Raw genomic sequence first — 72,089 nt, 5'->3', positions numbered from 1 at the left:
CTAACTTACTAAATTGAGCCACAATGTTATCTGAAATATAGACAGAATAAAAAAGATACTTTTCCAAACATTTCTGTATTCTGCATATTTATTTTACTAATTTTCTTGGCCATGCCACACGATATGTGTGATCATAATTCCCCAAACAGCGATCAAACCCGTGCCTATGCAGTGGAAGTGTGAAGTCCAAACCACTGGACCACTAGGGAAATCGCTATTTTTATACATTTATTTAATTTATATATTAATTTTGCTTTTAAAATATTTATTTTTAATTGAAAGATAATTGCTTTACAAATCTGTGTTGATTTCTGCCATACATCAACATGAATCAGCCATAAGTATGCATATATCTGGACTTCCCCACTGGCTCAGCAGTAAAGAATCCCACTATCTATTCTACATATGGTAGTATATATGTTTCCCTGCTACTGTCTCCATTCGTTCCACCCTCTCCTTGCCAGTCTGTGTCCACAAGTCTGTCCTCTATGTCTGCACCTCCATTGCTGCCCTGCAAATAGGTTCATCAGTACCATTTTTCTAGATTCCATATATATGCGCTAATATACGGTATTTGTCTTTCTCTTTCTGACTTACTTCATTCTGTATAATAAGCTCTAAGTGAATCACCTCATTAAAAATAACTCAGATGAATTTCTTTTTATGGTTGTTATTCTATCATATATAATTACCACAGCTTCTTTTTCCATTCATCTGTTGATGGACATCAAGGTTGCTTCTATGTTCTAGCTATTATAAATATTGCTGCAATGAACATTGTGGTACATGTGTCTTTTTCAATTATAATTTTTCTCAGGGTATATGCCCAGTAGTGGGATTGTTGCTTGGAAAACTGGACAGCTACATGTAAAAGACTGAAATTAGAACACAACATCATACACAAAGATCAACTCAAAATGGATTAAAAACCTAAATGCAAGACCAGAAATAATAAAAATCTTAGAGGAAAACATAGGCAGAACACCCTATGACATAAATCACAGCAAGGTCCTCTATGACCCACCTTCTAGAGTAAAGGAAATAAAAATAAAAATACACAATTTAAATCTATCAAGATACTTCTGTTTAAAGAGATCAGCATTGGGGTACATTACACTATTAAAAAGATGGTGTCTAGGTACATGAATGGATGTACAGACAATAGAGAGATAAAGTAAGGCTTTATTTCAGAGCTGACTGGGCATTTGAATAACTGTGAATGCTATCTTTAAATAGTTTCTTTAAGTATTGTGACCAAATATTTACACAGTGTGTCATGATTACCCTGTGTCTTAAGATAAGGATGAATACCATTGAGTTTGAATGAGGAGAGAAATAAAATACATTTTGTAATGGAGTATGGACAAACTTAAAAAGTAGTTAGTCATGCAAATACACCTATGCATGTGTCAAGGAAAATTATTTTATGAATCACTTAACATACAAATGCTAATAGCAATTGCTTTTATTTAGTAAAGTGTTCTTGAAATTTCCCAGATAAAAGAAAGTTGGGAGATAAAAGTAAGAAATAATAATTCCTTCAGCTTCATTAATATTTCATAACATTCAACACTGTACAATGCAGTCATTATGAGGCTAGACTGTAAAATAAATTTTCTGTTGATTTTCTTTGGGGAGTGGGCTTTAATGGAGTTTTTTTAGTTGAATACCTATAGTGAGGATAAAAGAAAGCTTTCTGATGAACATCTCTACCTTATCTAATGGAGAGCATATAGGTAAGATTTCCCCAGATATAACTTTAGAAAGGAGATATATTTATTTTTGTGGGATGTTACTATGAAAATACACAAATGACAAAACATTGCCAATATCATTTGAAGAAAATTGTTTTCAAATCACCTCATTAACTACCTTTCATATTTTTCCCCCTTTCAGATTTCACTATAGCAATTTCTCTTCAGGGACTTCAGAAATGCTATCTGTAACAAGATCAGAATCTTGGAATTTTAATGAAAACCATAATGATCTCGGTGGAACACATTTACAGATGTGATGAGTTTATTTATTTATTTATGAAGTTGATTATGCAATTTAAAAACATATTTAAGATATAGGTCAAAGTGCTTCATTTACATTGTTAATCTAATATCTGGATCTGCACTGACCCCTTCATGTATCACTGCCTTGTCGTGGCAAAAGGGCTTATATAACTCAATGAAACTGTGAGCCGTGTGGTGCAGCACCACCCAATAAGGGCAGATCATAGTGAAGAGTTCCAACAAAACGTGGTCCACTCATGGAGGAAATGGAAACTCATTTCAGTATTCTTGTCATGAGAACCCTATGAACAGTATGAAAAGACATAAAGATATGACATCAGAAGGGGAGACCCTCAGATTGGAAGGTGTTCAGTATGTTACTGGGGAACAGCAGAGAATGACGAATAATAGCTCCAGAAAGAATGAAGGGGCTGGGCCAAAGTGGAAAAGACACTCAGTTTTGGATGTATCTGGGAGGAGAAATATCAACAACCTCAGATATGCAGATTATACCACCTTAATGGCAGAAACTGAAGGGGAACTAAAGAACCTCTTGATGCAGGTGAAAGAGGAATGTCAAAAAGCTGGCTTGAAATATGACATTCAAAAAACTAAGATCATGGCATCCAGTCCAATCACTTCATGGCAAACAGAAAGGGAAAAAGTGAAAACAGTGGGAGACTTTATTTTCTTGGGCTCCAAAATCACTGCACATGGTGATTGCCGCCATGAAATTAAAAGACTCTTGCTGCTTGGAAGGAAAGCTATGACCAACCTAGACAGCATATTAAACAGCAGAGACATCACTTTGTTGACAGAGGTCCATACAGTCAAAGCTATGGTTTTTCCAGTAGTCATGTAAGGATGTGAGAGTTGGACCATAACGAGGGCTGAGTGCTGGAAAATTGATGTTTTCAAATTGTCATGTTGGAGAACACTTGAGGGTCCCTTGGACAGCAAGGAGATCCAACCAGTCAATTCTAAAGGAAACCAATCTTGAATATTCATTAGTAGGACTGTTGCTGAAGCCAAAGCTCCAATATTTTGGCCACCTGATGTGAAAAGCTGACTTTTTGGTAAAGACCCTTATGTTAGGAAGATTGAAGGCACAAGGAGAAGGGGGCAGCAGAGGATGAGATAATTAGATAGCGTCACTGACTCAATGGACATGAATTTGAGCAAATTCTGGGAGATAGTGGAGGAAATAGGAGTCTGGCATGCTGCAGTCCATGGAGTTGCAAAGAGTCAGAAGCTAACTTATTCACTGAACAACAACAAAGACGTGTATCAAAATTTCAGTTTGACTGTTTACTGATATGTTAACTTGGGAAAGATTTAGAGTGCTCTAAACATTAGTTTCCTCATTTGACGGATAGAAATAACAATTTCTCATGAATTTGCAATTTATCTTGAACAATAGAGATCAAGCAAATCCACATTTCCATGTTGACAAAGTAAAAGCATAATTGTACAATGAAAAGAGAATTTTATAACCAGAGACCTAAACTAAAATGATAGCTACTTATGAAATGGATGATTTTCAGTGAAGTTTTCAAATTCCTAAGATTTGGTATCCTCATGTATACAGAGAACATTTAACACTTACCTCAAAGGTTAACAACATTAAGTTTAGTATAATATACATAAAATACCTTGCACAGTGCCTGGAATATAAAATGTATTCATTAAAAGATAATTTTCAAAATCCAGTAGGTAATTTAGAAGACAATAGAAGCATTTGGTTCACCATTTTCATATCAATATTAAGTTATTAATATTATGATAGGTGGGTCATGATGGAGAGTTCTGACAAAACGTGGTCCACTGGAGAAGGTAATGGGAAACCACTTCAGTATTCTTGCATTGAGAACCCAATGAACAATATGAAAAGGCAAAAAAGATATGACACTGAAAGATGAACTCCCCAGGTTGGTAGGTGCCAAACATGCTACTGGAGAAGTGTGGAGAAACAGCTCAAGAAAGAATGAAGATGCTGTTCATTTCAGTTCACTTACTCAGTCATGTCCAACTCCTTGTAACCCCATGGACTGCAGTATGCCAGGCTTCCCTGTCCATCACCAACTCCTGAAGCTTGCTAAACCTCATGTCCATTGAGTCAGTGATGCTATACAGCCATCTCATCCTCTGTTGTCCTCTTCTCCTGCCTTAAATTTTTCCCAGAACAGGATCTTTTCTAATGAGTCTGTTCTTTACATAATGTGGCCAAAGTATTGGAGCGTCAGCTTCTGCAACAGTCCTTCCAGTGAATATTCAGGACTGATTTCCTTTAGGATAGACTAGTTGGATCTCCTTGCAGTCCAAGGGACTTGCAAGGGTCTTCTCCAACACCACAGATCAAAAGCATCAATCCTTCAGTGCTCAGCTTTCTTTATGTTCCCACTCTCACATCCATACGTAACTACTAGAAAAATCATAGGTTTGACTAGATGGATTTCATCAGCAAAATAATGACAGTAAAGTATGCTGTCGAGGTTGTTCATAGCTGTTCTACAAGGAGCAAGCACCTTTTAATGTTTTCTTCATTTATTTTTATTAGTTGGAGGCTAATTACATTACAATATTGTAGTGGTTTTTGCCATACATTGACATGAATCAGCCATGGATTTACATGTATTCTCCATCCCGATCCCCACTCCCACCTCCCTCTCTACCCGATCCTTCTGGATTTTCCCAGTGCAACAGGCCCGAGCACTTGTCTCATGCATCCAACCTGGGCTGGTGATCTGTTTCACCATAGATAATATACATGTTTTGATGCTGATCTGTCGAAACATCCCACCCTCGCCTTCTCCCACAGAGTCCTAAAGTCTGTTCTGTACATCTGTGTCACTTTTTCTGTCTTGCATATAGGGTTATCATTACCATCTTTCTAAATTCCATATATATGCATTAGTATGCTGTATTGGTCTTTATCTTTCTGGCTTACTTCACTCTGTATAATGGGCTCCAGTTTCATCCATCTCATTAGAACTGATATAAATGAATTCTTTTTAATGGCTGAGTAATATTCCGTGGTGTATATGTACCACAGCTTCCTTATCCATTCGTCTGCTGATGGGCATCTAGGTTGCTTCCATGTCCTGGCTATTATAAAGAGTGCTGCGATGAACATTGGGGTGCACGTGTCTCTTTCAGATATGGTTTCCTCAGTGCGTATGCCCAGAAGTGGTATTGCTGGGTCATATGGCAGTTCTATTTCCAGTTTTTTGTTTTTTTTTTTTAATTTTTATTTTATTAGTTGGAGTCTAATTACTTCACAACAGGATGGGGAATACGTGTAACTCCATGGCTGATTCATGTCAATGTATGACAAAACCCACTGAAATGTTGTGAAGTATTTCCAGCTTTTTAAGAAATCTCCACACTGTTCTCCATAGCGGCTGTACTAGTTTGCATTCCCACCAACAGTGTAAGAGGGTTCCCTTTTCTCCACACCTTCTCCACCATTTATTGCTTGTAGACTTTTGGATAGCAGCCATCCTGACTGACGTGTAATGGTACGTCATTGTGGTTTTGATTTGCATTTCTCTCATAATGAGTGATGTTGAGCATAGGATCCTCTATGACCCACCTCCAAGAATATTGGAAATAAAAGCAAAAATAAACAAATTGGACCTAACGAAACTTAAATTTTTTGCACAACAAAGGAAACTGTAAGCAAGGTGAAAAGACAGCCTTAAGACTGGGAGAAAATAATAGCAAACGAAGCAACAGACAAAGGATTGATCTCAAAAATATACAAGCAATTCCTGCAGCTCAATTCCAGAAAAATAAATGACCCAATCAAAAAATGGGCCAAAGAACTAAACAGACATTTCTCCAAAGAAAACATACAGATGGCTAACAAACACATGCAAAGATGCTCAACATCACTCATTATTAGAGAAATGCAAATCAAAACCACAATGAGGTACCATTACACACCAGTCAGGATGGCTGCTATCCAAAAGTCTACAAGCAATAAATGCTGGAGAGGGTGTGGAGAAAAGGGAACCCTCTTACACTGTTGGTGGGAATGCAAACTAGCACAGCCGCTATGGAGAACAGTGTGGAGATTTCTTAAAAAACTGGAAATAGAACTGCCATATGACCCAGCAATACCACTTCTGGGCATGCATACTGAGGAAACGAGATCTGAAAGAGACACGTGCACCCCAATGTTCATCACAGCACTGTTTATAATAGCCAGGATATGGAAGCAACCTAGATGCCCATCAGCAGATGAATGGATAAGGAATCTGTGGTACATATACACCATGAAATTTTATTCAGCCGTTAAAAAGATTTCATTTGAATCAGTTCTAATGAGATGGATGAAACTGGAGCCCATTATACAGAGTGAAGTAAGCCAGAAAGATAAAGAACATTACAGCATACTAACACATATATATGGAATTTAGAAAGATGGTAACGATAACCCTATATGCAAAACAGAAAAAGAGACACAGAAGTACAGAACAGACTTTTGAACTCTGTGGGAGAAGGTGAGGGTGGGATGTTTCAAAAGAACAACATGTATATTATCTATGGTGAAACAGATCACAAGCCCACAAGTGGTGGGATGCATGAGACAAGTGCTCGGGCCTGGTGCACTGGAAAGACCTAGAGGAATTGGGTGGAGAGGGAGGTGGGAGGGGGGATCGGGATGGGGAATACGTGTAACTCTATGGCTGATTCATATCAATGTATGACAAAACCCACTGAAATGTTGTGAAGTAATTAGCCTCTAACTAATAAAAAAAGTTAAAAAAAAAAGAAAAGAAAAGAAAAGAAATTCAAATTAGGACTTTCTTGTTTTTGTTTATGCTTGTTTTGGATTTTTTAAAATTCTTAATAACAATATTGATTTCCTTTCTGGAAAACAATGTTATTGAATGGAGAGTGGATATAATAATATTTCATTTTACTTTGACAATTTACTTTGGGAGAAACGCTAAACGTCCACTGACTGAATTTTCTTATAAGATGCATACTGTTTAAGGTGCAAGGAAAATGTTATTTCTAATCTGGAAATTATAATGTATTCAAAGAACATGTATTGCTAGATCTTCTTGGAACAATTCCAATGTGGATAATGAAAACAGTAATGCTGATATGAGATAATCAAAGAGTTAAGTTGCTAAAAAGAGTCAACTGATTTCCCTGCACACTATAATGGTGAACAGATTTCAAAAAGAAAACTGGTTGATTTGCATTAAATAAGTATGCTTTGCCTTATTGTGATCACAGCTTATTTTTGAGGCAAATGACCTTTAGTATATAGTATATATATAGTATTGACTTTCACCTATACTTTTGCCTCATAGGACAAGATTTTACACAGAAACTATATAAAGTTCTGGGGCTTCTTTTCATTTTAAAAATCATGTAGGCTATTTTTTTTTTTTTTTACTTATATTACTGGGAATTTGCTAAATCTCTATAAAGATCAATTTGTATGAATGGTTCAGTGTAGGTCCAGTTAGGAAACAGAAACTACTCCTGGTATTCCAAACAGAAGAAATCAGTATCTAAGATATTATGAGGGAGAGCATAAAAACAATGATGGGGAGGATATAAGGCCTTGAAAATCAAAAAGGAATAGTAGATAATACCAGAGATCAAAAGATGTTAACAAACAATCCTAGACTAGAGGCAACTGTCAACAACTGGAAGCTGCCACAGTTGGAAAGCCAGAAATTAAAAAAAAAAAAAAAAAAAAAAAAAAAAAAAATTCCTTTCTTCTTCCAGTCTTCTGGTCTCCTGCCTCCTATTGGCAAGAAAGTGGATGGAAACCAGCTGTCAAATGCATGTAGGAATCATAACAATTTGCAGAATTCCAGCTGCAATGTTCCGAAGCAAAATATAACAAAACATGGTGTGATTTAAGTCTAAGAGTCAACATAAATAATCAGAATAATGAACTAATGAAGAAGTAGGAAATCTCTGTGTACTTTTATTAACTTAAAAAGCCTATAAGAGTTAAGCACATTATATCTTACTTGTTATAATTTTGAGATGACTTAAAATATTCACAAGGTGTACATTGAATATGTGTTATATCCTAAAAGTGTAATAGCAATTCTCAAGACAATTAAAATCATTTTTTAATAAAACTAAGCAAAGCAAAATTAGAGCAAAAAGAATTAGTATCAACTAGAATTATTAGGGATAGTTTCATCTAATATGGACACAATATTATGCTTACATAACATTTTCTTTCTCATTGTCTAGTTGTAAGTTAGATACAGAAATAAAACAAAAGCAAAACTTTCTTCTATTTTATAGATGAAGTACTTGAGATTCAGAAAGAGTAATTGATTTGCTCAAGGTCATTGAGTTTGTTGATATGAAACTGGAACTTGCTCTAAGTGTTTCTAACTCTATACTAAGCACTCATTATCCTATCTATAGCAGGAAATCTGTACTGAAGACAGATATGTAACCTCTTTCCAGAAGACATTTATTTTTTGCACTCAAAAGCAAGTTATTCATACAGATTAATTCTAAACTCTTTTTAGTGCTGGAATATTTTAGACTGCATTGTAAGTTTGCAATTTTAGTATTTACAGAATCTATTACAATTTCACTGTAGTTAAGCCTTCTACTGACCCGAATATAACACCTTTGGAGAAATGGACTAAATCACCTAGTAGGTGCCTATGTGCACACTAAGTTGCTTTAATTATGTCTGACTCTCTGAAATCCTATGGACTGTAGCCTGCCAGGCTCCTCTGTCCTTGGGATTCTCCAGGCAAGAATACTAGAGTAATCCAGGGATTGAATCTGTGTCTCTTATGTCTCTTGCATTGGCAAGTGGCTTTTTTTTTTTTTTTTTTTTTTTTTTTTATCATTAGCACCACCTGGAAAATTACCTGGTGAGTGAAAATTAATTTAACTATTAAGTCTTTGCAGATTTTATTCAGTTAAGGATACTGAGATGAAATCAAAGACCATTGTCCTTATAAGAGAACGGAGAGGAGATTTCACACACACAGGGAAGAAGGTCATGTGAAGAGAGATTGAGAGGAAGAGATTGGAGCTATGCCACCACAAACCAAGGAGCTCCAGAAGCCACAGGACATTGGAGATGTAAGGATAGATTCTCCCCTAGAAACTTTGTTGGGGATCATGCCCATACTGACACCTTAATTTTGGACTTCTGGTCTCTAGAACAAAGAGAAAAAACTTGACTCTGAAGTTTCTGATGTTTTAAATCACAAAGCTCATGATAATGTGTTAAGGTGGCCCCAGGACACTGATATGAATGAACATCAGTCTGTATCCTATCTGTTATGCCTATGGGGATAGTAATGTCAATAAAAGCATATAAAAGGGGGGGATGCTAACCACTACACAAATCTCTTGTCTGTCTTTTGTTTTCATTAAGTAGAAAATAAATGCAGAGTGCAGAAAAATAGTTCAAGTAATGTTATCAAGATTATTTCTTTAGGTAGAGTGAACTGAAGATATGGAAAAATATGAGTATTGAAAACTCAACAGATTCAATATAGAGCTCAAGAAAGCAGTTGCCACTGTTATTAATTCTTCTCTTGAGATCTTTAACACAAGTTAACTTAATAACTCCACAGATTAATGACAAGATATAGACATTGATATTGCATGAGCTTTTTTTCCTGGTCATACAAATGTGAATAAACCCCTAATGGTTTCAGGTAAAATATCATATTTTCTCACTTTAAAGGTCTAGTTGTGAGTTTAAGTGCCACTGAAGGAAGTGCTGTTGGTGGTTCCAGGGCTTCCCTGAGAGCTCAGTTGGTAAAGAATTTACTTGCAATGCCGGAGACCCTGGTTCATTTCCTGGGTCAGGAAAATCCGCTGGATAAGGGATAGTCTACAACTCCAGTATTCTTGGGCTTCCTTGTGGCTCAGCTGGTTAAAGAATCTGCCTGCAATGCAGGAGACCTGGGTTTGATCTGGGTTGGGAAGATCCCCTGGAGAAAGAAAAGGCTACCCACTCCAATATTCTAGCTTGGAGAATTCCATGAACTGTACAGTCCATGGGATTGCAGAGTGAGACACGACTGAGCAACTTTCTTTCTTTCTTTTTTTTTTTTTTAATTTATTTATTTTAGTTGGAGCCTAATTGCTTTACAATTTTGTAGTGGTTTTGACATATATTGATATGAATCAGCCATGGGTTTATACGTGTTCCCCATCCTGAACCCCCTCCCATCTCCCTCCCCATCCCATCCCTCTGGATCATCCCAGTGCACCAGCCCTGAGCACCCTGTCTCATGCATCGAATCTGGACTGGCGATCTGTTTCATATATGATAATATACATGTTTCATTGCTATTCTTTCGTATCATCCCACCCTCGCCTTCTCCCACAGAGTCCAGAAGACTGTTCTATACATCTGTGTCTCTTTTGCTGTCTCGCATATAGGGTTATCATTACCATCTTTTTAAATTCCAGATATATGTGTTAGTATGCTGTATTGGTGTTTTTCTTTCTGCCTTACTTCCCTCTGTATAATAGGTTCTAGTTTCATCCACCTTATTAGAACTGATTTAAATGTATTCTTTTTAATGGCTGAATAATATTGCATTGTGTATATGTACCACAGCTTTCTTATCCATTGGTCTGCACGTTCACTTTCAAGCTAGATTCATATAATAAAAAGGACAAAATTGAATATCAATGGAAACAGAAGCATAGGTAGTTTTAAACTTTTAAACACAATTTAGTGAGACAGATTCATTAAATGTGGTTATAGGTGATTTCTTTTTCTAAAGGACATTCTGAATTTAAGACTTTCAGTTTTCATTTTTACTAGCTTTGAATTTAATTTTCCTATAGTCTTTCTGGAACACCTTCAATCCTAGCTGAAATGCTTAATGCTATTCTCTTCCTCTTATCTGATGCACACACACACACACACACACACACACGGATGCACACTAACAATCCAACTCTTTACCTGTCAAATATCTCAAATCTATTCCCAAATCTCTCCATTTTCATACCCAATGTACATCTTCCAGTCCTTAGTAAAGTTATGTCTAGATTACTGAGGCATTTTCCTAACCTGAGGACCTGCTCTGATCTCTTTATTTGCTACTTGATAGAACTGGTGGAATAATTTTCCTCAAACACCTTTTTCAACTCACCAACCTCTGTTTAAAAGTGTAAAATTACTACAAATATCTTAGCTCTAACTTGAATGCTTGTCCCCTGTTTATCCCTGTTCCCTTCTTCCTTTACCACCCTCACATGCTTATCTTGTGAAATTAACTTTATTTTCATTGCTGTTGTTGTTCAGTCGCTCAGTTGTGTCCAACTCTTTGCAACCCCATGCGCTGCAGCACACCAGGCTTCCCTGTACTTCGCCTTCTCCCAGAGCTTGCTCAAACTCATGTCCATTGAGTTGGTGCTGCCATCCAGCAATCTTATCCTCTGTTGTCCCTTTCTCCTTCTGCCCTCAATCCTTCCTAACATCAGGGTCTTCTCAAAAGTGTTAACTCTTCGCATCAAGTGGCCAAAGTATTGGAGCTTCAGCTTCATCATCAGTCTTTCCAATGAATATTCAAGACTGACTTCCTTTAGGATTGACTGGTTGATGTCCTTGCAGTCCAAGTTACTTCTTTGTATTTCCCTGCATAGTTTCCTAATTCCCCTCCAGATGCTATCCCTATTAACTCCCCATCATATTTTAGAAATTACTATTTTTTCTATTTATCTTTTAAAGACATTCAATACTTCCTTCCTTCTTCCAGGAAGTCTTTTATGATTCATTCAATCATTCAAAACATCCATGTATCGTAATCCCTTCTTTTAATGCATACTATAGGTGGGAAATTATTTTATACTTGATGATGTTTTATTTTTTTGGTTAGAATTAGGTCACCTAACTTATCTCATTATCTTCTGTTAGATTTTAATCTTTTTTTTTTTTCTGGCTCTACCAGGGATCAAACCTGTGCCCCCTACATTGAGAATGGGGAGTTTTAAGCACTAGACCACCAGGGAAGTCCCTGCTTTTGGATTTTTACTGAGGTGTAATTGAAATATAACATCATATTAGTTTCAGATGTGCAACACAGTGAATCCATATTTGTATACATTCAGAAACAGTTACCATGATAAGTCTATAAACATTTGTCACATTCATATTCATAAGATTTTTTTCTTGTGATAATATCTTTTAAGATCTACTTTCCTAATCTACTTTTAAGATCTACTTTCTACTTAGCAAATCTCAAGCAAGCAATACAATATTCACTTTAGTCACCATGCTGTACATTACATCAGTATAATTTATTTCTTTTATAACTTGAACTTTGTATCTTTAGACTACCTTCACCCATTTTGCACACTCCTCACCTATCACCACTATTACAGAGAGGAACAAACATTACTCTATATTGAGTTTATTCCTTTAGTTCTTTTGTGCCGGGCCAGCCGGCTAATGAACAGGTCGAGGACGCAATCACCAGAGCACCTGAGAAATGAAAGACTAGGAAAGATGGGGTTGAGAGGGACGGAGTCAGCTCGTGACTGATTCCGACAACTTTATTGAGGGGTAACATACATATATATGCTCACAGGACTCACCAAATTTTAGATCAAAGACATGTATACGTGCAGAACTGCAGACACTAGTTTTAGCTCATGAATTTTATCTCAACTCTTTGAGACTAGCAGAGAATGGCACTGGCGTCTTACAATCAGTTAAAGATTCACAGGAGCTTGATAATCTTGTCAGAGTCAGGAGAATGGGCAAATGGTGGCTGCAGCAATTTCCTTGAGGGAGGTGAGAAAGGCCAATTTGCACTTGAATAAATCAGGGGTGGCGGGACAGAGAGAGACCCTTTTGATCTCTCTCAGGGCCAAGAAGGGGCCTGAGCAGTCAGGCCGGCTCCCCGCACTTTTGTCTATGCTTAGTCATGCTCACTCTGCACCTTTTGTAAAATAATGCTGTCTGTAGGCTGAAATATACAAGATAGCCCTTTCTCAAGGAACTGACCCTCAAACGTAGAACACTTTCCATTCATACAGAAATAAAAAGTTGCAGAATAGAAAATGACATTTGTCTTCTTGAAGGTTTATAGGAATATTGTGATTAGACCTATGTGACAACTATGAAAACAAATGCACCAAGATGTTTGCAACAAACAACCATATCCCTTCCTCTTTTAGTATAAAAGAATTTTGAAGTCTAGCTCGGGTAAAGTGTTTTTGGGGACACTAGTCCACCGTCTTCTCAATCTGCTGGCTTTCCTAATAATATTTCTATTCCTTGCCCCAATAACTCATTTCCTGATTTACTGCCCTGTCATGTGGCAAGCAGTATGAGCTTGGAATTTGGTAACACCACTTCTACATCTTTTCTCTGTATCTAGGAGCTGGTTTTTTCTTTTTAAAACTGCTTTAAAAAGTAACAAACTTATCCCATATTATAATTTCCACATTATAGTGGTACATGCTAAATATCTATACTTATATGCTAAATATCACTATTGGCTTTCTTTGGTAGATTTTTATATGGTTCTACTTGTATCTGGGAGGTGAAAAATGAGTAGAGTACTACTTTCTGATGTTACTGGGAAGTCTTAAACAAGTATTTTATTGTTTACAGCATACATATAATACAAAATTACCAATTATTATATCACAAATTTATGAGAAAATTATTTCAACAGGATACAAAACAGTGCCTTATAAATAGAAAATGAGTTTAGGATAAATTTATTTGTAGTATTGATATATTATGAACTATAAAATGTCTGTCATTGAGTGTAGTATAACTGAAACTAACACAATATTGTAAATCAACTATATTTCAATATTTTTTTAAAAGTCTGTCCCTGAGTCACTGGAAAATCCGAAGAGGAATTTAAAGCCCAGAAATGAGAAAAGATTTATCTAAGAATACAATCATTATTGACAGAACTGAAAAATGAGACTGGTCCCAAAGTGCAAGTTTCTTGTTCATCTCATCAAAACATTCTGTAGTTCAATTGAAGTATTTGTTCTAGAGGAGGAAAAAAAAATTTTTTTCAATGAAAGTTGATCTTAATTGATACTTTATCTTAAATTTGCTCATCAGTAAACATTGATTGAATGCATACTACATGAAAAATATTGTAAAGGATTGTACAGAACAAAATAATAAAAATACTAATGCTATAAATCACATGTATAATTATAATTTATCGATTTGATCTTTGTAATTATTTTGTTATTTATACAATTAAAATTGCTATCACCACTTTAGAATGAGTAAAACTGAATCTCATAGATCATCAATGATCATTTGGCTAGTAAATAGCAGGACTGAGTGTTAACTTTGGTTTTCATAAACAAGTGGTATGTAAGCTAGTAGGAAAGGAATAACAGACAGAATAAAGTAATATTTGTAACAGATGTATAAATGCTCTAATATAATATTAGTATTTCTTTTTTTAAAATTTATGTTATCAAGGCTATGTTTTTTTTTTTTTTTTTATTAATTGGAGGCTAATTACTTCACAACATTCCAGTGGGTTTTGTCATACATTGACATGAATCAGCCATAGAGTTACACGTATTCCCCATCCCGATCCCCCCTCCCACCTCCCTCTCCACCCGATTCCTCTGGGTCTTCCCAGTGCACCAGGCTCGAGCACTTGTCTCATGCATCCCACCTGGGCTGGTGATCTGTTTCACTATAGATAATATACATGCTGTTCTTTCGAAACATCCCACCCTCACCTTCTCCCACAGAGTTCAAAAGTCTGTTCTGTACTTCTGTGCCTCTTTTTCTGTTTTGCATATAGGGTTATCGTTATCATCTTTCTAAATTCCATATATATGTGTTAGTATGCTGTAATGTTCTTTATCTTTCTGGCTTCACTCTGTATAATGGGCTCCAGTTTCATCCATCTCATTAGAAGTGATTCAAATGAATTCCTTTTAACAGTTGAGTAATATTCCATGGTGTATATGTACAAAGGCTATGTTTTAATAAACAAATGATGCTTCCTTCATATGAACAGTTTAACAAACTTATCAAAAAATTCTATGATTACAACAAAAAATTACCTCTTAATGATAGTGATGTGTTCTCTATGAAAATCTGTTTCCAGCATACCCTAGTTTTGTATATATGAGTATATAAGTAACAAATTGTAGGTTTCAATTCTCGAAATTCTTGAGTCCCATAAGGTTGACATAAATCGAAGACAGTGGCATTATAAATGATACTAGCTAGAAATTTAGAGCAAGATTGCTATGGACATTTGTATTTGGATGACCAGATACTGGTAATGTGCTATGTCAATTTTTATGACTAGCATAATAGTCACAAGAGTAAAGTTCTTTTTCTGTTTGTTTCCTTGTTTTCCACACTGATTTTACATTATATATAATAGCCTTAAAATTAAGCATATAATTAAATTTTCAGAGAGCAGTTCAACAGTATGAAACACACTCTATAAATACCCTGATCTTTTAATTCATGAATAACACATTTAAGACAGAGGTTTTGTATGATTGTCCACACTTAGTAGACATCAAAATACTGATATTACATTGGTGAACAGTTCATTCGAATTTTCCTGTAACCCTAACAAACTTTTGGGCCAACCCAATAAAATAGATGTGTGTGTGTGTGTGTGTGTGTGTGTGTGTGTGTGTGTGTTTGATTTTCTTTAAATAACATTTTTTTCTATAACTAGAACTAAGGGGAAAGCTGTGCTTAGATGGTAATAGTTAAATTTGGGGATACAAACATTTTAAAAGCTTGTCCCTCTACTATCAGGTTTGTTACAACTCTCAGTTAAGTTCATTTCAGTTGCTCAGTCATGTCCGACACTTTGCGACCCCATGGACTGCAGCATGCCAGACCTCCCTGCCCATCACCAACTCCTGGAGCTTGCTCAAATTCATGTCCATTGAGTCGATGATGCCATCCAACCATGTCATCTTCTGTCGTCCCCTTTTCATCCTGCCTTCAATCTTTCCCAGAATCAGAGTCTTCCAATGAGTCAGTTCTTCCCATCAGGTGGCCAAAGTATTGGGGTTTCAGCTTCAGCATCAGTCCTTCCAATGAATATTCTGGACTGATTTCCTTGAGGATATACTGGTTTGATCTCCTTGCAGTCAAAAAGACTCTCAAGTCTTCTCTAACACGACAGTTCAAACCTTTAAAGATAGTTAAATAGGTTACTTCTTTAGTCTTAATGTTTCTCAGAATCTTTACTGTATTAATGCATGATACAGCGGTTAAAATCCCCATCCCTATGGTCAGACTTCCTGAGTTAAAATACTGATTTTCATCTATTATCTTACACTTTATAATATATTATTGGTCTAAAAACTCATTTCATCAAAACATACTATATATAAATGGAAGTATTTATTCTAGAGTAAACCAAAATAATTATCCAGATAGCTTTATAACTTCAGATAGATTACTTAAACAAAGTCAAACTAAAGTTTCAGTTTTCTAAACCAAAAAATGTGCATAAGATTGCTATGGGTATTAAATAAATATTCCACATACAATACTTAATACAATATCCAGCACCCAGCATCCCCAAGATCCTTAACAGGTTTATTATTATTATTATTCACTTATTGATTTAGTGAGGTAACATTTAGTAGGTTGTGTTTCCATAAATTGCTTGTCAATATATCACTAAAACACTTAATAAAACAATTATTAACATCTCCAAGTGTTCATTATTATTTTATTTATAGGATATTGATAAGCCCTTATGATTATTTGCATGCCTTCACTACAGCTTTGAGGTTCATTAAAGGCAAACAGCTTGTCTTGTTTATATTTTGTCCTTAGAGCTTAGCACAGTTCTTAGCCCAAAATAGATTCTCTGCAGGTGGTTTATAGAACTGAGATTTATTTCCAGTCTGCACACTCAACCACCCTATACCAACTACACCTCTTATATAATTGTCTCTAGTTTTGGTTACTCTCCTGAGTTAAAGATCTAAAATTCCAACTTCATAAGAATAGCTGTTCATTTTACAAAATATTAGAAGCTATTCTCAGTATATATTAACCATTACTGAAGTAGAGATGAACTTCCAGCTTCCTTTTTCTCATTAGTCCAATCCATCTTTCTCACTGACATTAAATTACTTTTTCCTTAAATACAAGTATCATCAGACTCTTTTTTTTTTTTTTTTTTGTCACCTTACTTGCTCGCCCTGCCTGAACACTCAACACAGAATAGCACCTGCTATAAGAATGAGGCAGATGCTAAGAAAAAAAGAATGTGGACTTTTTAGGCAGATTGCCCAATCAGCACTAAGGCATTAGTTAATAAAAGAATGTGGACTTTTTAGGCAGATTGCCCAATCAGCACTAAGGCATTAGTTAATGATTGAATTGATCTCTTTCTCCCACCATCCTCTGACAAATACATTAAAGTAACTTTCAGTACCTTAGTATGTGACTTTATTTGGAGGCAGGGTCTTTGCAGATGTGTGTGTATATATGTGTTACTCAGTCGTGTCTGACTCTTTGTGACCCCATGAACTGTAATCTGTCAGGCTCTTCTGTCCATGGAATTCTCCAGGCAAGAATACTGGATTGGGTTGCCATTCCATTCTCCAGGGGATCTTCCTGACCCAGGGGTCAAGCATGGGTCTTGTGCATTTCAGGCAGATTCTTTACCATCTGAGTCACCAGCGAAGCTCTTTACAGATGTAACAAAGTTCAAATGAGGTCATTAGTGTTGGACTTAATCCAATAAATTGCATTTATAAAAGGAGGAATATGGACACGAAGAAAGACATACACAGAGGGAAGACAATGTGAAAATATACGGAGAAGACAACCATGTGACTGGTGTAATCCATCTATGAGGCAGCGAATGCCAAGGATTTCTGAAAACACCAGAAGGTGGAAGAATCAAGGAAGGATTCTTCTCTAGCATCCACAGAGAGACCTTGGCACTTCTGTCATCTCAGATTCAGATTTCTACCCTCCAAAACTGTGACGTGATAATCTTCTGTTAAGTTACCTAGCTTTTGGTGCTTTATTATGTCAGTCTAAAGAAACTGATATGGTATGACAGGCTTTTAATCATCTGTAAAATAACTGTAATAATAAAACATATGATTTTTGAGAGTGAGCTTATAAATGTAAACAAATGTAGAAGATCATGTTAGAAGATAAGATTTACTAAATTAAAATTTCCCTGGATACTTAATCTGGGAACATTGCATTTAAATTGAAATAATCTGCTTCTTTAAATAAGTTTTGTAATGAATATTTATTTTCCAATCAGAATAAACAAAAGACAAAAAAAAAAAACAAAAAAAGAGAAAACTATTAATACTATCCAATCTATGTACATTTGAAACAAAAGTAAAAATTCACCTATCACCTTAACTACTTCTAAATCAATAGCAGCATACTAGGGTAACTCAATGATCATTCATCATATACTAAATTCATACTAGTCAATATTTTTACTTTTTATCTTCCTATATAATTTTTGCTAAGTTTCTTAATTAAACATCAAAACCATCATTTAAGTATCTGGCTTATTTAAGAATAAGAAGTAATAATTTTAAAGGAAGAATGTTGAATTTTTTTAGGTCAAATATGTAATCTGTATCTTTTATTTTGCTGTCTTTGCCGAATATATAAGAGAAGTAATAAGAATTATTGAAAGTTTAGGACACAATGTCTAAAGAATAGATGTAAACATATTTGCATGTGCTAAACAGTTTTGAAAAATATCTTAGACAAATTTTTATGACAATTCACATAAGATAATTCTATTGTGAAAGAATTGAATACATGTTTGGTATTACTATATATGGGTCAGACTATCAAATGTTTTTCAACTCAGTTTGCTCTTTTTCCCAGCACAAAGTTCTACTGCATTTTCCAATATCTCCTGAAGTTAGATATCACCATGTGATTGAGCTTTGGACAATGAAATATGAGAAAAGATGTGTGCCAACTCCAGACTTTGCCCAGAAAATCCACACATATATGAAGCTACAGATTAATTTCCTGTTTGATGGGGTGGAATGAAAACAATTTTGTTAGTTGTATGTTCAATATAATGAAGCCATATGGTAGAAGGAGCCTAGGCAACTAAATTGCAATTTGGAAAAGGCAGACTAACAACACTCATGTTGAAGTTTTATATAAGTTAAATGCAAGATTTGATTTTTTAAGATATGGATATTTCGGAGGTTTATAGATTGCAGAAACAAGTGTATCTTATTTAACACACCATACCGTATTCACATTGCATTTATCAACAGAAAACACAATCTCAGGATTTGTTTAGGCCGGTAGATTTTGGGGAAAGATTGAACTGAGTAACTATTTAGTTATTCCTTGCAGATAATAAAATGTGTACCAAAGCCTGAGTAGTAAATTATACAACCTCTTCTAAAATCTATTATTAGAAAATACTAAATTTACACAGTTTATATTGTACCTGAAATCCATATGGAGAACAGACGTTACTCAAAATTTGTGTAGTGACTATTTATTTGCTTGGGATGTTTTATAAAATATTATTTTGCTTTTCTGTTTTGTATGAAGACATCCTCATCTTTAAGTCTTCATCTTTCTTACTGGAAAGTATTTCATTATTTTGGTATCTTTCTTGCCCTTCTTGTTACTAAAATCATGACTGTATCAGTAATAAGTTGTTTTTATTAGTTCTTTTGATAGCTAGAAGAATAGATTCATTCAATCAAAATAGTTCAATAAATGAAAAGAAATAATGAAAGTATATAGCAAGACCCTCAGGAATCTGGAAAAAATAATATATTGCAAGATATTAAGTAACTGGAAAGCAATTAGAAACCAAGGTCAGCAGGCAGCTTCTTTGTCTATAGCCATCTCTGATGCCATTCTTATAACTGTTTGAGTTGCTTTTTTTCTGTTCCAATATGTGTTCTCTGTTTATTCATGAATACTGTGTTTACTCAACTCATTGTGACCTATGGCTCTAGCTCTGATCTCCAGCCTCTATCCCAAAGCCTTTGTACTTCAACTTCTGCAGGAGGATTTCCAACATTCTTTGCTTCCCAATTCTGAAATTTCCAAGGCAGATATTTGATTAACCTATATTCTCTGTTTTTATGAGTGAATCTAAGATTTGATAACTCCTTAAAATAGAGGCTCATTCTGTTCTACTCATCTGAATAGAGGGCATCCTGTATAGCTACCTTTGCCAAAACATTTAGTGATAGTCATTATTATTATTTTTATTTGCAGGAATTTTGAAGCAAGAAAGAGACCCATTGATTCTAAATTCAGTGCATAATGGGGGAATGCTATGATAGGGTGAAAGTTATTTTAAGAATTAAACAGAGAATATAATGTATATATGTGTGCATGCTAAGTCACTTTAGTCGTGTCTGACTCTTTTGTGACTCTATGGAATGTAGCCCAGTCTCCTTTGTCTATGGGATTTTCCAGGCAAGAATACTGGAGTGGTTGCCATGCACTCCTCCAGGGCATCTTTCTCAGGCAGGGATCCAACAGGTGTTTCTTCCATCTCCTGCACTGGGAGGTGGGTTCTTTACCACTAACACCACCAAGGAAGCATATAATACATATACATAAACAATAAGCACAAGTGAAATTCACAGAGATTACAATGGTTGAATAAAGAATACTATCTCTTCCTGTCTCTTAGAGGTTTCAGAGTGCTGAGAGTTCTAGCTATACTTACAGCTGTATTTACATCTATGAACTGTACTGTTCTTACTTTGTTATTGTTACTGTATTTACTGTCAAACATTTTCAATTCTTTAGATTCTTAATACTTTACTTATACAGAATCAATCATTCTACTGAAAATATTATTGTAGTTCAAGGGAAAACTTACTAAATTATAACTTTTAAGACTTATGATATCCTTGCCTTTGTTCTCTTCTTGTTCCTTACAGTTATATGAAAACACTAATATGATATATTATATTTGTCTATCCTCTCCACTAAATTAGAAATAAGTCTAATGAAGGGATAGTATTAAACTTATACTCCTGAAATCTAACATAGTGCTCAGTAGGTAGTAAGTGCGCCAAACACACTTATTGCGTTAGTGAAACTAGGTTCTTTCATGAATGATGGGAAATTCATTAAAAAAAATAAAAAACACTCTCTTATGTTTAGGTTCAGTGCTTCATTTCTAGATTACCAATAAAAATTCAATGAAATTAATTTTTCAAATGTACTTATTTTTTAATTGAAAGATAATTGCTTTACAGAATTTTGTTGTTTTCTGTTAAACCTCAACATGAATCAGCCATAAGTATACATATATCCCTTCCCTTTTGAATCTCCCTCCCATCTCCCTCTGCATCCCACCCCTCTAGGTTGATAGAGTCCCAGTTTGAGTTTCCTAAGTGATACAGCAAATTCCCATTGGCTATCTATTTTATATATGGAAATGTAAATTTCCATGTTACTTTCTCTATACATCATAACTTCTCCTCCCCTCTCCCCATGTCCATAAGACTATTCTTTATGTCTGTTTCTCCGTTGCTGCCCTGTAAATAAATTCTTCAGCGACATTATTCTAGATTCCATATATATATATATTAGAATATGATCTTTCTCTTTCTGAGTAACTTCACTCTGTATAATAGGTTCTAGGTTCATCCACCTCATTAGAACTAATTCAAATGCATTCCTTTATATGGCTGAGTAATATTCCATTGTGTATATGTACCACAAAGTTTTTAACCATTCATCTGTCAATGGACATCTAGATTGCTTCCATTTTCTAGCTATTGTAAATAGCGCTGCAATGAACAATGGGATACATGTGTCTTTTCCTTTTTTGTTTTTCATTTATTTTTATTAGTTGGAAGCTAATTACCTTACAATATTGTAGTGGTTTTTGCCATACATTGACATGAATCAGCCATGGATTTACATGTGTTCCCCATCAATCCCCCCTCCCAACTCCCTCCCCATGGGAGAAGGCGAGGATGGGATGTTCTGAGAGAATAGCATTGAAACAAGTATACTATCAAGGGTGAAACAGATCACCAGCCCAGGTTTGATGCATGAGACAAGTGCTCAGGGCTGGTGCACTGGGAAGACCCATGTGTCTTTTTCAATTTTTGTTTCCTGAGGGTATATGCCTAGAAGTGGGATTTCTGGATCATATATGGATATTTTATTCATAGTTTTTTTTTTCATTTCTTTTTATTAGTTGGAGGCTAGTTACTTCACAATATTGTAGTGGTTTTTGTCATACATTGACATGAATCAGCCATGGATTTACATGTATTCCCCATCCCGATCCCCCCTCCCACCTCCCTCTCTACCCGATCCCTCTGGGTCTTCCCAGTGCACCAGGCCCGAGCACTTGTCTCATACATCCAACCTGGGCTGGTGATCTGTTTCACCCTAGATAATATACATGCTTACATGCTATTCTCTCAGAACATCCCACCCTCGCCTTCTCCCACAATATCCAAGAGTCTGTTCTGTACATCTGTGTCTCTCTTTCTGTTTTGCATATAGGATTATCATTATCATCTTTCTAAATTCCATATATATGTATTAGTATACTGTAATGGTCTTTATCTTTCTGGCTTACTTCACTCTGTATAATGGGCTCCAGTTTCATCCATCTCATTAGAACTGATTCAAATGAAACTAGAACACTTTCTAACACCATACACAAAAATAAGCTCAAAATGGATTAAAGATCTAAATGTAAGACCAGAAACTATAAAACTCCTAGAGGAGAACATAGGCAAAACACTCTCCGACATAAATCACAGCAGGATCCTCTATGACCCACCTCCCAGAATATTGGAAATAAAAGCAAAAATAAGCAAATGGGACCTAATGAAACTTAAAAGCTTTTGCACAACAAAGGAAACTATAAGTAAGGTGAAAAGACAGCCCTCAGATTGGGAGAAAATAATATCAAATTAAGCAAAAGACAAAGGATTAATCTCAAAAATATACAAACAACTCCTGCAGCTCAATTCCAGAAAAATAAATGACCCAATCAAAAAATGGGCCAAAGAACTAAACAGACATTTCTCCAAAAAAGACATATAGATTGCTAACAAATACATGAAAAGATGCTCAACATCACTCATTATCAGAGAAACGCAAATCAAAACCACAATGAGGTACCATTACACAACAGTCAGGATGGCTGCTATCCAAAAGTCTACAAGCAATAAATGCTGGAGAGGGTGTGGAGAAAAGGGAACCCTCTTACACTATTGGTGGGAATGCAAACTAGTACAGCCACTATGGAGAACAGTGTGGAGATTTCTTAACAAACTGGAAATAGAACTGCCATATGACCCAGCAATATCACTTCTGGGCATACACACTGAGGAAACCAGATCTGAAAGAGACACGTGTACCCCAATGTTCATCGCAGGACTGTTGATAATAGCCAGGACATGGAAGCAACCTAGATGCCCATCAGCAGATGAATGGATAAGGAAGCTGTGGTACATATACACGATGGAATATTACTCAGCCATTAAAAAGTATTCATAGTTTTTTTAGGACTCTCCATGCCATCTTCCATAAAGGCTGTATCAATTTACATTCTCACCAACAGTGCAAGAGTGTTCCCTTTTCTCCACACCCTCTCCAGTATTTCTTGTTTGTAGATTTTTTAAGATGGTCATTCTGACTGGTGTGAGGTGATATCTCACTGAAATTTTGATTTGCATTTCTCTAATAAAGAGCAATGTTGAGAATCTTTTCATGTGTCTGCTAGTCATCTGTAAGTCTTATTTGGAGCAATGTCTGTTTAGGTCTTTTTCCCACTTTTTAATTGTTTTTTTTTTATTTTTCTGTCATTGAGTTGCATGAGCAGTTTGTATATTTTGGAAATTAATCCTTTGTCAGTTGTTTCATTTGCTAATATTTTCTCCCATTTTGAGGGTTTTCTTTTCACCTTGCTTAGTGCTTCCTTTGCTGGGCTAAAGCTTTTAAGTTTAATCAGGCCCCATATTTTTACTTTTGTTTTTGAGTAACATCTCCTTTTTCATTTCTGATTTTGTTCATTTGATTCTTCTTTCTTTTTCCATTCATGATTCTGGCTAAAGGTTTTTCAATTTTATCTTCTCAAAGAACCAGCTTTTAGCTTTATTAATCTTTACTATTGTTTCTATCATTTCTTTTTAATTTATCTCTGCTTGTATCTTTATGCTTTCTTTCCTTCTACTAATTTTGGGTTATTTTTGTTCTTTCCCCAGCTGTTTTAGGTGTAAAGTTAGGTTGTCTATTCAATATTTTTCTTGTTTCTTGAGGTAGGATTGCTTTGCTATTAAATTTCCTCTTAGAATTCTTTTGCTGCATCCCAAAGGTTTTAGTTGTCCTGTTTTCATTGTCATTTCTTTCAAAAATTTTTGATTTCCCTTTTGATTTCTTCAGGAAACTGTTGTTTATTTAGAAACATATTATTTAACCTCCATATGTCTGTGTTTTTTTGCACTTTTTTCTTTTAACTGATATCTAGTCTCATAAAGTTGTCTTCGAAGAAGATGCTTGATAAGATTTCAATTTTCTTAAATTTATTAGTTTTGGTTCATGACCCAAGATGTCATCTATCCTGGAGAATGTTACATGTGCCCTTAAGAAGAATGTGGATTCATCTTCAGTTGGATGGAATGTCCTGAAGATATCAATGAGATCCATCTCATCTAATGTATCATTTAAAACTTGTGTTCCCTTATTAATTTTCTGTCCATTGGTTTGAGTGGCGTGTTAAATTCTCCTACTACTATTGTGTTACTGCCAATTTCTCCTTTTAGGTCTATTAGTGTTTGTCTTAAGAATTGAGTTGCTTTTATGTTGGGTGCATAGATATTTACAATTGTTATGTCTAACTCTTGGATTAATCCCTTCATTCTTCCTTATCTCTTATTATATTATGTAGTATCCTTTCTTATCTCTTGTAATATTCTTTACTTTAATGTCTATTTTGTCTGATATGAGGATGGCTACTCTAGTTTTCTTTTCCTTCTCATTTGCATGGAATATATTTTTCCATCTTCTCACTTTCTATCTGCGTCTTTAGGTGTGAATTGGGTTTCTTGTAGACAGCTTATATATTTATCTTGCTTTTGTATCCATTCAGCCAGTCTTTGTCTTTTGGTTGAATCATTTAATCCATTTACATTTAAAGTAATTATTGATATAAATGTTCCTATTGGCATTTTCTAAATTATTTGGGGTTGATTTTGTAGATTTCTTACTTCTTTTGCATTTCTTGACTATTTACATTCCTTAAACATTAGTTGTGCAGCTGGTTTGATGTTACTGTAGTCTTTTAACTTTTGCTTGTCTGAAAACTTTTGATATCTCCATCAATTTTGAATGAGATCCTTGCCAGGTACAGTAATCTCAGTTGTAGATTTTTCCCTTTCAGTACTTTAAATATATCCTGAATTTCCCTTCTGGCCTGCAGAGTTTCTGCTGAAAGATCAGCTGTTAAATGTATGGGGTTTCCCTTGTCTGTTACTTGTTGCTTTTCCCTGCTGCTTTTAATATTATTTTTTTGTGGTTAGTCTTTGTTAGTTTGATTAGTATGTGTCTTGGTGTGTTTTTTCTTGGGTTTATCCTGTATGGGAATCTTTGTGCCTCTTGAACTTGATTGACTAATTCCTTTTCCATATTGGAGAGATTTTTAACTATCATCTCTTCAAAAATTTTCTCATAGCGTTTCTTTTTCTCTCCTTCTGGAATCCTTATAATTCTAATCCTTACAATTCCAATTCAAATGCTGGTGCATTTGATATTATCCCAGAGGTCTCTGAGACTATCCTCATTTTTTTTTTCATTCTTTTTACTTTATTCTGCTCTTTAGAAGATATTTCCACCATTTTCTCTTCCAGTTCACTGATTGATTTGTTCTTCTGCCTCAGATATTCTGCTATTGATTCCTTCTAGAGTATTTTTAATTTCAGAAATTGTGTTGTTTGTCTCCGTATGTTTATTCTTTTATTCTTCTAGGTCTTTTTAAATTGATTCTTGCATTTTCTCCATTTTGTTTTCAAGGTTTTTGATCATCTTTACTGTCATTATTCTGAATTATTTTTCAGGCAGTTTGCCTATTTCCTCTTCATTTATTTGGCCTTCTGTGTTTCTGATTTGTTCCTTCATTCTGAGTATATTTCTGTCTTTTCATTATTTATTCATTTATTAACTTGATGTGTTTGAGGTGTCCTTTACCCAGGCTTCAAAATTGACTTCTTTCTTCCTTTTGATTTCTGCCCTCCTGGAAACCTACTCCAGAATTCTTGCCTGGAGAATCCCATGGACAGAGGAGTTTGGTAGGCTACAACTCATGGAGTCGCACGGAGTTGGACACGACTGAGTGACTTCACTTACTTAAGGTTGGTCCAGTGATTTGTGTAAGCTTTGTACAGGGTGAGAGTTTCACTGAAGTTTTGTTGTTGTTGTTTGATTGTTTGTTTGTTTTTTTCTCTGATGGGGTAGGCTGACTGAGGTGGTAATCCTGTCTGCTGATGATTTTGTTTGTATTTTTGTTTTGTTTATGGTTTAGATGTGGTGTCCTGCACAGCATTCTACTTGTGATTGGGGTTGCCCAGTCTTGTATTTAAGTGGTTTCCTTTGTGTTAGTTCTCACTCTTTGATATTTCCTAGAATTAGTTCTTTGGTAATCCCAGATCTTTGAGTCACTACTCCCACTCTGAAAGGCTCAGGGCTTAATCACTGGTCAAGAGCAAAGATTACACAAATGGTTTGTCAAGGCATTAATTGAGATTAAAACAAATACCCAGAAATGAATAACCAAAGATGAACCACAGACAAATGTCAGTTACAAAATCAGGCAAATAATAATCAAAATAATGGAATATACACATATACATATACACCCATAAGCAAAAACAAAGCAGTCCAACCAAAAATAAAGTACAGCATACTGACTGGTCAAACAAAGTAAACCATATAAAGCAAAAATGGAAACTAATCAAAAACAAAACTAAATAAAACACCAAGTGGAAAACAAAGCTAAAGCAATGTGCCAAGTGAGCAATAAAGCAATGAAAAAAAGCTAACAAATATGTTGAGAGAAAAGGAAGGAAAGAAAAGGAAGAAAGAATAGATAGTCAAAGTTAAACAGAGGTAGAGAAAGAAGATTTATATACAGTAAATATTAACTGAAATAGGAAACGAACAGTAGAAAAAGAAAACAAAGAAGAAATGTAGAAAAAAATAATAGGTTTAAAAAAATTAAACATTAAAAATATTAAAAAATGAAAAACTCCCCAGAACTGCAAAAGCCCAGCCTAGAGGCAGAAACTTATAACATCAGTAAAAAGTGTGACTGCATATGCACATATACATATACACTTGCAAGAAAATCAAAGCAGTCCAGCAAAGATAAAGTACAGTTGATTGACCCAGTGAACAAAGGAAGCCAAAAATTATATTAACCAGTTAGGAACAAAACTAACTAAAACACAAACTGGAAGAAAAAACTAAAGTATGGTGCCAAGTGGGAAATACAGCAATGGCAAAAATCTAAAAAATATATTGAGGAATGGAAAGAAAAAAGAAAGAATATGTATGCAAAGTTAAATAAAGGCAGATAAAGAAGATTTAGATACATTAAAGATTACCTGCAGGTAGAAAAAAAACAGTAGAAAAAGCAAACAAAAGAATAAATGTAGAAAAAAAATAATAAGGTATAAAAATAAAAATTAAAATTAAAAAAAAAAAACAGAAAAGAAAAAGAAAAGGAAGAAGGAAGAAAGATAAATGGAAAACTTTACAGAACTGCAAAAGCCCAATGTAGAGGCAGAAGTTTATAACAATAAAAATGTGATTGAGGAAAAAAAAAAACCAGAGCTCAAAAAGCTTAATTAGATTTCATAATGCCAATAAAATCAACAACTATAACAGGGCGGGGGGAGGAGGAAAAAAAAGAAAAGAAAATCCAATGAATGTACAGAATAATTCAAAACATAAGAATAATAAATGTTTCTCTTGAGTCACTGCTGTCAGAGTCCTTTCCCTCGCTGGGAGTCACAGGCCACCTCACCTCCTTAGGATGCCTTCCAACACTATGCTGGTCTCTGGACCTGCTGTGGGGGCAGCTCAGATTCTAATCTGGTCCTACTCCTGTGTGTTCTTGCCTTCAATGTCCACAGCTATCAGAACTAGTGTTTCCTTTTGTGGGAGCTCTCAATGTATTTTCACATATTCCATAGACACAGAGTCTGCCCAATTCATCATTTAGTTTGTACAGCTAATGGGAAGGTTTTGGGTCTTCTTCCTTAGCCACACTGTCCCTGGGTTTCAATTGTGGTTTTATTTCCACCTCTGCATTTGGGCTGTCCACTGGGGTTTGCTCCTGATGCTGCCTTGGCAGACTTGGGTCTGCCTCAGTGAGGGCCAGATGTGGAGGTGGTGCAGCTGTGAGGTCACAGGGGTTCTGGCAGCACCAGGTACTCAGGGAAGTTGGCGGCTAGGGCAGCAGGAAATATAGTGCTCTAGAAGGGCATGGCAATCAGTATTGATCAATACTCTCCTTTATTCTTGCCTGGAGAACCCCCTGACAGAGAAGTCGGGCAGGCCACATTCCACAGGGTTGCAAATATTTGGATATGACTGAAGCGACCCTGAGTGCATAGATGTAAGATTTTTTTTTTTTTTTCTTTTTGCCTGTGGCATCTCTGCCTCAGTGAGGGCTGAGTATGAAGGTGGTGCAGCTGCTTGGTTTGCGGGGACCCTGGTGGCGCCAAGTGTGCAGGGAAATGGACTGCCTTTGCCACAGGGAGTTATGGTCCTATCAGTTTCTTTTTTTAAGACTCTTGTAGCTGTCGATCAGAAGCCTTCTTTGGCCAGTCTTTCTCCATAGCTCCGCCTATTCAGGCACTTAGAGGGCTCCCTTGCCTGGGGCCCTTCTCTGTTGTTTGGTGCATCAGGCACATAGAGGAGACCCCCTGGATGGGGTGTTACTCTGTAGTTCAGTATGTCAGGCATTTGATGGGCCAGCCTCTCTATTGTTCAGTCGCTGATGCTGGCCTTTGGGGAGAGAGAGGCTATGGTGATGGCTTCACCCCCTACAGTTTTGCCTTGCTTCCTTGGTTGCCTGGTTTTCCTCCACAGGCATTTCCCACCACAATCTACTCCATAACCTCCCTTTGGTCCATCTCTCCACAGTCAAAAGCAGTCCTCACCCTGGGATTGCTCCACAGTCCCTCAACTCCAGCTCCCAGCTGCTGCACATTCTAGGGGACCTGCATCCCTGTCCAGGGAATGTATGACTATGACAAGGACTGTCTGATTCTCATTCCATTTAGGCTGCTACAGATCAGTTGTTTCACTCTCAGCCTTAAATGTCTCTCCTCTGATTTAGACAGTTGTCCCAATGTAGGGATTAGACCCCTGCTTCAGTTCCCCCACCCACTGAGGGTAGGTCCATTCCTACTAACACTTCCGTTAGAAGGAACTAACATGCCTCGTTTCTTCATCTTACTGAATTTTCTATGGTTCTATATATTATTTTCCACTGGTCAGTTAATCGTGTCCTCTTTTAACTGATATTGTGCATGGACTTCTGTGTCTGATGGTGTATTCCTGATGTATCCATGGAGAGAGATGTACTCCATGTCCACCTACTCCTCCATCATCTTATTCTTTGAAATCAATTTTTTTAATCCACTAAATTTAATTTGTTTATTTTTAACTTCAAGCCTCAACAACTAGAAGATATAAAGAATCAGATTTTAATATTACTTATACAATTTAACAACACAAGAGAAAACTCTACAAATGAACATCACCAGATGGTCAACACTGAAATCAGATTGATCAGATTGATTATATTCTTTGCAGCCAAAGACAGAGAAGCTCTATACAGACAGCAAAAGAAAAAAAAAAAAAAAAAAAAAAAGACCGGGAGCTGACTGTGGCTCAGATGATGAACTCCTCATTGCCAAATTCAGACTTAAATTGAAGAAAATCAGGAAAACCACTAGACCATTCACGTATGACCTAAATCAAATCCCTTATGACTATACAGTGGAAGTGAGAAATAGATTTAAGGGATTAGATCTGATAGACAGAATGCCTGATGAACTATGGACGAAGGTTCCTGACATTGTACAAGAGACAGGGATCAAGACCATCTCCATGGAAAAGAAATGCAAAAAGGTTGTCTGAGGAGGTCTTACAAATAGCTGTGAAAAGAAGAGAAACAAAAAGCAAAGGAGAAAAAGAAAGATATCCCATTTGAATGCAGAGTTCCAAAGAATAGCAAGGAAAGATAAGAAAGCCTTCCTCAGGGATCTATACAAAGAAATAGAGGAAAACAACAGAATGGGAAAGACTAGAGATCTCTTCAAGAAAATTAGAGATACCAAGGGAACATTCTATGCAAAGATGTGTTCAATAAAGGACAGAAATGGTATGGACCTAACAGAAGCAGAAGATATTAAGAAGAGGTGGCAAGAATACACAGAAGGAATGTACAAGAAAGATCTTCATGATCCAGATAATCACGATAGTGTGAACACTCACCTAGAGCCAGACATCCTGGAATGTGAAGTCAAGTGGGCCTTAGGAAGCCCTACTATGAACAAAGCTAGTGGATGTGATGGAATTCCAGTTGAGCTATTTCAAATCCTAAAAGATAATGCTGTGAAAGTGCTGCACTCAATATGCCAGCAGATTTGGAAAACTCAGCAGTGGCCACAGGACTGGAAAAGGTCAGTTTTCATTCCAATCCCAAAGAAAGGCAAACCCAAAGAATGCTCAAACTACCGCATGATTGCACTCATCTCACACGCTAGTAAAGTAATGCTCAAAATTCTCCAAAGCAGGCTTCAGCAATACGTGAACCGTGAGCTTCCAGATGTTCAAGCTGCTTTTAGAAAAGGCACAGTAACCAGAGATCAAATTGCCAACATCTGCTGGATCATCGAAAAAGCAAAAGAGTTCCAGAAAAACATCTATTTCTGCTTTATTGACTATGCCAAAGCCTTCGACTGTGTGGATCACAATAAACTGTGGAAATTTCTGAAAGAGTTGGGAATACCAGACCATCTGACCTGCCTCTTGAGAAACCTGTATGCAGGTTAGGAAGCAACAGTTAGAACTGGACATGGATAATTAGCCTCTAACTAATAAAAATAAATGAAAAAAAAATTAAAAAAAAGAACTGGACATGGAACAACAGAATGTTTCCAAATAGGAAAAGGAGTACGTCAAGGTTCTATATTGTCACCCTGCATATTTAACTTATATGCAGAGTACATAATGAGAAACGCTAGGCTGGAAGAAGCACAAGCTGGAATCAAGATTGCTGGGAGAAATATCAATAATGCCAGATATGCAGATGATACTACCCTTATGGCAGAAAGTGAAGAGGAACTAAAAAGCCTCTTGATGAAAGTGAAAGAGGAGAGTGAAAATGTTGGCATAAAGCTTAACATTCAGAAAACAAATATCATGGCATCTGGTCCCATCACTTCATGGGAAATAGATGATGAGACAGTGGAAACAGTGTCAGACTTTATTTTTTTTTGGGGGGGGGGCCTCCAAAATCACTGCAGATGGTGATTGCAGCCATGAAATTAAAAGACGCTTACTCCTTGGAAGGAAAGTTATGACCAACCTAGATAGCATATTAAAAGCAGAGACATTACATTGCCAATAAAGGTCCGTCTGGTCAAGGCTATGGTTTTTCCAGTGATCATGTATGGATGTGAGAGTTAGACTGTGAAGAAAGTTGAGTGCTGAAAAATTGATGCTTTTGAACTGTAGTGTTGGAGAAGACTCTTGAGAGTCCCTTGGACTGCAAGGAGATCCAACCAGTCCATCCTAAAGGAGTTCTGTCCTTGGTGTTCATTTGAAAGACTGATGCTGAAGCTGAAACTCCAATACTTTGGCCACCTCATGTGAAGAGTTGACTTATGGAAAAGACCCTGATGCTTGGAAGGATTGGGGGCAGGAGGAGAAGGGGATGACAGAGGATGAGATGGCTGGATGGCATCACTGACTCGATGGACATGGGTTTGAGTAAACCCCGGGATATGGTGATGGACAAGGAGTCCTGGCATCCTGAGATTCATGAGGTCTCAAAGAGTCGGACACGACTGAGTGACTGAACTGAACTGAACTGATTCCATTTAAATGTAATCTTTGCTCATTCTAAAAAGAGAAATAATGACTAAAATGATTAATATTGATAATTAGCAAGTTTAGAGCTGAATTGTTGTCCATTTTAATTATTTTGTAGAGCACAATAGCATGGATTTCTGCATATTAATTTTCTCTTTCCTTATGTTTGCCATTATTTTTTATTCACTTTCATCTTTATATTTGTATCCTTTAATACTCTATGCTATTTTGTAAATCAGTGGTCTAAGTTAGTATTTGTATCATAGTTTCACAATCCATGTCAATTTTAATTTACATCCAGAATTAGGTCTATAGTGGTATGTTTTACAACACTGTTGTGCATTTGCTTAATTTCATATTCAGAATTTGAAAAATATTGCTATAGAAAAGGATTGAATATATTCACTTGTTAAATCTTTTAAAAGCTCCTTGATGTTTTCCTCTATGGCCATTTAAAAAAAAAAAAAAAAAAAAAAAAACAACTTTGGAACTTGAAACGTAAATCATATATATCCACCCAGAAATAAAATTCATTCCAGAAAATATTAGAAAATTATATTTCATCATGTTGAATATTTAGAATATGTTGAATCAGTAGAATATGTTCAAATTATATTGCTTTATTTTATTAGACCACAGAAAAACACACTGGAATATCTTCAAATTCAATGTTTGTTGATATGTTCAATCTGGCTACCCACTCCAGTATTCAGTCCTAGAGAATTCCATGGACTCAATAGTGCATGGGGTTGCAAAGAGTCTGATACACTGAGCAACTTTCATTTTCACTTTCAGTTCTACAAATAGTGGTTTTTTTTTTTTTTTTTTTTTCCAGGTAGATGAAGTGAAAATAAACTTTTTTTTTTTTTTTTGTGGTATTCTGTAATTAAGTGTTGTATTTTCAAAATCATTTCAGAAATTATGTTGTCTGTGTCTGAGTTGCTTGGATCTCACAAAATAATGGCTAAATAATAGGGAAAAAATAGCAAAATTTTTCTCTGTTAAATATTTCCATTGTAAATAACTGTAAACTATTTCTAAAATTTTGATTTTATTCAATTTTAAATGATGTATACTGAAAATAACCACTCAATTGTTGGCCATTATTACCTAATTATGCACTTTTTCCATGCTGAATTAACTCAGCTTGGCATAGAATTTCATGAAGTTATTTTCCAACATCTCCCTCTGGTATTATCAAACACATCTTTTTGAAGTTGCTTATGCTGTGGAGAGATGCATGTTGCTGGTATGTGTTTTTCACAGGGGCACTCTGCAGAATTCCTTCCAGCAAAATGGAGGGGGTTTTCATCAGTTGAGGTCTCCAATCATAAGTCACAAGAATATATAACCCACGATGTATAAAGGCACTAGTAATATAGGGAAAGACATTTTAATATCACAAGAGATGCTATTAGTGGACAGAGTACGTGGGACTGCTCTTTGCACAGTGAAATCAAAGTGTTTTCTTTTATTAGTAACCCCATACATCTCATTAATCGCTATTATTAAGCCTCTTTCATTTCTGATACTCTTTACCCATGTCTTCTTTCTATATTGCTGCTCCCAAGTACACTTTATATTGTTTAATTGGTCTTATCATAATAAAAGAGGAAAACAATGAAATTAAATACTTACACTGACCTCCTAGAAGGTTTCTGGATATATTATATTTGTCATATAACTGTACTGTTTAAAACGAGACACACTTGCATCAATGTCTTGAAATTGAAAATAGTTTCAGAGGGAAAACACCACCTGAACAGTGAGTTGAAGTCAAGGAGGAGTGAGAAGATTCTAGTGAATTCTGCAAGACAAGTAAACTTCCTTAACTGCTTCCACACAGCATCCCAACTGATGAAATAACATGTTTTTACAAGACCAGCAAGTCAAGTAGAAGTTTTAGTATTATTCTCTGTAGTTCTCTACTGCAGTTCTGCAAATATTTTTCACATAGTAAATGGCATTGTGCCCTGAGAGCAACAATTTAGGTAATATATCTGTGAACACAGCAGTTTTCTGTAGTAGACAACTGAGCAAGGACTTCAGCAATGATCCTGAAATGAAGAGAGTATCTGATAATTCAACTAAGTGATTACTATTGATAGGTAACTATTTTTTCATTTGTAGAATTAAAGAAGTGGACTTGATTCTATCCATTTATTTAAAAAAGTAGATTCTTTAACAGTTCATGTATGCATTTATTTTCAGTAATACTTGTACTCGGAGATGTCAGTATTGTGCTGGCATGATTTCTCTTCAAATATGATTATGATTATGTTAAAATTCCAAAAGTACAAAAGTGATATCAAAAAGGTAAGTCTCCTTCCTTCCCACCTCAATTCCTAGTCCCACTCTTCAGATGTATTTAAAATTAGTGTAGCATTATTTTTGAAATAGAAAGAAAATATATTTATACATATATATTGGACTTAAAATGGGGGGAAAGACTATGGTAGACTGTATTTCCCAGAAATTGTTATAGCAATCAGATTGGAGATCTGATCCCTCATGCACTACTAGAATCTTATTCTCCATCAGGGGACGAAGTCAATTTCCTTGCCCCTTTAACCAAGGCAGACCTTTGTTACTGCTTCAACAAACAGAAAGTGGTGTTAAGTCATACTGCCTGACTCCCGTGGCTATTTTAAAATGCACTGTGGCTTGTGAGTAGCTTTCTTTTTATTTGGGGATGATCAACCAAATACAACTAATAGACATATGAGTGACCAAACTTTCAGATGATTCCAGCCCCATAACCTAGCCACTAAACTCTTCCACCTTATGCAGTTTAGAGAAAAATTAATCTCAGGATAGCACATGCTTCAGTTGTCTGAACAAAATAAATATTGTTTTAAGACACTGAATTTTGGGAGTTATTTGTTATACAGCCACAGTAATTGGAACACCTGCCAATTTTAACATGGTTAAAGTGATATTGCCTTAGTATAAAGAATTTCAAAATCAATAATTCCTCTTTTAGATAAGTGGCTGTCAGTAAATTAACTTCTCTCTTACTTGTAGGAGAATAATAAAACCATGTATCATATAGAACCGTGCTGTCCAATATAAATTTGTGCAGTGTTGGAAATGTTCTATATTTGCACTATCCAATTATGGCCATGAATAACAGCATGTTGATTTTAAATACTTGAAATGTATCTAATGTGATTTATGAGGTATTTTTTAATATTATTTAATTTTAACTCAAATTTAAAAAGTCACATGTAGTTAATAACTAATGTACCGATGTGTATTTGTGTGCTGTTACTCAATAGTGTCCATTTCTTTGCAATCTCATGGACTCTAGCCCACCAGGCTCCTTTGTCCATGGGGATTCTCTAGGCAAAAATACTGGAGTGAGTTACCATGCCCTCCTCCAGGGGATCTTCCCGACCCAGGGACTGAATCCACGTCTCTTATGTCTGCTTCATTGGCAGGTGGGTTCATAACCAATGAGCCACCTGAGAAGTCCAGTGTACTGATAGCACAGGTTAAAAAGTTTTTTGTAATTCAGTTTTTTTTTTTTTCCTTTTAGATTTCGAAAGTTAGTCAAAAACACCACAATTATTTTCTGGATGGCTCTTCTTAGATCAAATCATATCAAGTAAATCAAATTATTTTGAATGATTTTAAATGTTTTTTGCATTTAGGTAGGGGTATCTTAACAAACCATTAAACACATTTCAATAATTCAGCTATCAGTTAAAGTAATAATCAAGAAAACAAGCATGCAACTTTCCAGAGTTTCTAATGACTAGCTCTAAAACAATGTCTTTAAAAGTGTACATAAAGTTTGTAGAGCACTTTGTATTTTACAAATAACTTTCAAATGCATCATTACAATTAATTATCTTTTCATAGGAAAGTATGTAAAATGTTAGAGTAAAAACCATAAGAATATCGATTTATTGAATATGCATTGCTAATAAATTAAAATCATTATATAAAGTAAAACTGAATGAAGAAATAAATAATTGACTTCTGGTTGCCACATTATATTCTGAGCTAACATGGACTCCTCACAACTACAGAACCATAAAAGTTCCAGAACAAAATATAATAAATGTTTAAAAATATCTAATTATGAAAATATGACAAACTAAAAAGCATATTTAATGCAAACCAGGATAAATATAAATTAATTTACAAAAGATAGATGCTGTTAAAACTGTAACATTTTAGTAAATAGAAAACCAAATGATCAACCATATATAAAAGAGAAGTCATCTCCAATTGAAATATTCTGACTGACAGTTGATTTTCAGAAACATTAAAGGCCTAAAGGGCATGGACAAATGTCTTCAAAGGGCAAAGGTAAAATAATTACCAAACCGGAATTCTATACACAGCTTAGCTATAGTTCAACAATGATAACTAAATAAAAATATTTTCAAACAAGTATCTGGAGAGCTTATCACTTATTGAACCTAACTGAAAGATCTAGTAGTTGGCATTGTTTACTCATATAAAGGATATAGAAAATAGAAGTGGTTGAATGAAAAAAATGATGGTGAGCAAAGTAATTAGTAGGCAAGTTGACTAAATCTAAATGAGCATTGACTGAGAAAAAAATAAAGCTTAAATAATAAATAATTGGGGGCTTCCCAGGTTGTGCCAGTGGTAAGGAATCTTCCTGCCAATACAGGAAACACAAGAGATGTGGGTTTCTTCCTTGGGCCCAGAAGGTACCCTGGAGTAGGAACTGGCCAACCACTCCACTATTCTTGCCTGGAAAATCCTATGGACAGAGTCGCCTGGCAGGCTACAGTCCACGGAGTTGCAGAACTGAACATGACACACATACATAACTTGGGGTAACTTCAAAAGGGGAAACTTAAAAACTAGAATAATGACATGAAAGTTTGTGATTGGGCTTCCCAGGTGGTCAGTGGTAAAGAATCCACCTGTGAATGCAGGAGATGCAAGAGACGTGGGCTCAATAAAATGTTTTAATATGTTTATATTGTTTTTCAGACTGAATGAAGCACAAACTGGAATCAAGTTTGCTGGGAGAAATATCAGTAATCTAAGATATGAAGATGACACCATCCTAATGGCAGAAAGTGAAGAGGAACTAAAGAGCCTCTTGATGAAAGTGAAAGAGGAGAGTGAAAACGGTGAGATTTCTTAAAAAACTGGAAATAGAACTGCCATATGACCCAGCAATCCCACTCATGGGCATACACACTGAGGAAACCAGATCTGAGAGAGACACGTGCACCCCAATGTTCATCGCAGCACTGTTTATAATAGCCAGGACATGGAAGCAACCTAGATGCCCATCAGCAGATGAATGGATAAGGAAGCTGTGGTACATGTACACCATGGAATATTACTCAGCCATTAAAAAGAATTCATTTGAATCAATTCTAATGAGATGGATGAAACTGGAGCCCATTATACAGAGTGAAGTAAGCCAGAAAGATAAAGAACATTACAGCATACTAACACATATATATGGAATTTAGAAAGATGGTAACGATAACCCTATATGCAAAAAAGAAAAAGAGGCACAGAAGTACAGAACAGACTTTTGAACTCTGTGGGAGAAGGTGAGGGTGGGATGTTTCGAAAGAACAGCATGTATATTATCTATGGTGAAACAGATCACCAGCCCAGGTGGGATGCATGAGACAAGTGCTCGGGCCTGGTGCACTGGGAGGACCCAAAGGAGTCGGGTGGAGAGGGAGGTGGGAGGGGGAATCGGGATGGGGAATACGTGTAACTCTATGGCTGACTCATGTCAATGTATGACAAAACCCACTAAAATGTTGTGAAGTAATTAGCCTCCAACTAATAAAAAAAAAATTAAAAAAGAAAATGGTGATTTGAAACTCAATGTTCAAAAAACAAAGGTCATAGAATCTGGTCCCATGACTTCATGGCAAATAGATGGGGAAACAAAGGAAACAGTGACAGATTTTATTTTCTTGGTCTTTAAAATCACTGCAGATGGTGACTGCAGCTATGAAATTAAAAGGCACTTGTTCCTTGGAAGAAAAGATATAATAAATATAGAAAGCATATTAAAAAGCAGAGATTTTACTTTGCTGACAAAGGTCTGTCTAATCAAAGCTATGAATAACAAAAACCACTACAATATTTTAAAGCTATGGTTTTTCCAGTAGTCATGTATAGATGTGAGATTTGGACCATAAATGAAGCAGAGCAGTGAAGAATTAATGCTTTTGAACTTTGGTGTTGGAGAAGACTTTTGAGAGTCCCATGGACTGCAAGGACATCCAACCAGTCCATCCTAAAGGAAATTAATCGTGAATATTCATTGGAAGAACTGATGCTGAAGCTGAAACTCCGATACTTTGGCCACCTGATACAAAGAACTAACTCATTGAAAGAAACCCTGATTCTGGGAAAGACTGAAGGCAGGAGGAGAAGGGGATAACAGAGGATGAGATGGTTGGATGGCATCACCAACTCGATGGACATGAGTTTGAGCAAGCTCTAGGAGTTGGTGAAAGAGAAGGAAGCTTGGCATGCTTCAGTCCATGGAATGGCAAAGAGTCAGACAAGACTAATGACTGAAGTGAACTAACTAATGCCAGCCTAAATATTTTCAGATTCTCTATAATAATAAACAGAGCTCCAACTTCCATTGTATACTTTATCTTCTCCTAAGATCATCTCAGTTAAACTGACCTATATGATACAGAATGCAATATAGTTTCATATAGTTATAAAAGGTTCTGTTTCATTATTTTGGTCACCATTGTCCAAGCCTGCTTGAATTTCTTAGTTCCTCCAAAGCCTTTCCATGCATATTAAGTCTGACGACACCCAGCCCAGCTACCTACCCCAGGTATAGAAGCTATCATAGTTCTTTGCTTGCATAACAAGGTCTTGTTTCCCTATAAATATTCAGTTCAGCAATACTTTTCTTGCATTCACTGCTATTGATTAGTTATATTGTGTAAATTTTAGTTTGTCTTTGTGTGTGTGTGTGTGTCTTCCTGCAGCAGCAAAGATGTTTTTTGTTCTACCTACATTCTATCCATAACAGGAAGTTCTAAGAATTCAGTTTAATAGTATGATATGTTTTTCAGTTGTAAGGATTGAATTTATTGGATTTTCTTTTCGTAAAGCACAATTAAAACCCAAGATAGGATAGAGGTCTATAAGAGTTGCACAAGACTACATGTGACTTTAAGGAGTAATCTTTTGGCTTGGAGCTTAATATAATGGCACTTAAAAATATAGGTATGAGTGAAAAGTATAAATATACATCCTTCAAGGTCTTTGTGGTTCATTGTGGCTGCTAAGTCACTTCAGTTGTGTCCAACTCTGTATAACCACATAGACGGCAGCCTACCAGACTCCACCGTCCATGGGATTTTCCAGGCGAGAGTACTGGAGTGGGTTGCCATTGCCTTCTCCGTTGTGTTTTGACTTAAATATAAATAACTTAATGCATATATATATATTTTGGATAAACATAAATGTTCTTAGAAAAAGTATAGAATTAAAATGACACATATATTTTCTCTTGTGACTGTCTATTGGTAGCATCAAAGGGACTCATCAACAATCTGCTTTCTATCAGAGGTATTCTATTAATGACCAGGCAATTTTAGCATAAAAATTGACAAGCTACATGGATTTGAAATGTCTCGTAAGTAGGGAAACACTGGAGGTTCTGTCAAATAACCAGTATGTAAAAGGCCAAGACATCTTACATCACAATTTCTTTTGTCCATGTGTTGCAGGAAAGTGATTATTGTGGCCTCTGTAAGTTGAAAGAAATTAAAACTTGTGAATATTGATGAAATGCAAAATTGCCAGTTAAGTGTCCAGTGTACCTGATGCTAGCATACAAGTAATGAATATATGATCCCATATACATAAAAATATGAAATACTTTGAAGATTAGAAATCTATGATGTAAAGTCTTTATGAAGTTTTTGTCCCTTCCATGGTATCAGTGATAAGTAAATAACAGAAAGCTTATGTTTTCAAGAACAATTACTACTGAGAGTAAAATATTTATCAATATCTATTATCTTCTACTTGTCAAGGGACATACAACATGGATTTGAAGCACTTTTAAGCCACTGCTGTAATCTCCAGGTATTTAAATATCTAAGGCATGCTACAGACCTTGGTGTGTGACAGAATTATACAAGAGGAAGAAACATGATAAGTCTGTGACATAAAGTTCTCCTCTTTTATTATATCATTTGGTGGTTATTTCAAAGTAACCAAAGAGCTGGTGGTCTAAAGTCCATTATTTTTTCTAACAGATAGATACATTTACTGATTATAGTAGTGAGTATGGCGTGGTGCTTCACTGTTTTTATTTTGTTTTTATCATTTATTTTTATTAGTTGGAGACTAATTACTTTACAATATTGTAGTGGTTTTTGCCATACATTGACATGAATCAGCCATGGATTTACATGTGTTCCCCATCCTGAATCCCCCTCCCACCTCCCACCACATCCCATCCCTCTGGGTCATCCCAGTGCACCACACTGAGCACTTGTCTTATGCATTCAACCTGGACTGGTGATCTGTTTCACACTTGATAATATACAAGTTTCGATGCTGTTCTCTCAGATCATCCCACCCTTGCTTTCTCCCACAGAATCCAAGAGTGTTCTATACATCTGTGTCTCTTTTTCTGTCTCGAATATAGGGTTATCATTACTATCTTTCTGAATTCTATATATATGTGTTAGTATACTGCATTGGTCTTTATCTTTCTGACTTACTTCACTCTCTAAAATGAGCTCCAGCTTTATCCATCTCATTAGAGCTGATTCAAATGTATTCTTTTTAATGGCTGAGTTATATTCCACTGTGTATATGTACCATAGCTTTCTTATCCATTCATGTGCTGATGGGCATTTAGGTTGCTTCCATGTCCTGGCTATTATAAACAGTGCTGCGATGAACTTTGGGGTACACATGTCTCTTTCAGTTCTGGTTTCCTCTGTGTGTATGACCAGGAGTGGAATTGCTGGATCATATGGCAGTTATTTCCAGTTTTTTAAGGAATCTCCACACTGTTCTCCATAGCGGCTGTACTAGCTTGCATTCCCACCAAGAGTGTAAGAGGGTTCCCTTTTCTGCACACCCTCTCCAGCATTTATTGCTTGTAGACTTTTGGATAGCAGCCATTCTGACTGGCGTGTAATGGTACCTCATTATGGTTTTGATTTGCATTTCTTTGATAATGAGGGATGTTGAGCATCTTTTCATGTGTTTGTTAGCCATCTGTACGTCTTATTTGGAGAAATGTCTGTTTAGATCTTTGGCCCATTTTTTGACTGGGTCGTTTATTTTTCTGGAATTGAGCTGCAGGAGTTGCTTATATATTTTTGAGATTAATTATTTTTTGAGGTATATTCCTTCTATCCCTGCTTTCTGAAGAAATATTATCATAAATGGATGCTGAATTTTATCAAAGTCTTTTACTGTATCTATTGAGATAATCATATGGTTTTTATCTTTCCGCTTGTTAATGTGGTGTATTGGATTGATTGATTTGTGGATATTAAAGAATCCTTGCATTCCTGTGATAAAGCCCATTTGGTCATCATGTATGATCTTTTTAATATGTTGCTGGATTCTGCTTGCTAGAATTTTGTTAAGGATTTTTGCATCTATGTTCATCAATGATATTGGCATGTAGTTTTCTTTTTTTGTGTGACATTTTTGTCTGGTTTTGGAATTAAGGTGATGGTGGCCTCATAGAATGAGTTTGGAAGTTTACTTTCTGCCATTTTCTGGAAGAGTTTGAGTAACATAGGTGTTAGTTCTTCTCTAAATTTTTTGCGGAATTCAGCTGTGAAGCCTTCTGGTCCTGGGCTTTTGTTTGCTGGAAGATTTCTGATTGCAGTTTCGATTTCCATGCTTGTGATGGCTTTGCTAAGATTTTCTATTTCTTTCTGGTTCAGTTTTGGAAAATTATACTTTACTAAGAGTTTGTCCATCTCTTCTAAGTTGTCCATTTTGTTGGCAAAGAGCTGCTGGTAGTAGTCTCTTACGATCCTGTGTATTTCAGTGTTTTCTGCTGTGATGTCTCCATTTTCATTTTTATTTTGTTGATTTGGTTCTTCTCCCTTTGTTTCTTTATGAGTCTGGCTAACAGTTTGTCAATTTTGTTTATCTTTTTGAAAAACCAGCTTTTAGCTTTTTTTTTTTTTTTTTTTTTTTTTTTTTGCTATGGTCTCTTTAGTTTATTTTGTATTTATTTCTGCACTAATTTTTAAGAATTCTTTCCTTCTGCTAACCCTGGGGTTCTTCATTTCTTCCTTCTCTAGTTGCTTTAGGTGTAGAGTTAGGTTATTTATTTGACTTTTTTCTTGTTTCTTGAGGTAAGCCTGTATTGCTATGAACCTTCCCCTTAGAACTGTTTTACAGTGTCCCATAGGTTTTGGGCTGTTTTGTTTTTAATTTTAATTTGTTTTTATGCATATTTTTATTTCTTTTTTGATTTCTTCTATGATTTGTTGGTTATTCAGAAGCGTGTTATTTAGCCTCCATATGTTTGAATTTTTAATAGTTTTTCTTTTCCTGTAATTGAGATCTAATCTTACTGCATTGTTGTCAGAAAAGATGACAGGAATGATTTCATTTTTTTTGAATTTACCAAGGTTAGATTTATGGCCCAGGATGTGATTTTTTCTGGAGAAGGTTCCGTGTGCAATTGAGAAAAAGGTGACATTGATTATTTTGGGGTGAAATGTCCTAAAGATATCAATTAGGTCTGGCTGGTCCATTGTATCATTTAAAGTTTGTGTTTCCTTGTTAATTTTCTGTTTAGTTGATCTATCCATAGGTGTGAGTGGGGTAATAAAGTCTCCCACTATTATTGTGTAATTGTTAATTTCCCCTTTCATAGTCATTAGCATTTGCCTTACATATTTTGGTGCTCTTATTTTGGATGTATATATATTTATAATTGTTATATCTTCTTGGATTGCTCCTTTGATCATTATATAGTGTCCTTCTTTGTTTCTTTTCACAGCCTTTTTTCCCCATAGCCTTTATTTAAAGTCTATTTTATCTGATATGATTATTGCGACTCCTGCATTGTTTTGGTCTCCATTTGCATGAAATATTTTTTTTCCAGCCCTTCACTTTCAGTCTGTATGTGTCCCTTGTTTAGAGGTGGGTCTCTTGTAGATAGCATATATAGGGGTCTTGTTTCTGTATCCATTCATCCAGTCTTTGTCTTTTGGTTGTGGCATTCAACCCATTTACATTTAAGGTAATTATTGATAGGCATGGTCCCATTGCCATTTGCTTTGTTGTTTTGGGTTCGTGTTTATACAATCTTTCTGTGTTTCCTGTCTAGAGAAGATCCTTTAGCATTTGTTGAAGAGCTGATTTGGTGGTATTGAATTCTCTCAGTTTTTGCTTGTCTGTAAAGCTGTTGAATTCTCCTTAATATTTGAATGAGATCCTTGCTGGATACAGTAATCTGGGTTGCAGGTTATTTTCTTTCATGACTTTAAGTATGTCATGCCATTCCCTTCTGGCCTGAAGAGTTTCTATTGATAGATCAGCTGTTATCCGTATGGGAATCCCCTTGTGTGTTATTTGTTGTTTCTCCCTTGCTGCTTTTGATGTTTGTTCTTTGTGTTTGATCTTTGTTAATTTGATTAATATGTGTCTTGGGGTGTTTCTCCTTCGGTTTATCCTGTTTGGGACTCTCTGGGTTTCTTGGACTTGTGTGAATATTTCCTTTCCCATTTTAGGGAAGTTTTCAGCTATTATCTCCTCAAGTATTTTCTTAAGGCCTTTCTTTCTGTCTTCTTCTTCTGGGACTCCAATGATTCGAATGTTGGGGCATTTCACATTGTCCCAGAGGTCCCTGAGGTTGTCCTCATTTCTTTGGATTCTTTTTTTCTTTTTTCCTCTCTGCTTCATTTATTTCCACCATTTTATACAACACTGATAATAAAACTTGGAGGTTAATGGTGAAAAGATTCTCCACAGTGAGGGACACCCAGAGAGGTTCACAGAGTTACATGAAGAAGAGGAGAGGGAGGAGGGAGATAGAGATGAGCAGGAGGAGAAAAGGGGGGACTCAAGAGGAGACAGACAGATCTACACAGTTTTCTGTTCCCTAAGTGTTCTCTTTAGCCCAGAACACCAACAGAGATTCACAGAATTGGATTGAGAAGAGAAGGGGGAGGGAGGAAATAGAGGTGATCTGGGGGAAAAAAAGGAGAGTCAAAAGGGGGAGATAGTAATCATCACATTCCTTAGTAAAAATGGGTACTGAATAGGAGACTACTACCAGCAGCTCTACCTCAATATAATGGACAACATGGAAGAAATGGACAAATTCTTAGAAAAGTAAAACTTTCCAAAACTGAACCAGAAAGAAATAGAAGATCTTAACAGACCCATCACAAGCAAGGAAATCGAAACTGTTATCAGAAATCTTCCAGCAAACAAAAGCCCAGGAACAGATGGCTTCAGAGCTGAATTCTACCAAAAATTTAGAGAAGAGCTAACACCTATCTGGCTCAAACTCTTCCAGAAAATTGCAGAAGAAGGTAAACTTCCAAACTCATTCTATGAGGCCATGATCATCCTAATTCCAAACCAGACAAAGATGCCACAAAAAAAACAAAACTACAGGTCAATATCACTGATGAACATATATGCAAAAATTCTTAACAAAATTCTAGCAAACAGAATCCAACAACATATTAACAAGATCATACATCATGACTAAGTGGACTTTATCCCAGGAATGCAAGGATTCTTTAATATCCACAAATCAATCAATCTAATATACCACATTAACAAATTGAAAAATAAAATCCATATGATTATCTCAATAAATGAAGAAAAAGCCTTTGACAAAATTCAACATCCATTAATGATTAAACCTCTCCAGAAAGCATAAATAGAAGGAACATAACTCAACATAATAAACGTTATATATGACAAACCCACAGCAAGCATTACTCCCAATGGGGAAGAATTGAAAGTATTTCCCCTAAAATCAGGAACAAGACTAGGGTGACCACTCTCACCACTACTATCCAACATAGTTTTGGAAGTTTTGGCCACACCAATCAGAGAAGAAAAAGAAGTAAAAGGAATCCAGATAGGAAAAGAAGAAGTGAAACTCTGTTTGCAGATGACGTGATCCTCTACATAGAAAACCGTAAAGACTCTACCAGAAAATTACTAGAGCTAATCAATGAATATAGTAAAGTCGCAGGGTATACAATTAAGACACAGAAATCCCTTGCATTCCTATACACTAACAATGAGAAAACAGAAAGAGAAATTAAGGAAACAATATCATTTACCATTGCAATAAAAAGAATAGAGTACTTAGGAGTATGTGTACCTAAAGAAACAAAAGCCTTATACATAGAAAACTATAAAAGAGATGAAAGAAATCAAGGAGGACATAAACAGATGGAGAAATATACCGTGTTCATGGATTGGAAGAATCAGTATTGTCAAAATGACTATACCACCCAAAGCAATCTATAGATTCAATGCAATCCCTATCAAGCTACCAACGGTATTCTTCACAGAACTAGAACAAATAATTTCACAATTTGTATGGAAATACAAAAAACCTCGAATAGCCAAAGTAATCTTGAGTTAGAAGAATGGAACTGGAGGAATCAACCTGCCTGACTTCAGACTCTACTACAAAGACACAGTCATCAAGATAGTATGGTCCTGGAACAAAGACAGAAATAGAGATCAATGGAACAGAATAGAAAGCCCAAAGATAAATCCACGAACCTATGGACATCTTATCTTCGACAAAGCAGGCAAGAATACACAATGGAAGAAAGACAACCTCTTTAACAAGTAGTGCTGGGAAAACTGGTCAACCACTTGTAAAAGAATGAAACTAGAACACTTTCTAACACCATACACAAAAATAAACTCAAAATGGATTAAAGATCTTAATGTAAGACCAGAAACTATAAAACTCCTAGAGGAGAACATAGGCAAAACACTCTCTGACATAAATCACAGCAAGATCCTCTATGACCCACCTCCCAGAATATTGGAAATAAAAGCAAAAATAAACAAATGGGACCTAATGAAACGTAAAAACTGTTGCACAACAAAGCAAACTGTAAGCAAGGTGAAAATACAGCCCTCAGATTGGGAGAAAATAAGAGCAAACGAAGCAACAGACAAAGGTTTAATCTCAAAAATATAAAGCAACTCCTGCAGCTCAATTCCAGAAAAATAAATGACCCAATCAGAAAATGGGCCAAAGAACTAAACAGACATTTCTCCAAAGAAGATACACAGATGGCTAACAAACACAAGAAAAGATGCTCAACATCACTCATTATCAGAGAAATGCAAATCAAAACCAGAATGAGGTACCATTACACAACAGTCAGGATCTCTATCCAAAAGTCTACAAGTAATATATGCTGGCGAGGGTGTGGAGAAAAGGGAATCCTCTTACATTGTTTTTGGGAATGCAAGTAAGTACAGCCGCTATGGAGAATAGTGTGGAGATTCCTTTAAAAACTGGAAATAGAATTGCCATATGAGCCAGCAATCCCACTTCTGGGCATACACACCGAGGAAATCAGATCTGAAAGAGATACGTGCACCCCAATGTTCATCGCAGCACTGTTTATAATAGCCAGGACCTGGAAGCAACCTAGATGTCCATCAGCAGACAAATGGAAAAGGAAGCTGTGGTACATATACACCATGAAGTATTACTCAGCCCTTAAAAATAATTCATTTCAATCAGTTCTAATGAGATGGATAAAACTGAGCCCATTATCTGTATATGTGAAGGAAGCCAGAAAGATAAAGACCAATTCAGTATACTAATGCACATATATGTAATTTAGAAAGATGGTAATGATAACTCTATATGCAAAACAGAAAAAGAGACACAGATGTACAGAACAGACTCTTGGATTCTGTGGGAGAAGGCGAGGGTGGGATATTTAGAGAGAACAGCATCGAAACATGCATACTATCAAGGGTGAAACAGATCACCAGCCCAGGTTGGATGCATGAGACAAGTGATTGGGGCTGGTGCACTGGGAAGACCCAGAGGGATGGGGTGGAGAGGGAGGTGGGAGGGGAGATTGGGATGGGGAGTACATGTAAATCCATGGCTGATTCATGTCAATATATGGCAAAAACCAGTGTAATATTGTAAAGTAATTAGCTTCCAACTAATAAAAATAAATGGAAAAAATGGGTATTGAATATTGGATTCTTAAATGTCCAAAATTGATATCAAATACTGAAAAACAAAGATTAAACATCTAGAGTAGATGCTAGCTCTTGAACATACAGTATTTAAAATAAAAACACGAAAATTTCAAGAAGTATATATGAAGTTCACCTTAAAAATAGGGTCTTTTTTTTTTGCAGGGTTGTAGTGGATTATGAAAATGAAAATTAAGGAGTAATAGAGGACTTTAAAAACTAAAATAAAAAAATAAAAAAAATTTGTTTTTTAATTTAAAAAATAGCAAAAATATATCTAGGAATTTCTCTGCAGCTGTTGCAGGCAGTGTGGTTTCAGTTCAGTTTCAGATAGCTCCTTATCCCAGCTTATACTTCTGAATATATATAGACCCCTTCCAGTGTACCAGTGTAATAGGTGTTAACTACAGGGATTTTAACCCGTTGCGCCTGTCACTTCTAAAGCGGTTCCCTTTGTTTATTTGGCTTCTGTTTACAGGTCTCTACAGTGTCTAATTTCTGCCCTGACACAAGTGGGCGGAGGTGGTCTACTGCTTAGGTTCTCTTGCTCAGTCGTGCTGTGTCGAGGGAGGGGCACTACAGAGAAATATCACTGGCGTGTGTGGGGAGTACTAGCAATATTCTGGCCACATTGGGTTTGCCCCCATTCGTGGCATGTGTGCTTTCTCCATCTACACTGTTCAGGCTCCAGGTTGCTCTTCAGGGAGCGGGCCCTGAGTTGCGTGCACTTCCCAGGCCTAAGATGCTCAGGTTCAGGTTTTTTGGGTACTCCACAAAAGCGCAGACTCAGTTGGGCCTGCGTTTTGTGCCCTCCCCGGCAGGAGCAGCTCAGGCAGCCAGGAGCTAGATGAGCGCACTCTCCCCCGGTGTGGTGCACTTTATCCCCTCTGCGATCCCAGCTTCAGTTTCTGGGTGTGCCAGTTTGGTGCGCCTTGTATCTCTTCTGGGGAGCTGGTCTCTAGCTGCAACCCTTCCGTCAGATGTCAACCCTCCAGAATCTCAGGAAGTCTTTGGTTAGAAACTGGAAGCCTGTTTGCAGTTTGTTAGGGGATACTGTCTCTGGGGCTGAGTTTGCCCCTTTCTCCTCCCCCCTGCCTCCTGCATCTGGTGGGGGATGGGCTGGTCCGCAGCCGGCTAGCTCTTCTCTGGAATTCCTCAGTCCTTCCTTTGTTCTGAGAACAGGCTGGCAGTGTCTTTAGTTAGGACTTTTCACAGGTTAATTTTCTCTCTCTCTCTTGCTATCCCACAGTTTAAGTTGCTATCTCACGTTAGCTCCCTCCGATTGCCCTCAGGGCATTCAGGCCCAGTCCTTAACCTAAGCAATGCCACCTGCTCCTCTCCGTTCAGACCCCCATTGCTGGTGGTGGATGTGAGTGTCTGGGGTACTTTTCTGCTGGGAGTTGCTTTTAGGCATGTCATCTGTATGTTTTATTTATTTTTCCTCCCGGTTAGGATGCCCTCTGAAATTAGAAAACTTCCCCCAGACCCACCAGTGAGAGGGTTTCCTGGTATTTGGAAACTTCCTCTTTTAAGACTCCCTTCCCGGGACAGGTCTCCATCCCTAACTCTTTTGTCTCTCTTTTTATTTTTCATATTTTCCCCTATCTCCTTTTGAAGACAATGGGCTGCTTTTCTCGGTGCCTGATGTCCCCTGCTAGTGATCAGAAGTTGTTTTGTAGAGTTTTCTCAGCATTCAAATGTTCTTTCGATGAATTTGTAGGTGAGAAAGTAGTCTCCCCATCCTATTCCTCCACCATCTTAGCTTCTGAGACTCATTATTATTTTCTTACTATCAGAGTTCTAATTTATTCAAGATGTCAATTGAAATATCTAATTTCCCAGCCTCCCTTAAGGCCTCTGTGGATGTGTGACATAGTTCTAGCAAATGAGATATAGTCATAAATCCCTGGGTAAGGATTTAATTTTGAATAAAAGGACAATGTATCTCTTCATCATTTCACCTTTGTCCCTTCTACCTATCTAGCTGTGGTTTTGAAGCTAGCAGGCATCACGTGACTAGTGGATGCCCTTGAACATGAAAGCCTCTATATTCCAAAATTGGTAGAGTTGGAAGTTGGAAAAATTCTAACTCCCATTGGCATTGGTGAGTGTGAGCATCATTAACAATCCTGAGTCTCCTGTGACTGGCCTCCTTTTCATGTCATAAAATAAATTTATCTTTGGTTAGTCAAATGTTTTGAGTTTGCTATTACTCAGAGCACATTCTGACCTGATGAGAAGTGAAATTTTATAAATCAGTTCTCATAATGCAGATATGGTTTATGTATCATCTGACTGAAAACATCTATTAAGAAGTTGTTTGTTGTAAAGTTCTTAGAACTGATGTATATATTCTCCTGGACACTCTTAAGACTTCAGAATGGCACTAGTATATTTAATGGAATCGAGTAACGTAGTCATATCTGTCTCTTTGCAACCAGATGGACTGTAGACTTTCAGGCTCTTCTGTCCATGGAGTTGTCCAGACAAGAATACTGAATTGGTAGTCATTCCCTTCTCCAGGGAATCTTCCCAACACAAGGATTGAACTCGGATCTCCTGCATTGCAGGCAGAGTGTTTATCATCCAAGCCATCAGGGAAGCCCAGCTAATGTAGAGTTATCCCATTATTTTCATATATTCACAGGTGTAAGATTTCAGAAACACAGAACACAACCTAAGTCTCTGAAATAAAATAGTATACCTCTGTCAAGTTTTAAAAGAATGCCTATGCATTTTCAAAGTTTTCTTTTCAAGGCATGTGATACTTCTTTTCAACTGACACAGCTGATGCTTGAAACTTAGAATTCATATGGTGTTATATTCAAACTATAAATTCATTCCCTATGATTACCTAAAATGGAAGTACACAAAACACATTGAAAGAGGGCTCTGTAAAAATCTGACAAACTTTTACATGGTTGCACTCTCAGAACAAACCAAATAGAAACAAAATAATGACGAGGTAAATTATAAACTACCATGAAGTAGATTAAAAAGCATAGACATTACTTTGCCAACAAAGGTCCATCTAGTCAAGGTTATGGCTTTCACAGTAGTCATGTATGGATGTGAGGGTTGGACTATAAAGAAAGCTGAGTGCTGAAGAATCGATGCTTTTGAACTGTAGATTTGGAGAAGACTCTTGACAGTCCCTTAGACTGCAAGGAGACCCAACCAGTCCATCCTAAAGGAAATCAATCCTGAATATTCATTGGAAGGACTGATTTTGAAGCTGAAACTCACACACTTTGGCCACCTGATGCAAAGAGCTGACTCATTTGAAAAGATCCTGATGCTGGGAAAGATTGAAGGGAGGAGGAGAAGGGGATGAGAGAGAATGAGATGGTTGGATGGCATCACTGACTCGATGGATATGAGTTTGGGTAAACTCCAGGAGTTAATGATGGACAGGGAAGCCTGGAATGCTGTGGTCCATGGGGTCACAAAGAGTCGGACATGACAGAGTGACTAAATTTAACTGAGATTATAAACTGAGGTAACAATCTGTCTGTTTTTAAGTATTAAAAGAAAGCATCAGGGGTATATATATAGTTAATTTGAGAGAGGCATTGGACGTTTTACACATTGGAAATTTTCTATTTAGCTGATATATTTATAAGGAATAGAAATTGCATGATGACCTAAAAATCAGTCAGTTCAGTTGCTCAGTCATGTCCGACTATTTGTGGCCCCATGGACTGCAGCACACCAGGCTTCCTTGTCCATCACCAACTCCCAGAGCTTGCCCAAACTCATGTCCATTGAGTTGGTAATGCCACCTAATATCATCCACTGTCTTCCCCTTCTCCTCCTGACTTCAGTCTTTCCCAGAATCAAGATTTCTTTCAATGAATTAGTTCTTCACATCAGGTGGCCAAAGAATTGGAGCTTCAGCTTCAGCATCAGTCCTTTCAATGAATATTCAGGATTGATTTCCTTTAGGATGGACTGGTTGGATTCCCTTGAAATCCATGGAACTCTCTAGAGTCTTCTCCAGTAACACATTTCAAAAGCATCAATTCTTCAGTGCTCTGCTTCCTTTATGGTCCAACTCTTACATCCATACATGACTACTGGAAAAACCATAGCTTTGACTGACAGACCTTTATTGGCAAAGTAATGTCTCTGCTGTTCAATATGCTGTCTAGCTTAGTCATAGCTTTTCTTTCAAGAAGTAAGTGTTTTAACTTCATAGCTGCAGTCACCATCTCCAGTGGTTTTGAAGACCAAGAAAATAAAATCTGTCACAGTTTCCTTTGTTTCCCCATCGATTTGCCATGAAGTAATGGGACCAGATGCCATGATCTTAGTTTTTTTTTTTTTTAATGTTGAATTTTAAGCCACCTTTTTCACTCTCCTCTTTCACTTTCATCAAGAGGCTTTTTGATTCCTCTTCACTTTCTGCCATAAGGGTGATATCATCTGCATATCTGAGGTTGTCGATATTTCTCCCAGCAATCTTGATTCCAGCTTTTGCTTCATCCAGCCTGGCGTTATGCATGATGTGCTCTGCATTTAAGTTAAGTAAGCAGAGTGACAATATACAGTCTTGACGTACTCTTCTCCCAATTTGAAACCAGTCTGTTGTTCCATTTCCCTTTCTAACTGTTCCTTCTTGACCTGCATACAGATTTCTCAGGAGGCAGGTACAGTGGTCTGGTACCCCATCTCTTTAAGAGTTTTCCAGTTTGTTGTGAACTAAAAATAGATATATAGCAAAGAGTGATACATTTCTTATTTTTCCTTCTCAATGAATCTCATTTATTGAGTGGGATTTCTATAAAGGACAGCATACCCTAAAATGGGACAAGGGACTCTAATGTTGAAATATCAAAGAACAGGTGTAATTTAAAGTATAATGAACACTTTCACAGGCTTTCGTTTATGTTGTGAACTTAAACACTTATGCATATTTTCTTTCATAAATTACATGGAAGCCTTTAAAATTATTTAAAGACTGCATGATATAGAAATATTGTTCATGTTGCTGTTGATTTCGGAAGGTACAGAGAGCTCACTCAGCTATTTGGTGTTCCTGTAGGGAGCAAGGATTCATCAGTGGTTATTGATACTACATTTTATGGGGAAGATTTGATCTAGACCCAAAAGTGCCTAAGAAATTATGGACTTTATACTTTGATGCTACAACATATATTAAGGGTCAGATATCTGTAGAATGACAGAAAACTCATTTTGAACTTGCTATGTAAATAACTTATAAGATAATTCATCATGAAGAATAATAGTTCAGGGCATACAATCAGTGATCAAGTTTGTTCATCATTACCAAGAATATGCAATATGGATCAGAAGTAGCTTTTGACTAAAGGAAGTTCTTCTTGAATTTATTTACTCCTTTTCTTTGGTAGAGGCCTTGGTATATAGCATATATATTTAAGGACAGACAAATTTATCTTGATTTTGCTATGTCTAAAGCATAGGCATGTAAATGTAAATAGAATGAAATCTATTCAAGGGAACTATAATTCAGTTAACAGATACTTTTAAAGGAAATATAGTTATATGTGTGTGTGTATATATATAGTTCAAGAACAATTTAGTCAGTTGGTTAATATGAGGTATTCAGACCCTTCTATAAGACTTAAATTTCTGTAAGATGAGAAATCCTTTGGGATATCTTCAAATCCTTAAAATGGAAGATGCATTAAGTTTAAGGGGAAGGTTATGCCTTTAAGTGGGCTTCCCTGGTGGCTCAGAATGTAAAGAAATTGCCTAAAATTCAGGAGACCTGGGTTTGATCCCTGGGTTGGGAAGATCCCCTGGAGAAAGGAATGGCCATCCACTCCCTTATTCTTGACTGGATAATTCTGTGGACAGAGGAGTGTGGCAGGCTACAGTCCATGGGGTTGCAAAAAGTCAGGCATGACTGAATGACTTTCATTTAACATATCTTTCAATGTTAACAAAAAACTTTTACAGCAAAGTATATCCAGAATCATGAAAATGTTCTTTGAAGACAATGGCTACATAAGTGAGTTTGTATTTACATATGTATGTGTTCAAGATTCTCCCCATTGTTGGTTAAGTGAATCCATAATTTGTAGTCATTTTTTGTATTAACACTCTAAAAAAGGAATCAGATTTCAGAATGGGACAAAGATTTATAAGTTTGCTTAAGACTGAATTTTAGAAAAAAAAAAAAGATTCGTTTTTTAGCAGTATGGAAGAACTGCATGACTGCTGTAATTTTTAAAGTAATAACACTCTTTAAGTAGATTAGTTCTTTTGAAAGAAAGAAATATTTTATAGAGAAACTGATTTTAGACAGTTACAACCTTTTTTTTTGAGCTGTAATTTTTTAAAAAACATTTTAACAGAAAATTTCATGAATTGAAAATGAAGCATTTAGGTGAAATTGTTCATTGAGTGTAAAATACCTTTGAAGGTGATTTTTCTTTCATATTTTCTTTCCTAGAAAGGTAAATCCAAGTGAATTCTTGTATCTCTTTAAGCATAAGTCCCCATTTTGTTTGTACTTTTGTATCATGTTGGAATTCTACTAAGTAAGAATTACTATCTGTAATTTATTGCAATGTAAATGAAGCAAATTTGTGGGAATGGTGATATATTAACTCATGAATATTCTAGTTGAAAGTTCTTGGACTGAGATGTCTATTTCCTTTGTTCACTTGGTGACTTTAAAAGAAACAAACATTATCTGAGACTCAGAGATACCATCTGGATTCAGGTAGGTGTACATGAAAGAACACCCTCCTTATCTTAGTGGATAAGAGTGTTAGTTTTAGGGAAAATAATTAGTGAATGAGCCTCACAAAGTAAAAGAGAGCATAAGAGAGGCAAGGTTCTGTAAGGATACACAGTACCACATAAAAGGAGATGATTTTTAATTTAGCAGGGTGGGATAGAATAAAAGGACTGGTGTCAATTAAAATTGTAAAGGTCTCCCTCTAGAAGCTGATGTCTTTGTGTGAACTGTAGGAAGTTTATGGGGGAGAACACTAGTTTGAGAAATTCCCTAGTAGACCTTTAAAAGAGTGTGGAGTGTGCAGTATGTTAAGGATGTCCCTATGGTGTTTGTGGATCAATAATGCACAGAAGGCTCTGTCAAGAGTTTGGTGATCCTGCTGTGCAAAAGAAAAAGTCAAGGTCAGTTTCTTCAGCATATAAAAGGACATGTAATATAGATTTAAAGAGCTTCTGTTCTAGAAGAAGAAGTTGGGAAAGTTATTATTAACAAAACTGTAAAAGCACCAATCATAAAGATAAAAATGGATGAATTTGACTACATTAAATTCAAGATCTCTACTCTATTCTGAAAAGGATCTCATAAACAGTATTAAGAGAGTGATGACTGAGTGGGAGAAAATGTTTACAACATTTTCACTAACAAAAGATAAATGTTTAAAATAAAATAAAAAAAACATAGAACAATATCACATGTATAAAATAAAATAAAAAATATTTGTTACCTCCAATAATATATTTTGGTAAGGCTTTTTACAATATTAAGTAAACATATGTAAGCTAGATTGGGAAATATATATTATATACATGAAAGTGTGTGTCTAAGTGGGTAGGGGAGTGGGATTATAGAGCAGATCGAAGAAGAAATATTAGCAAATAAAGAGCTGTAAATACAATAATGATAGTAACTCATGAAATGAAGAATATAACTTAACTTGAAATCCAAAACAAATATAACAAAGAAATAGTTCAGTGCTCATCTCAAGTTTTCACACTAGATTAGACCTTATTAATTTCATGATCTTCTAAAATTTAAGAATAACATATAATAAGAAGTTTGTTTATTCTAAATGACAAGAGCTTCTTAGATGTCCCAGGAGTACTTATATTGTCATATATATCTAGGATGACACTTTGTCTGTGATCAGTTACAATTAAAGAAAATTATACTTTTGGTATTGAAATTATGAAACATGACACAGGTTCAATTGTAGACAAACAAAAATTACACATTTCATTTTCAAATAAGATTACTTTTGGAGGTGGAAATGGGAGAGAATTGATTGAATTGATTGTACCCTTCAACTGGTGACCTACTATTTATCGCTAGATATATTTCTTTAATATAATAAATCTAGAGAAATTGTAATAAACTGTCCATCTTAAATTCTTCTAGCTTATATGCACATATAAATATATACTTTATTTCAGTGTTTATGAGATTTTAATAATTAAAGATATAAAATAGGTCACCTACTAAAAGTAGAAATTAATTTAATCTCTGTATTTCAAAATTTATGTTTATGGATATTGAGCTGTTACCGAAGTATTTCTGGTAGTAATTTCTTAGAATAGGTGACTAATATTAAATGATCAGATGTTTTTTGAATACCTGCTGCTGCTGCTGCTGCTGCTGTTGCTAAGTCACTTCAGTCGTGTCCGACTCTGTGCGACCCCATAGACGGCAGCCCACCAGGCTCCCCGGTCCCTTGGATTCTCCAAGCAAGAACACTGGAGTGGGTTGCCATTTCCTTCTCCAATGCAAGAAAGTGAAAAGTGAAAGTGAAGTCGCTCAGTCATGTCCAACTCTTAGCGACCCCATGGACTGCAGCCCACCAGGCTCCTCCATCCATGAGATTTTCCAGGCAAGAGTGCTGGAGTGGGGTGCCATTGCCTTCACCATCTGAATACCTATTTATCCTTATTTTAATTTATACAATGTGACTGTATATTGTGTAGCCTCAGAAACCCAGGGAAGGCTTTTTTTTATGGAAATAGAGCCAAGAACCAAGGAAAATAGAACTAACAAGGGAACAGTGATTATAGTATTTCAAGAGAGGAAACACTATTCCAAGAAAGAACCCATTATGAAATCTGGTGTGTCACAGGAGCTAAAAGGCTTATATTTTGCCATGATTAATCTAAATGCTATGTTAAAATTATATTTTCAAGAGGGTCAAAAGTAAAGGTAGGAAAATATAGAAAAGTAAAGATAGGAAAATATTTATGGAGTTCTTGCAGTTTCCTGGGTAAGAGATTATGGTCGCTTAGGCTATAATGTTAGCAGTGGAGGAGGTAAAAATTCATCAGATTTGTGATATATTTTGAAAATAAAGCCCATAGGCCTGGATTTGGGTGAAGATAAAAAGGAGGAGATCAAGAATTCTTCCAAATATGTTACCCTGAGAACCTGAGTAAATAATTATATCACTTACTGAGGTCTGGAATACTGTGGGCAGAATAAATGCAAATAAAACCCAAGGTTCGGTGTGAGATTTCTTGAATTTGAAATGACTGTTAGACATAGAAGCTTTTGAGTATGCAGTTGAGCTTTATAATGTGGATTTTATGAACTTGGGATATGAATATATGGATGTTTTTTAAGCCATAAGGCTAGATTACATCACCAGGGAAGTGAACATAAACCGAGAAGTCCTAAAACTGTTCCCTGTGGCACTCAAACATTTAGAACTGAAAAAGAAAGACTATTTAGCTAAAGAGAATGAGAAAGGATAGCCAGTGAGGTAGGAGGCAGGAAATCAACTGAAGAAAGTATTTACAAATAATCTATTTATTTATTATACTAGATTGCTAGAATGTCCTATTAGCACAAAAGGGTGTAATGGTTAGTCATTCAAATTGTGCCAATAAATATCTATCCAAGCCTATGAATTGGTACAATTCATGACTAGATAGATAGGAAAACAACAACAAAAAATTGTACAAAGATCATGGAAAATCTATAAGGTGAGATGTAATTTATCAAAAATGTTGAAATTTCTGATGATAACCTTTCAAAAGAGACTAAAATAAATAAGTAAATAATAAATGAAATAAATTTAGAAAATTTCAGGAAGTAAAGGAAGAGTAGATGTCAGATTTAGTCATTAGTGTCACATCTTGCATATTATTTATGTACTTATAGATGTTTACATAATAAGAAAAGTTATTTCATAAAAGGTAAAAACATATAGAAAAAGAAGTAGCTTGTCAGCATATTAGTTAGCTAATTAAAACAATCCAAGAAAGGAAATTTGAGTCAGATAACATTTTCTTTGAGCAGTAGCTATTAGAAATATATTTATAGAATTCTGTAAACAGCTATGTTACTCATAAGATGGTGATTCTCCAGAATTGATTTCTCTTTGTAATACCATAATCAATGCCCCCTGCTTCTGTAAAGAAAACGATTGATACCAGAAAGCAATTAGTTCACAGGAAATTGTCAAATGTTTTATCTTTTTTTTTATTTTATTTATTTTTTTTTAATTTTTTATTTTTCAGTGGGTTTTGTCATACATTGATATGAATCAGCCATAGAGTTGCACGAATTCCCCATCCTGGTCCCCCATCCCACCTCCCTCTCCACCCGATTCCTCTGGGTCTTCCCAGCCCACCAGGCCCGAACACTTGACTCATGCTTCCCACCTGGACTGGTGATCTGTTTCACCACAGATAATATACATTCTTTCGAAACATCCCACCCTCACCTTCTCCCACAGAGTTCAAAAGTCTGTTCTGTACTTCTGTGCCTCTTCTTCTGCCCTGCATATAGGGCCATCTTTACCATCTTTCTAAATTCCATATATATGTGTTAGTATACTGTAATGTTCTTTATCTTTCTGGCTTACTTCACTCTGTATAATGGGCTCCAGTTTCATCCATCTCATTAGAACTGATTCAAATGAATTCTTTTTAACGGCTGCATAATATTCCATGGTGTATATGTACCACAGCTTCCTTATCCATTCATCTGCTGATGGGCATCTAGGTTGCTTCCATGTCCTGGCTATTATAAACAGTGCTGCGATGAATATTGGGGTGCATGTGTCTCTTTCAGTTCTGGATTCTACAGTGTGTATGCCCAGAAGTGGTATTGCTGGGTCATATGGCAGTTCTATTTCCAGTTTTTTAAGAAATCTCCACACTGTTTTCCATAGTGGCTGTACTAGTTTGCATTCCCACCAACAGCTTAAGAGGGTTCCCTTTTCTGCACACCCTCTCCAGCATTTATTGCTTGTAGACTTTTGGATAGCAGCCATTCTGACTGGCGTGTAATGGTACCTCATCGTTGTTTTGATTTGCATTTCTCTGATAATGAGTGATGTGGAGCATCTTTGCATGTGTTTGTTAGCCATCTGTATGTCTTCTTTGGAGAAATGTCTGTTTAGTTCTTTGGCCCATTTTTTGATTGGGTCATTTATTTTTCTGGAATTGAGCTTCAGGAGTTGCTTGTATATTTTTGAGATTAATCCTTTGTCTGTTTCCTCATTTGCTATTATTTTCTCCCAATCTGAGGGCTGTCTTTTCAGCTTACTTATAGTTTCCTTTGTTGTGCAAAAGCTTTTAATTTTCATTAGGTCCCATTTGTTTATTTTTGCTTTTATTTCCAATATTCTGGGAGGTGGGTCATAGAAGATCTTGCTGTGATTTATGTCAGAGAGTGTTTTGCCTATGTTCTCCTCTAGGAGTTTTATAGTTTCTGGTCTTACATTTAGATCTTTAATCCATTTTGAGTTTATTTTTGTGTATGGTGTTAGAAAGTGTTCTAGTTTCATTCTTTTACAAGTGGTTGACCAGTTTTCCCAGCACCACTTGTTAAAGAGATTGTCTTTTTTCCATTGTATATCCTTGCCTCCTTTGTCAAAGATAAGGTGTCCATAGGTTCGTGGATTTATCTCTGGGCTTTCTATTCTGTTCCATTGATCTGTATTTCTGTCTTTGTGCCAGTACCATACTGTCTTGATGACTGTGGCTTTGTAGTAGAGCCTGAAGTCAGGCAGGTTGATTCCTCCAGTTCCATTCTTCTTTCTCAAGATTACTTTGGCTATTCGAGGTTTTTTTGTATTTCCATACAAATTGTGAAATTATTTGTTCTAGTTCTGTGAAAAATACCGTTGGTAGCTTGATAGGGATTGCATTGAATCTATAGATGGCTTTGGGTAGAATAGCCATTTTGACAATATTGATTCTAAACTATGTAGCATGTCCCTAAAATACTTTCTTTTTAATCCATCTAAAGTGAGATTTACGTAGTCACCTATTTTTAAATGAATTATCCAGTGTCATTTATTACATTAACAATGTTGTACAGCTACCAATTCTACCTGGTTCAAAAACATTTCCAACACTCTAAAGTATAAATCTTTAATCATTAAAAACAAATGTTCTCCATTCTTCCTTCCTCTACCCACTGGCAAATACCAGTCAACCTTATGTATCTGTAGGTTTATCCATTCTAGATATTTTGTATAAATACAATCATAGAATATGTTACCTTTTTTATCTGGTTTCTTTGACTCAGCGTAATGTTTGGAGGGTCCATCCACATTGTAACATATACCAGTACTTCATTTCTTTCTGTAGCTGAATAATATTTTATTGCATGAATACACATGCATACTAAGTTGCTTCAGTTATGTCTGACTCTGTGCAACCCTATGGAGTGTAGTACCCCAGGCTCCTCAGTCTATGGGATTCTCCAGGCAAGAATACTGGAATGGGTTGCCATGCCCTCCTCCAGATCTTCCTGACCCAGGGATCGAACTCACATCTCTTACGTCTCATTCATTGGCAGGCTGGTTCTTTACCATTAGCACCACTTGGGAAGCCCTTGCATGAATATACCAAGATTTGAACTGTTTATATTTTTGACTATTGTGAATAGTGTTGCTACGAACATTTGTGTACCTGTTTGAGTACCTTTTCCACTTGTTTTGGGTATATAGCTAGGAGTGGGAATGTAGGATGATATGATTATTTTATGTTTAATTTTTTGAAGTATCACTGAACCACTTTCCATAGCCATTGCAACATTTCACATTCCTACTGGAAAAGTATGAAGATTCCAATTTTCCTATATCTTCTCCAACACTTGTTAATTTCTGCTATTATTTCTTTTTAATTTTGATGTGGGAATGAAGTGGTGCTTTAATGTGGTTTCAATATTCACTGTTGTTTTTCAGTCACTCAGTCGTGTCTGACACTTTGTGACCCCATGGACTGCAGCACGCCAGGCTTCTTTGTCCCTCACCATTTCCTGGAGTTTGCTCAAACACATGTCCATTGAGGGAAGTGGGGAATTGAAGGTCACTCAGTCATGTCTGACTTTCTGCAACCCACAGACCTGCTAGGCACCTCTGTCCATGCAATTTTAAGGTCAGAATACAGGACTGGGTAGCCGTTCCCTTCTCCAGGCCATCTTCCCAACTCAGGGATCAAACCCAGGTCTCCCACACTGCAGGCAGATTCTTTACCTTCTGAGACACTAGGGAAGACCCATGTCCATTGAGTCGGTGATGCAACTCATCCAATCATCTCATCCGTTGTCATCCCCTTTTCCTCTTGCCTTCAATAGTTCCCAGTATCAGAATCTTTTCAAATGAGTCAGTTCTTCGCATCAGGTGGGCAAAGTATTTAAGCATTAACTTCAGCATCAGCCCTTCCAATGAATATTCAGGACTGATTTCCTTTAGGATGGACTGGTTGGATCTCCGTGGAGTCCAAAGGACTCTCAAGGGTCTTCTCCAACACCACATTTCAAAAGCATCAAATCTTTGGCACTTAGCTTTCTTTATAGTCCAACTTTCACATCCATACCTGATTACCGTAAAAACCATAGCTTTCACTATATGGACTTTGTTGGCAAAGTAATGTCTCTGTTTTTTAATATGCTATCTAGTTTTGTCATTGCTTTTCTTCCAAGGAGCAAGCGTCTTTTAATTTCACAGCTACAGTTACAGAAACATATACATGTTTTGATGCTATTCTCTCAAATCATCCCACCCTCACCTTCTCCCACAGAATCCAAATTCCTGTTCTTTACATCTGTGTCTCTTTTTCTGTTTCGCATATAGGGTAATTGTTACCATATTTCTAAACTCCATATATATGCATTAATATCCTGTATTTGTGTTTTTCTTTCTGACTTACTTCACTCTGTATAATAGGCTCCAGTTTCATCCACCTCATTAAAGCTGATTCAAATGTATTCTTTTACATAACTGAGTAATATTCCATTGTGTATATGTACCACAGCTTTCTTATCCATTCATCTGTTGATGGATATCTAGGTTGCTTCCATTTCGTAGCTATTGTAAACAGTGTTGTGATAAACATTGGGGTACACGTGTCTCTTTCAATTCTGGTTTCCTTGGTGTGTATGCCCAGCAGTGGGATTGCTGGGTCATATGGCAGTTCTATTTCCAGTTTTTTTAAGGAATCTCTACACTGTTCTCCATAGTGGATGGACTACTTTGCATTCCCACCAACAGTGTAAGAGGGTTCCCTTTTCTCTGCATCCTCTCCAGCTTTTATTGTTTGTAGACTTTTTGATAGCAGCCATTCTGACCAGCATGAGATGGTACCTCATTGTGGCTTTGATTTGCACTTCTCTGATAATGAGTGATGTTGTGCATCTTTTTGTGTGTTTGTTAGCCATTTGTATGTCTTCTTTGAGAAGTGTCTGTTTAGTTCTTTGGCCCATTTTTTGATTGGGTCGTTTATTTTTCTGGAATTGAGCTGCATGAGCTACTTGTATATTTTTGAGGTTAATTATTCTTCAATTGCTTCATTTTCTATTATTTTCTCCCATTCTGAAGACTGTCTTTTCACCTTGCTCTTAGTTTCCTTTTTTGTGCAAAAGCTTTTATATTTGATTAGTTTATTTTGTTTATTTTTTACTTTATTTGTTTATTTTTGCTTTTAGTTACATTACTCTGGGAGGTGGGTCGTAGAGGATCCTGCTGTGATTTATGTCAGAGAGTGTTTTGCCTATGTTTTCCTCTAAGAGTTTTATAGTTTCTGATCTTACATTTACATCTTTAATCCATTTTGAGTTTATTTTTGTGTTCGGCATTGCAACAAAAAGAATAAAATACTTAGGAATAAGTTTATCTCAAACAAAAAAAAAAACCTATATATAGAAAACTATAAAACACTGATGAAAGATATCAAAGAGGACACAAATAGATAGAGAAATATGCCATGTTCATGGATTGGAAAGAATCAATATAGTGAAAACGAGTATACTATGCAATGCAATCTATAGATTCAATGCAATCCCTATCAAGCTACCAATAGTATTTTTCAGAAAACTAGAACAAATAGCTTCACAATTTGTATGGAAATACAAAAAAACTCGAATAGCAAAATCAATCTTGAGAAAGAAAAATGGAACTGGAGGAATCAACTTGCCTGACTTCAGACTATACTACAAAGCTACAGTCATCAAGACAGTATGGTGCTGGCACAAAGACAGAAATATAGATCAACAGAACAAAATCGAAAGCCCAGAGATAAATCCACGCACCTATGGACAACTTATCTTTGACAAAGAAGGCAGAATATACAATGAAAAAAAGACAATCTTTATTTCAAGTGATGCTGGGAAAACTGGTCAACCACTTGTAAAAGAATGAATCTCGAACACTGTCTACCATACACAAAAATGATCTCAAAATGGATTAAAGATGTTCATTTTTTGAGTGTTGAGTTTTAAGCCAGCTTTTCTACTCTCCACTTTCACTGTCATCAAAAGGCTCTTCATTCTCTGCCATAAGGGTGGTATCATCTATATATCTAAGGTTATTTATATTTCTCCTGGCAATCTTGGTTTCAATATGAATTTCCATAATTATTCACATTGTTGAGTGCACCATTTTTATTCCCTTTTCATTTATTTTTGTGTATATTTTTAAAGATTTTTTAATTGGTTACCACAGGATTATAATTAACAACATACATTTGGAGTAATTTAGTTTGGAGTGATAGTAATTTGATCTAATTAACATAGAAAAAACTCTTATCTTTCATTATAGAATATTTGTCAGTTATAAAAAACCAGCAATGTGAATTGTCCTAATGAATATAATGCTTATTGAAATAAATAATTTAAAGATAAATAATTTAAGAAATCACTTCCACACTGAATCTAAAAATTAAACTAACCAATGTATATAGGAAAATTGAAACAGACTCTGATATACAAAATAAACTAGTGGTTATTAGTTGGAAGAGGGAAAGAGGAGGGACAAGATAGGGGTAAATGATTAAATGATACAAGCTATAGTGCTATAGTGTTTAAAATAGGTAAGCATCATGGATAGCACAGGGAAAATGTAACAACTATATTGTACTTAATCTTAATGGACTTTAATCTGTAAATGTACTGAATTGTGATACTATACACCTGAATCATATTTTATTGTGAATCAAATATATCTCAATAAAATAAAGGGAACCTATGGAATGGGAAACATATTTACTTACCATACATCTGATAAAGGTTTAATTTCCAAGTACATAAATAGCTTCTACAACTCAACAGCACAAAACCTCCAATAACTTGATTTAAATAATGGGTGTAGAACCTGAATAGACATATTTCCATAGAAGACATACAAATGGCCACCAGGTATATGAAAACATACTCAACATCACTAATCATCATGAAAATGCAAATTGAAAACCATAATGAAATTGTATCTCACACCTGTCAGAATACCTATTATTTTAAAAATGATATATATTTGCAAAGATGTGGAACATTTAAACACTGTTGTTGTACATGAAATATGGTGCTATAAAAAACAGTATGGATGTTCCTCAGAAAACTAAAAATGGTATTACCACATGATCCAACAATCCCTCTTCTGGACATTTAGCCTAAAGAATTGAAATCGAGATCTTGAAACATATGCACCTCTATGTTCATTGCAGCATTATTCTCAATAGCTAAGATATGGAAAATAAGCTTAATATTCATCAATAGGTAAGTGGCTAAAAATAACACAGTATGTACATAAAATGGATTATTATCGAGCCCTATAAAACCAGAAAATTGTGTATTTGTGATAACGTGGGTGAACTTAGGGACATTAAGGTAAGTGAAGTAATCCAGTCACAGTAGGAAAAACACTGCATTTTTCTATTTAGATGAAGTATCTATAGTAGTCAAACTCAAAGGGACAAACAATAAAATGCCAGGGGTGGGTGAACAGAGCAAAAGGAAGATTCTAATCAACATTTATAAAATTTCAGTTATGAATAACTTCTAGAGATTGAGTATATAATTTATTACCCCACATAGATAGCAATACTCATTTGTACATTTAAAACATTTTAAGAGTAGGTCTCATGTTGTGTTCTTACCAAATTTTTTAAAATAAGTAAATTAGATAAAGCACTTTTTAAACAATTTTCATTTGTTTATATCATTTAGAGTTATCTAAAATTGTCAAATGCTAAGCAACCAGATGAAAACATATGCTTTTCCTGCAATTTTTTTACTTTTTTACCTAGAATTATAAGAGATCTAAAAAAAATCATTTAATCTGTACTATTGATTTTGAGTTAGAGAAAATTGAGGTCAATAAAGTTTACCAAACCCTCTCAGGTCATTCACCAAGTTCCTAGACCCACAAGCTTGGAATCTGAAATCCTGATCAGATATATTGAACTGTTTCTGTAATATAGGTAATGGAAATATAAACCTCAGCCAAAGTTAAATAATAGCCAATTATTAATTTCTAGAGTTTTAAATTAAAAAAATAGAAATTTCTAAAATCATTTTAGAAATGTGGAAACTGTAAAAAAATTTATTTATTCAAACTGACATTATTAAGTTTGAATCAACAAAGAAGGAAATATTTCCAAACTTAGGCCTAAAACATTTTCTCCCTACTTTGTAATGTCTCTTTAGGGAGCTGGAGGAGGTACTAAATGCAACCTAATCAATTGATGGTCATTAGAATATCCTGTGGCTAACTGAACCAATTGTCTTTTTATGACTTCTACTATATCTTTGCTTTTATACAGATACAATCTATATTTGATCATGTTTCAAGCTCTATAGGTTTAATGAGTAATATTTTAAATTTATAGAATATGCAGAATTAACTTCTGATGTTTTCTGATAATATTTTCTTAAACCTTTAGTGGAGTCACAATGTCCACCATGGTCTTGCATTGTGGAAGCTGACATATGGCAAATTATGTATTGATGAAGATGGATTTAAGAAATTAGATTATTTGGGAGGAGTTCAAAGGGAATAAGATGAAACGAAATTTTAAGCTACAACTTGTGTAGCAATGAGATATGATCAATATGATAGCTTGAAGTCTTAAAAGAAATAAACTCTTTCTGTAAATTAAAGAATTCTGTGTGAGAAAGAGCAATGCATGTTTAAGTGAGAATGTTTTAGAGGTTTTTCCTCTTGGAAATTTTTTTCTTTCCTTGCTGTTTACTGGTAAGAAGAAAAGACTGCTTAAAACAGACTTGTGAAAATATCTGATGTTACAGATCTTAGGAAATACTTGCTGACAAACCCAAGGACAAGTTAGTAGGAAGCAAAAATACCTAAGGGTAACCACTTTTATTTTCCCCATCATTCCTCACTCCACATTTCTGAGCTCTGTAATTTATAAGAAAACAGCATGACTGAGTAAATTAACAAGAATCATTGAAGCATAGATGTAAATGTGTAAAACAGTTTTGGGTAGAGTAGATGCTAAAGTCAGCATAAATAATGTGCTTAATGAACTTTAGTTGGAGCACAGTTTATAATTAGGATATGGAGAACAAATATTACTGAGGTTGGCAGTAGGAGTTGACAGAGAATGAAGAGTCAGGGGCAAAGTAAAGACAATCTCCAGTTGGAAATATTTAATGAAAGCAAAGCTTATTTCTGATATAATGTGCAATTTTCCATCTTCCCACATAAAACCCATGTTATTTCTGGAAGATATTTTTGCTCACCCTTTTCTCCAATCCACTCAATACACAGAATTTTCTGTTTCTCTTTTGGAGTTTACACTGCTTTTTGAAAATTCTTGCTTATTAATTGATCATGGGTACTTGTAACTACATTTGTTTTCTTGAGATGTTGCTAATTATTCCCATCACTTGCTAATTAAAAAAAAATAGATCTGCAATTCAACATGTCACAGAAAGAAAAGAAGCTTTATTCCTCCTAGTATCTCAGAGTTGATTAAAAGTTCATAAAGAAAATATATATGGTCTGGACATTCGAGATTAAAACTTCCTTTTTTTCCATTTATATTTATTAGTTGGAGGCTAATTACTTTACAATATTGTAGTGGTTTTTGCCATACATTGACATGAATAAGCCATGAATTTACATGTATTCCCCATCCCAATCCCCCCTTCCATTAAAAGTCATGCTCAATATAATAAATTTGAATTTAATTTTTATACATTCTGTTTCCAAAATTAGCATTGAGAGTAATTTTAACTAGTGTTTTTTTCTCACATATAATGTTATCTTCAATTCCACATACACACTAATTTGATGTTTTGGTTTTGCACTGTTTACTTTCTAATTAAAAAAATAATTTCTAAGCTGAGGTATGCATTCATGCAGATATAATAATTGTTATAAATAACCAATCAAGGTATTTTTATAATATCATACTTCTGAATTTTGCAACATCCTTGGTCAGCATTATGAAAGTGTGTAGTTGTTACATAGAAAAATAATACCAAAATCTCTAGTTTAGATTTTGAAACTAAACTATATCTTGTTATCTTGCACTAACCTGTGCTTTTACCCATCAATGTTACAGTGCTAAGCTGAAACTTGCTATTTCACTGTTTGAACTTTCATTTCTGTGATAACTAGCAAATTTGAACTGTCTTTTTAAATTAGTTAATTAATGCAGTCTGCCCACTAGAATGTTGCAAAAGTATGACTTTAAGGCATCTCATTTTCTAATTCTGTATTCGATGACCTCTTATCCACCCCTGTCTTGGTGACTTTCTTGTAGTTCCTTTGTCTGGGCAACACTAGATTCCATATTTTTTAATCAGAGAAAACACCCTGATCCAATTAAAAGTTACAACTGTCATTCTACATGAATAAATAAGCACTCTAGATTTTTCAATATATTTATATAAATGAATAATAGCTTGATATCATTCCAGGTTCTAATCACCATAGCATGTACAAGAATACACATATACATATATTTTCACCTTGTGAGTCTGATATGTATCTAATACTTGGTATATGCGAAGTACTGTTCTAAATATATTAACATACATTGCATATGTTAATTCAGGTTGTCCTCTCAACAACCTTATGAGTAGATACTATTATTGTTGCTGTTGCTGTTTAGTTGCTAAGTCATGTACAGCTCTTTTGGGACCCCAGGGACTGTAGCAAACCATGCTCCTCTGTCCATGAGATTTCCCAGGCAAGAAGACTGAGTGGGTTGCCATTTCTTTCTCTAAGGAATCTCTCTGACTGTGAGATCAAACCTTCATTTCTTGCATTGGCAGAGGGGTTCTTTACCACTGAACTACTGGGGAAGCCCCCGAGATACTATTACTTTTTTCCTAAAACTGGGAAACTGAAACATGGAGAGGGTTAATGTAACTAGTCCAAAATAAGACATTTATTAAGCAGTGGAACTAAGATTGGATGGACACAGTCTTGCTAAAAATATAGAAATAGATCACAAGAATCAGTGACAAGATAATAAGGTAAAATTGCATGGATTTACAAACATGGGTAGAGAGACAAGACTTTGATGTATTTCTCCACTTTGGTCATTCTTGCTCTTTATTTTTTGTTTTCCTCTCCATTGGTCCTTCCACAAAGGACAAATATGCTAAATCTGAGTGCAAATAAGTTATTGATAAGCTTTTTCTTTTCCAAACCGAAATTTTACCAGAATAAACTATAGAGTCAGAGAGATGACAATATGAGTAAGAAATATCTTCACACACTACAAGTGTTGCTTCTCTGATCCTGGAATGAAGAACATGGAGACAGAAAGAGAGAGATCAGGACAAGGTTACGGTTGTGGATTTCCTGGATTCCCTCTCAGGGTTTAGAAAGAAGGAAAATTTAACAATAATAGCAAAAACAAACTAGCAGGGGAGTAAAGATATACAAATAGCTTTGACAAAATTTAAGAAAATCAGGATGTTTCTTGCCTTGCTACTCATACCATGAATTTTCTATAAGCTTGTGTTTGACACAGTTTGCATCCAATATGGCACAGTTACAGTAAGTTATCTTGAGTTGAGAAGAGGCATTGGGTTCATAGACTTAAGGCAAGGCCTTACACTTAAACTTGGTGCAAAGAAAGCAGCTAAGAAACCTTTGGTCTTAAAAGGACACTAAGATAACCAAAATGGTGGGCAAAATAGCCCATATCTTGGCCCATAACAGAGTAGAAGCAAGTGGGCTCAGGTAATTCAAAGAAAATATAGTGAATACAGAGAGACACAGGTAAATTAAAGGTAATACAGTGAGTTCAGGTAGCATTAAATGTCTCTTCCCTAAAACAATGAGAATGTTTATATAAACTTTCTCCTTTTTCCAGATGCCATCATAGGAAAGAATCACTGCAGAGCATGCCCATTGATAAGGGTAAGAAACTCTTCACAACTGAATTGCATAAGGAAGTAACTGAGGTTTGATCTAGACAGAGTTGTCAAAACATTTGAATTTTGCTGGAGAAAGGACTTATTCAACTTGAGTATAAGGCAATGGGCTAGAATAAGATGTCTGCTCTAGGAGAAGTGAGGCTTGACAGACTTTGTCTTCAGTTACATCAAATAAATAAATTGTTATTAATTTATACTCATCAGAGTTTAGAATATTTTAATTTCAATATAATATCTATATTAAATACATAACTTTGAGCATTCAAAATAAGTGCCATGCATGGTCAAAAGCAATACAGCTTTCACTTTGTTAATGTATAATTTGAGGTGACTAATGTTTCTTGAAATAAGTATGCAGTACAGTTGGACGTAAATTATCCTTTTTACCTATGGTTATTATCCTTGCAGCAGGTCTTTATTGCTCCAAAGATCTGTGACCTAAGTTCAATACAGGCGGAGATGTTTCTAGGGAAGTGTTTCTTCAATGATTCCTTGTTTTTCATTTCAAAAACAATATTTTGAATTGCCGCAAATCAAGGAAATCTTCTCATTTTTGGCTATTCACTTAAAGAAATATTATCACATGTTAACATTGGCCACTATTATTTTGCAGTTAGAAATATGAGTTTTGTCCATGACTATGGAGAATCCCTTGGTCTGCAAAGAGATCAAAGCAGTCAATCTTAAAGGAAATCAGTCCTGAATATTCATTGGAAGGAAAGATGCTGAAGCTGAAGTTCCAATAATTTGGCCACCTGATGTGAAGAACTGACTCCTTAGAAAAGACCCTGATGCTGGGAAAGCTCGAACGCAGGAAGAGAAGGGAACAACAGAGGATGAGATGGTTGGATGCCATCACCGACTCGATGGTCATGAGTTTCAGCAAGCTACAGGAGTTGGTGATGGACAGATCGCAAAGAGTTAGACATGACTGAGCGACCAAACTGAGCTGACTGATGGAGTGACAAATCAAGCCTTCATCAGTCAGAGTTATCCTGTACACCTAATTAAGATGTGAGAAATGAGAGAGAAAGGACAGTCATAAATGTCTCTAGAATTTGAAGCCTGAAAATCTGGGGAAATAAATGTGGCATTAACAAAAATGAGAATAATGGAGAAGGAAGCACTACAGCTTCTCTATAACAAATAAGAAAGTGTCAAAATTTGTGGGACCAACAAAGCATACATGATGCTAGAGTTCATGAGGTAGTCATTTCTAGACTCTTATGTTAACATCTCTCCACTGAGTTCATATATTACTGTACCTTACCTCCCAGCAGACCTGCACTCTACAACAGATGCATGACTACATCTAAAATATTGTAATAAACCGGCCTCTAGCTGTTGTTTAAGTAACACTTTCTATTTTTCTTTCCTTTGGACAGTGTAAAATTAAAGCTGTCTGAGAAACTGTAAAAATTGCCAGATGTTTATATATGTTATTTTGCATTCTCTCAGGAAGAAATTGTTTCTCAAAGAAAATTACAATGTTTTCTGTGAAATTGTTCTTTAAAAAGTTGCCTAAATTGATTGTGCTTCCCCATGTTTCCCTAGATGTGAGAAGCAGGACAATCTTTTGTTCGTGTGCATGCTTGCTCAGTCACGTCAGTCGTATCTGGCTGTTTGCAATCCTATGGACTTAGCCCACCAGGTTCCTCTGTCCATGGGATTCTCCAGGCAGAAATACTAGAGTTGGTTGCCATGCCCTCCTCCATGGGATTCTCTCAACCAAGGAATCACACCCACACCTCCTGGGTCTCTTGCATTGCAGGTGGATTCTTTACTGCTGAGTCGCTGGGAGAACCCTAATCCTTTGGTTACATGATTTTTATGAATGAGGTACCAGTGGGTTACAGCTTTCAGCATATCTGTGAGATAGACTATACTGATGAGTTGGTAGTTGGGGTTAGTGAAGAATCATATGGTACTTGTGCTGTTGCTTCTTCTGATGTTATCTCCATGCCTAATTTCATGAAGTTATTGTCTAGCTTAGAAGTGTTCTCATTTTTAGCCACTTCTTCAAGAAATGTAGAGAGTTTATCAATAGATTAAATACTTTCTATTTCCCTGTCACCATTTCTAAGTAGAAATTTAGAGATTTGTAGCTGACTTACTGCATTTCTTAAAATATCAGGCATAGTATTATGTCTGGACATTTGATAGGGATTTATTCAATGTAATTTGCCAAATGCAATTTATGTGCTTCCACAGGAAGAAAATCAAATGTGGAGACAGGAAAGGAAGTAATAGTAGAAGCAGGGTAATGGAAAGAATAGCAGTTGTGTCAGTTGAGTACTTTGGGAAGAAGATGCTGAAGGAGAAGTAGAAATAAGATAAGGTTGGTGAGGGAATAATATCTGTGAATATGGAAATAGGAGGGAGTAGGATTTGGCAGGAAAAAACCTTTAGACTACAATGTAGATCTGACACCAGTGAAATGAAGAAAGGAGGGCATAAGACTAAGAAGAGAGACCCTCAGATCATATCATGCAGAATTGCTAAAGTCTTGTCCAAACCAGGAGGGAGATGCCAAGTGAAGATTTCCTGTTTGAAAGATCCTATATTGGTCATAAGAAGCCATCCTTATTAATAATACCACCATTCTTAGTACTGGCTGAGGTCTAATCAGAAAAAGTGAAAACTCTTGTTTACCTTGTCCTATCAGAATGATGTCATTAATGTGACAAATAAATATGATGTTCTGCAGTGTATAAGGATGTCTTCAGATTATACTATGTCAAAGGAAGGAAAAGTTACCAAAGCCATGAGAGGAAGCTGTAAATGTATTTTTTATCTGTTCTATGTGATTATGAATTGTTTCTGATCTCTCTTCTGACTGGAATAGAAAAAGAGCACATTTGCTAAATCAATAGCTCCACACCATGTCCCTGTACTATGCTGTGTTGTACTCAGTCATGTCTGATTGTTTGCAACCTCATGGAATGTAGCCCACCAGGCTCCTTTGCCCAAGGAATTTTCCAGACAAGGATAATGAAGCAGGTTGCCATTTCCTATTCCTGGAGAACTTCCTGACTCAAGGATCGAACATGAGTCTCTTGCATCTCCTGCATTGGCCATTACCACTGCACCACCTAGGAAGCCTCACCATGTACCTGGGGCTCTATTGATGTAGTCTAGCAAAGATACCACACATGGCATTGGCAGGTATTATTTTCAATTACTATGTACTTGAGCTTGTCCCTACAGTCATGTATGACTCTTTGCTACCCTATGGACTGTAGCTTGTCAGGATCCTCTATCCTTGGGATTCTATAGGCAAGAATACTTGAGTAGGTTGCCCTGCCCTCCACCAAGGGGACTTCCCAACCCAGGGATTGAATCTGCGTTTTTTATGTCTCCTGCATTGGCATGCAGGTTCTTTATCACTAGCATGAGAGATGGAGAATTATCATCCCCATGG

Source organism: Muntiacus reevesi, chromosome X (assembly GCF_963930625.1).
Source record: "Muntiacus reevesi chromosome X, mMunRee1.1, whole genome shotgun sequence".
Lineage (NCBI taxonomy): Eukaryota > Metazoa > Chordata > Mammalia > Artiodactyla > Cervidae > Muntiacus > Muntiacus reevesi.
The sequence above is the reverse complement of the archived record's forward strand: the minus strand, read 5'-3'. Positions refer to the sequence as shown.